Source organism: Salvia splendens, chromosome 14 (genome assembly GCF_004379255.2).
Source record: "Salvia splendens isolate huo1 chromosome 14, SspV2, whole genome shotgun sequence".
Lineage (NCBI taxonomy): Eukaryota > Viridiplantae > Streptophyta > Magnoliopsida > Lamiales > Lamiaceae > Salvia > Salvia splendens.
The window spans coordinates 25,270,747-25,331,272 of NC_056045.1; the positions used below are offsets into that span (position 1 = coordinate 25,270,747).

At 39.1% G+C, this 60,526-nt stretch overlaps 6 protein-coding genes, 1 long non-coding RNA gene and 1 pseudogene across 9 annotated transcripts; 4 read left to right on the top strand and 4 right to left on the bottom strand.

The window, feature by feature from the left end:
- Window positions 1-4,927: 4,927 nt before the first annotated feature.
- LOC121763758 (anaphase-promoting complex subunit 8-like) lies at window positions 4,928-9,185 on the top strand. Of its 2 annotated transcripts, none has more exons than XM_042159837.1 (4): window positions 4,928-5,140; window positions 5,251-5,581; window positions 7,539-8,789; window positions 8,885-9,185. In XM_042159837.1, the coding sequence occupies exons 1-4, from the start codon at window positions 5,055-5,057 to the stop codon at window positions 8,954-8,956; spliced, it is 1,740 nt and encodes a 579-aa protein (XP_042015771.1). In that variant the 5' UTR covers window positions 4,928-5,054; the 3' UTR covers window positions 8,957-9,185. The 2 variants fall into 2 exon arrangements, with proteins under 2 accessions (XP_042015771.1, XP_042015772.1); XM_042159838.1 differs by having other exon boundaries at window positions 5,005-5,140; window positions 5,256-5,581.
- LOC121763759 (protein COFACTOR ASSEMBLY OF COMPLEX C SUBUNIT B CCB3, chloroplastic-like) lies at window positions 9,137-9,932 on the bottom strand. The gene has a single exon (XM_042159839.1). It carries the CDS (start codon window positions 9,872-9,874, stop codon window positions 9,272-9,274), a length of 603 nt encoding a protein of 200 aa, XP_042015773.1. The 5' UTR covers window positions 9,875-9,932; the 3' UTR covers window positions 9,137-9,271.
- Window positions 9,933-11,500: 1,568 nt separating this feature from the next.
- Window positions 11,501-14,575, top strand: LOC121765479 (serine/threonine-protein kinase AtPK1/AtPK6-like). The gene is made up of 6 exons (XM_042161656.1): window positions 11,501-12,312; window positions 13,186-13,268; window positions 13,354-13,474; window positions 13,573-13,746; window positions 13,869-13,976; window positions 14,050-14,575. Exons 1-6 carry the CDS (start codon window positions 11,707-11,709, stop codon window positions 14,350-14,352), a joined length of 1,395 nt encoding a protein of 464 aa, XP_042017590.1. The 5' UTR covers window positions 11,501-11,706; the 3' UTR covers window positions 14,353-14,575.
- A 1,061-nt stretch (window positions 14,576-15,636) lies between these two features.
- Window positions 15,637-17,426, bottom strand: LOC121765847 (transcription factor MYB1R1-like). Its single transcript, XM_042162110.1, has 3 exons — window positions 16,987-17,426; window positions 16,473-16,681; window positions 15,637-16,238 (listed from the first exon to the last, which is right to left on the bottom strand). Exons 1-3 carry the CDS (start codon window positions 17,234-17,236, stop codon window positions 15,909-15,911), a joined length of 789 nt encoding a protein of 262 aa, XP_042018044.1. The 5' UTR covers window positions 17,237-17,426; the 3' UTR covers window positions 15,637-15,908.
- A 6,328-nt stretch (window positions 17,427-23,754) lies between these two features.
- Window positions 23,755-33,524, bottom strand: LOC121765053 (protein FAM135B-like). Of its 2 annotated transcripts, XM_042161095.1 has the most exons (16): window positions 33,299-33,524; window positions 32,326-32,690; window positions 32,095-32,180; window positions 31,557-31,711; window positions 30,762-30,826; window positions 30,494-30,682; window positions 27,759-27,810; window positions 27,021-27,224; window positions 26,765-26,895; window positions 26,390-26,579; window positions 25,941-26,000; window positions 25,614-25,862; window positions 25,189-25,447; window positions 24,909-25,114; window positions 24,433-24,483; window positions 23,755-24,276 (listed from the first exon to the last, which is right to left on the bottom strand). In XM_042161095.1, the coding sequence occupies exons 2-16, from the start codon at window positions 32,394-32,396 to the stop codon at window positions 23,986-23,988; spliced, it is 2,259 nt and encodes a 752-aa protein (XP_042017029.1). In that variant the 5' UTR covers window positions 32,397-32,690; window positions 33,299-33,524; the 3' UTR covers window positions 23,755-23,985. The 2 variants fall into 2 exon arrangements, with proteins under 2 accessions (XP_042017029.1, XP_042017030.1); XM_042161096.1 differs by lacking the exons at window positions 32,326-32,690; window positions 33,299-33,524 and having other exon boundaries at window positions 32,065-32,100.
- A 959-nt stretch (window positions 33,525-34,483) lies between these two features.
- LOC121764560 lies at window positions 34,484-40,072 on the top strand. Its single transcript, XM_042160565.1, has 4 exons — window positions 34,484-34,576; window positions 35,106-35,282; window positions 37,642-38,859; window positions 39,892-40,072. The coding sequence occupies exons 1-3, from the start codon at window positions 34,562-34,564 to the stop codon at window positions 37,957-37,959; spliced, it is 510 nt and encodes a 169-aa protein (XP_042016499.1). The 5' UTR covers window positions 34,484-34,561; the 3' UTR covers window positions 37,960-38,859; window positions 39,892-40,072.
- A 103-nt stretch (window positions 40,073-40,175) lies between these two features.
- Window positions 40,176-42,411, bottom strand: LOC121764559 (annotated as a pseudogene).
- Window positions 42,412-43,214: 803 nt separating this feature from the next.
- LOC121763721 lies at window positions 43,215-45,517 on the top strand. The gene is made up of 2 exons (XR_006042469.1): window positions 43,215-43,522; window positions 45,112-45,517. It is a non-coding gene; the product is annotated as an uncharacterized LOC121763721 (long non-coding RNA).
- Window positions 45,518-60,526: the final 15,009 nt, after the last annotated feature.

A 60,526-nucleotide genomic window follows, 5' to 3' on the forward strand; every position in this document is an offset into this window, starting at 1 on the left:
GAGGGTAAATATGAGAATTTGCTTTTGGGAACTTAAATGTAGGAACCAGAGTCAATTTCATTTAATTACGGTTGCTTTGGGATTAGTGCAACCCTGAAATTTGAAATTAAATTAAAAATTTTAGTCAGTCTTCATTTTATTATTAGAGCATCTCCAATAGAGATAGCTCAGCCATAGGCCAGCCATAGCCTATCCACAAATTCTACCTGTCATATCATCAGCACTAAAAACTCATCCTGTCACATCATCAGAACAAGCAACTGGACAAGCAATAGGTCAGCAATAGCCTAGTCACAATAAACAAAATTATAAAAAACAAATAATTAACAATCACACCAAATACGGAATTAAATTTACTACACAGATACGGAAAAATTCAATAATAATATTAAAATTTTAAAAAGTACATTAATTTAAAAAAACTCCTCCTCTACACACGAGCCCCCCGCCTCCGCCTCACTCCTCGTCGTCGTCGCCGTCGCCACCGCCGTCGTCGCCGCTATCCGGGACCCCCAAATCTGCGGCATCTGAGCCCGCGTCTGAGCCCCCCAATTGTGCCGGGGCGGCATTCAAATCGGCCCGCATACTCACGAGCATTGAGTGAAGAAAACTCTTCTCCTCGGGGTCAGTTGTCGTCTTCCAATCAGCTAAGATCTTGTACATCTGAGCCCGCGTTTGTTGACGCGCGAAGAAGGCGAGCTCGGCTGTCGACCTGCCAACGGGGGGGTGCCAACTGGACCTCCTGGGACCCCTGGCGAGCCCGTTGCGCCCGCCTTTGACAAACTGGGCGAGTGCGACGAGTAAATGCAGGAGGGGACGGGAACTCCTGAACATCCTCGAGGAGGTCGTGGGAACCGCCGTTGCTGCCGCCGCTGTAATCACCGGTATAGTTCAATCGCTGCTTCTTCGGCCAGCCAGCATCGACGCCTGGCCGAAACTTCTCGGAGTCCATCAGCACCTCATAGCAGTTCGAGTAGGTAAGGCTTTCTCCGCTATCCTCCTGCAGTCCTCGTCAGTTTGGCCGCTGGTCTGCATGCGGAGGGCGTTGGTGTACAAGCCCGAAAATCGGGAGACCGCAGCCCTGATTCGGTCCCACCCCTTCCGGTACTCCTCCCCGCTTGCTGACCTCCCCTCCGGGTAAAATGCCTTGTAGGCTGCTGCTATTTTAGCCCACAAGTTGACGATCCTCTGATTGTTCGAAGCGAGAGGATCATCGCAAACCCTCACCCACGCCTTGGACAGCACGACGTTCTCCGCATCCGTCCACTTCCTATGTGTCGGGCTCTCGTCATCAGCCGGCTGCGACGACTCGCCAACCACCCTCTTGCCCTTGCCCTTCTTCTTCTTCGGCGTGTCACGACCCCGCCCTACTCCCCCCATTTGAACGGGAGTGTCCGCATCCCCGAGATCTATCCCCAACTCCTCTAAGGAGAAAGTATCACACCCAGTGAACTGCGTCTCCGATGGGGTCGATGTGTGCGAAGAAGCTGTCAAAAAATCAAAACCGGGGCGATAGACGTTGTTCCCCCCGGCGTCCCCTGCATCCCCGGCTGCCACTGCGGCATCATATGCATCCCGGGTGTCCACCCCGGCATCATTTGCATCCCAGGTACCCCCTGCCCGTCCAGCATCGCCGGTCCGCCCTGCGTCCCCTGCCATCCCAGCATACTACCCTCGGATGCCATCCCGGGCATCATCTGCTGCCAATGGTACATGTTGTAGTACCCGGCCATCGGACCCCATCCACTTCCTACGGGTACCGTGGGAGTTTGAGATCCGCTCGTCACTGGAGTAGACTCGTTGTTGTGTTTCATTTCGCGTTGTTGCTCTTGTACAGAAATTAAGATAGAGAGAAAACTCGTTATAACAAGTGGTGCGAATGAAAATGACGTGCAAATCGCGTATATATAGTGTTTCGAAAATTAAATAAAAAAATAAAAAAAACGGTTGGCCGATCGCTCGCCGATTGGGAGCCTGCAATGGCGGCCAGCTGATCGGCGAGCGTCCGAGAATCGACGTGCGCTCTCCGTTTTTCTCGCCGATTTGGCGCTCGCCTACTGCAATGGTTCGGCGAGCGGACCGGCTAGCCGATTCCCGGCGCTGGCCGGTCCGCTCGCCGCCATTGTGGATGCTCTTACAAGTCGCACTATATATCTAGTATCCCTCCGTCCGCCGTTTATAATCTCACTTTGATTTGGCACAAATTTTAATAAATTATTTGACATTGTAAAAACAACTGGAGAAACGAGCTAGTGAAAAGTGGATCCCACTTTTATATGATTTTATGATTGAATGTGAGTGTAAATGAGTTAAGTAAATTGTGGGTCCCCTTACCTAAAATAGAAAAAAGCAAACGAGACTTTAAATTGCGGACATTCCAAAATGGTAAAATGAGACATTTTTTCACAAATGGATAAAGTACTTATATCTCCTAAATAATTTGACGGATACTTCATTCGTCCGTGAATAGGAGTCTCGTTTTTCCATTTAGGTTGTCCGCAAATAGGAGTCTCGGTTCACTTTTACCATAAATTATAATAGGGTCACACGACTCACACATTCCACTAACTTATTTCACTCACATTTCATTTAAAACTAATACTCCCTCCGTCTCATGTTACTTGCACTGTTGCTTTTCGGCTCATCACAAACTGCTTACACTATTTATAGTTTAAGTTAGAATTAATGCATTTAATTAATATGTTAGATTAAATTAAGAGCTCCATTATTAAGTGATGTCTCATTACACTTAAAATTCTATTTTAATTACACTAAAAAATTAATTCCAAATTTACGGCCTAAAATGAAAAGTGCGAGTAGCATGGGACGGAGGGAGTACATACAAGTGAGACCTCTATTCCACTAACTTTTTTCCACTCATTTTTCTTAACATTTCTTAAAACTCATGCCGTCAATAAATAAGACTCTTAATGGCGGACGAAGGGAGTACTATTCAAAATTTAATAATGCAATCATATTTACATTTTCCCACCGTAACAAAACAGTAAAACAATAATGTAATGTTAAGTAAGCGTTTCAAACAAAATAGTGTAATGCTAAGTAACAAAAAAAAATCAGTTTGATATCAGTTCAAATATTTTTTTTTGTTAAATAGAGATAAAGCTAAAATTGAGAAAGATGTCAAATTATTATGGTTAGTGACTTTTTATCCATGGGACTGATGAACTATCTTTTATTTAGCCTTAAGGTTCCATGTCTATAATCGCATTAAAACTGTCTAGGCATGTTCACCTTCTCATAAATGTTAAGCAATAAATCTGGATAAATAATAGTGTTCGTCTTTCGTTATTCAGTCATGCACGGCCCTAGGAATTGAGTGTTGGCCCGCACTATTCACTCGAGTGAGCGTAATTCATTTCTTACAAAAATTGTTGGTTTTCATTTCGTTATAGGAGAATGGACCAAGAAATAAAAGCAAAATTTCTATTATACCCCTTCTTTTTAGAAAATAGTGTTAATTTGGGAAAAAGTGAAGGACGTTTTTACCATTTAAGATCACATCATCATACATGTGGGTACACAGTACAATTTACTGAGGTGGAAAAAAACCATTTTAGAAATAACAAACAAAAATCAAAGTTTTCGTTTCTACGATGAACAGTATATCAAAAGTAATTTATTGAGTTTAGGACCCCAACAAACCGAACTTGCCCTAATTGTTGTTGCATCTAGCCGAAGGTGAAGATAGGTTGGTCCATAAACCTATATCGATATGGTACTAGGAGAACTAACATTGGGACGAATATGAATTAATTTGTCATATATAACTAGGAAGAAATATTGTAAGGCATTGAAATAGCGCGGTTAATACTACTACTATCATAATTGGCCAAAAGATTCCTTTCTTCTTTTTTTTAAGAGAATAGTCAATGGTTCCCCATCTACCCCTATGATGAGTTCGAGAAATGGCAAGTTAACTAGTCCCCCTCCCAAATGGGTACATGCTCGTAAACTGCCAAGCCAGCAAGAAAACTAGCCACTCCCGGATGGGTACAGGCCCCGTAAACTGCCAAGCCAACAAGGAAACTAGCCACCCCCAGATGGGTACAGGCCAATAACCTTGTTAGACCCATATAGGAAATTAATCCGAGAATGCGCTTCCCAAGGGTCGAACTCGTGACCTACAGGATGGACGCGGTATCCAGCGCCCTTTGCCACTAGGCCAAGGGGCTTGGATAAGATTCCTTATTGTCTACCCGAATACCCGATGTTGCATAACTCAACCATAAGCTAATGAAAGATGCCAAACATTTCAATTGTTGTGATTAGTGGTGAAAAAATGTAGGATGCTAGGGGCTTTGGGCCAGGTCATTTGAACCTTAGCTATATTATGCATATAGTACTTACCAATTCATCACTTAGCATAGTTGGTTGACAATCATAACTTATTACTAAAAGATCAAGAGTTTAATTTTCAATCGAGGATGGCGGAGAAACCACATCTAACTAGGGCGAAGCATATGTTGGATCTAGCTCGTAAAAGTATTTCTCATAGTGCACCGCCTCATTTCTAAGAGTATCTATGTCAACAGGCATCCGTCCTCGAGGAACCGACATACGAACAACTCCAACAATATCTAATTGTAGAAATTTGGGCATGTAACAATTGAAATTTAATTTACATGTTTAAATTATGCAATTTTGGTATTTAGTAATGCAATTTTCGGTATTTAGTTGATGTAAGTATTCAACTTCAGTTAATAAGTTGTTCGAATTTAATCAAATAAAATTTAGTTATTAATTTTTAATTTTCAAAATTTAAATAGGTTACTTAATTAGAAAATAATACTGAAATTGAAATTTCGAATTATGGTGAAATGATGGTAATGATATTGTAAAAATTGTGACGGTTGAAAATAAATAAAATTGGGTCATAGGCTATTGTAGTGGCAGTAGAGTGATTTGAAGTTGGCATTTCAAAAATCTGAAGCAAGGCGCGCTGTCGCCGAACAAAACCCTACTCAAATCCAACGAGCGGCAAACGTTAAAATCAGGAATCCCACCGACGAGAAGCATATGAGAATTAGTTAATTATGGCTTCCAAAGAAACCTGCAGAACCGAGCTCCGCGCCGCCGTTCGCCACCTCAGCGACCGTGGCCTTTACTCCGCAGCCAAATGGTACCAATTTCACCCCCCCATCTTCTATTCTACTTTACCATTACCTCAAAATCCCACCTTTTCTTTTTCAATTTTGAATTCTGATTTTCAAGATTTCCCTGCTTCTGAAGGGCAGCGGAGCAGCTGATGGGGATAGAGCAAGACCCCTCGAGGCACACGCCGTCGCACACCAGATTCCAGCGCGGCAGCTCCAGCATCCGCCGCCGCTTCCGCACGGCCACCCCCGCGGAGTCCTCCGCCACCCCTTCTGCCGGAGTGTCATATGTGATGACGCCGTCGCTTGTGGCAGCTGAGGAGTACGATTATGGTCTGATGGACAGTGATTTTTATTTGCTGGCCAAGTCTTATTTTGACTGCAGGGAGTATAGGAGGGCTGCCCATGTGCTTAGGGATCAGACCGCCAAGAAAGCCATGTTCTTGCGTTTCTATGCGCTCTATCTGGTTGGTTTCTCGACTTGCTATCTGCTGCATTGCTATATTGATGATTTCTTTCTGGTCCTGTAATGATGTATATGGATGTTGCTGGATGACATTCATTTGGGTGATCTCTGTTTGTCTGCTTAGATCGTACTAATATTCCTATTGATTAGTTCAAATTGCTGGTCTGTAGAGTGTATGTTGTAAGTATAAAACTATGAAACGTGTTGTGGCACGATATGTGTTAACATGATGTGATAATGGATAGACATTCTTTTGTGCAGAAAACAGTGCTGCATCAAGAATGGATTAGTTCTGAAATACTAGTAGTTTATTTAGAGTTAATAAGCACTAGATGTGAGGGTGAGGACAATAGTAAACCTAAACTACGATGCCATCCATATGTTATTAGGAATTTGCCACATCTAAGTCAGCACTTGAGGTATAATAAGATGGTAGTTTGTGAGGTTTCTTTGATAAATTATCTGGCCTTTGTATACTTGCAATACGTGGAAGCATCTGCCTATTTGTGTGTGATTATCTGATGCATTTTAATGTGCTACGGGACTAAATTTGTAACTGACCATGTAGTTTGGATGTGAGGAGAGGAGAACAGTTCTAACTTACAAAATATCTTGCCTCTTTTTGTAATTAAGTTTGAATTATGCACATTGATATCGAAACATTTTTTCCAGACCAAAGCTCTGTAAAATCACATTTTCATGTGGAGTGTATGTTTATGTTGCTGATAATAGGACCATATATGTTTAAAACCCTAACTGAATCACTACTCCTGACCTTATTAATTAATAAGGGTATGATAGGCATGCTTTTTGTGCCTTGTGAGATATTGTGGTGTACGAGTGTATCTGCAGTGACATGTGGACAATATAATATTGTACTGTTTAACTTTTAATCAGATGGAGATCTGTTAATTATCCAAGACCTATGACTGCAAACTTGATAGTACGGCGATCTGCTGAGGGCTATAATCTGAAATTTATATTGTTAGTTTGGATAGAAGCACCAAGTCTATTTCGAAATTTATTTATGTCAAGAACTTGTATTGTAGTGACTTTCAAATCGCCTCTGTATATTCTACACCTCCATGTGACCTGGATGTATCCCATCTATCTGCAATAACTTTATTGTACTTGGATATATGAGCGTTAGTGCTCCGGCATGGTCTCATATGATTCATATCATGGTGTAAAATTGTGGTAAGAGGATGATAAGTATTAAATGATCACCTTAAAGTTCCTTCTAGGCTTCTAATAGCTGTAACTGGCACAGAGAGCTGCACTGAGATTGTTAATTGCAAAACTCATTGGTTCGTCCTAGCTATTTGTTCTTTAATTGGAACAGTTATTTTGTCTACTCTTCAGTGTGCATGGTGAGTTTGAAACTTCTGAGATTAAGTTAGACACTGATTATTGCAAGTGGTGACCAAAATATTCTATAGGCTAGATGAAGTAAGTATGTGCTACTGTACAGTGGTAGCCCATACTGTTAGTTACTGAAGGGTTCTAAATCTACTCTACATGTGCATATCTGTCTTCTTCTCCTCTTTAGGCATGCTCTATTTTTATGAATGTGCACATCAAGATCTTTTTATTTACAGGCAACAATTAGCCAAAGGTAAGAAATTAATTATGAAAAACTACATTGATTTAAGATGGAAGTATTTACAAACATTAGGTCTTTTATAAATTTATATGCTTGTTGCTTCTACTTATGCTGTAAATACATGGCAGAACAAATTATATTTTGAGCTTTCATAATACCAGTCTTGGTTCTGAGATCGGTTTTCCTGCTTTGCAACTTGGTAATCAATGTATTTGCACTGTTAAAATACGGCTATGATTGCCTAAGTATCTCATGTGCAATCTGGTAAGCCTATGGCAGCATTATGTGACTGCAAATCAGCATTTTTATATTTGTTAAGTTCTGTTTAAATTCCCTAACCTTTGTAATCTTGAAGGCTGGAGAAAAACGAAGAGAAGAAGAGATGATAGAGCTCGAGGGTCCTCTTGGAAAGAGTGATGCTGTGAACAGCGAACTGCTTTCACTACAGAGAGAATTGTCAACCCTTCACAAAAATGGAACAATCGATGCTTTTGGTCTTTATGTATATGGCCTTGTCCTTAAGGAAAAAGGAAGTGAGAATCTGGCAAGGTCCGTGTTTGTGGAATCTGTCAATAGCTATCCCTGGAACTGGAGTGCTTGGTCTGAGCTGCAGACGTTATGCACCACAATTGAGGCATTGAACAGTCTTAATCTCAATAATCATTGGATGAAGGACTTTTTCCTTGCCAGTTCTTACCAGGAACTCCGGATGCACAACGAGGCCCTGGCCAAATACGAATATTTACAAGGAACTTTTATTTTCAGCAATTACATCCAGGCCCAAATAGCCAAGGCTCAGTATAATCTCAGGGAGTTCGAACAGGTGGAAGTTATATTCGAAGAACTTTTAAGAAATGATCCTTATAGGATCGAGGACATGGACATGTATTCCAATGTGCTATATGCAAAAGAATGTTTTTCTGCCCTAAGTTATCTGGCTCACAGGGTGTTTCTTACAGATAAATACAGGCCAGAGTCCTGCTGCATCATTGGTAACTATTACAGTTTGAAAGGGCAGCACGAGAAGTCTGTGATGTACTTCCGAAGGGCACTTAAATTGAACAAGAACTATTTGTCAGCATGGACCCTTATGGGTCACGAGTACGTTGAGATGAAGAACACTTCTGCGGCAGTTGATGCCTACCGTCGTGCAGTGGATATAAATTCATGTGATTACCGAGCATGGTATGGATTGGGGCAAGCGTATGAGATGATGGGAATGCCCTATTATGCTCTTCATTACTTCAAGAAGTCAGTGTTCTTGCAGCCAAATGACTCTCGGTTGTGGATAGCTATGGCTCAGTGCTATGAAACCGAACAACTTCATATGCTCGAGGAGGCCATCAAATGCTATGAGCGTGCAGCAAATTGTAATGACAGGGAAGCCATCGCCCTACATCAGCTGGCGAAGCTTCACTTTGAACTCGGTAGAACTGAAGAGGCTGCATTTTATTACAAGAAGGATTTGGAGAGGATGGAAGATGAAGAGAGGGAAGGGCCAAACATGGTTGAAGCACTCATGTTCCTTGCCCAACACTGCAAAACTCAGAAGAAGTTTGATGAAGCCGAGGTTTATTGTACGCGTCTTCTTGACTACACTGGCCCGGTAAGTCCTCTTAGATTCAACCATGTAATTAGAAAAACACATAATGCTAACTTTATTTTAAATGTTGATGATTCTCACCCATGCCATTGATGCAGGAGAAGGAAACTGCTAAGAGTCTTCTTCGTGGAATAAGATACGCAAGGGATGTTGAGCACTTCCCGCCATAACTTTCCGAAGATAGGAGATGGTTGGACAGGAAGCAGAAGATTTCCAGCACTTCAATGAGGTGATGGCGTTGGTGTACTTATTATTGAGTTTCTATTTTAGTTTTAAGTATAGATTTATTCAGTAGCTTTGCCATGCATCATGTTTATGTGAAATTCCAATTCTTTGCTCCAAAATGTTCATTTTGTAACAATATAGCTACTAGAATTTGGCAGTTGAATCATTATGCAAGATACAAAAATGCTTTCTTTACCCTTTGCATATCATAAATCTAAACTTACATAAACACACATGAATTCATTCAATATCCAAAAATCCTAAACCTGCTGCTGAGATAGAAGAACAAGGAGGCCCTGTGGGCCCACCAAGATTTCATTGAGAAAACTGAGCAGTCCAAACCAGACAACAGGTGTGACATCAACTCCAGCCAGGGGTGGTATGATCTTCCTTGTCTGCACCAGCAACGGCTCCGTGGGCGCGTACGCGAGGACGTATGGGAACTCGCCAACGGGAAGCTTCGGGTACCATGACATCACGATCCTTGCGATGAACAGAAATCCAAATGCAGACAAGAATGGCCCAAGAAAAGCTATCGCCAGTTTGGCCGTGGCGGGGTCCAAATCGATCAGAACGAGGCTCCCGGCTGTGGCCGAGTGCACAATCTTGGAAGCTCTGGCTAAAGGGTCGCCGGAGTAGGCGGTGGACGAGGAGAAGAGGCTGTGGCTAGAGAGATAGTCTGAGATTCTTGAGGAACAATGAGCTCTGCATACTGGAGTTGGTGTTTTCCTTCTTACAGGTTTGAGGATTGATTTATGGGATAAGAAATGAGAGCATTTTGGTGAGATTAAGGTGTGAATTTGAGGATGATTTGTGTGTTTGGGCAATGAAATTGGGACGCCAGTTGCAGAGACAGCAGACATTATCTAGTTCTTCTGCTACTTGTGTGTGTGGATTGAGAGTAGGGTATATCAGTAAATGAGGGGCATATCGGTAATTTCAGGAAATAGTGGTCCATATTATTTTTTTTTTCTGACTATTTTAAAGTAAACAAGGATATCTATCTGTAAATGATTTAAAAATTGTGAAAATTGAGAATAAAGACCTAACATTTTATGTCAGGTAATTTCACGTTGGTAAGTAAAATTGTCCCAATAATAAATAGGTATTTTGTACGCGGACATCTATATCTTAATACAGCCTTCTAAATTGTTAGAAAGGGGAACAAAGATCAGAATCAAATTAAGATGGCCGCTACTACTAATTAACTTCTACTCACTTTTCATATCAAGAAACGAGGCTACTAAAACTAAAATTAGCTACGCAAACACTTATTCAGACCTTCACTACTCAACTAAGTCTTGATAAACAAAATGAAGCTATGCAAACTGAAATTTGCTAATGATGTGCACTTATATGTGGAACTAAAAAAAATGTCACAGTGTTTCTTCACTACAACATCATTATCAAACCTCACTCCAAATAAAAAAAGGTTCTCTCCTCAATCTAGATATTGTTAGCAATTCATGTATTTATCTAACGAGCGCATCGGAAAAACATACATAAATATAAGATCTAAATTCATAATCAAATGGTAAATTGAGCATGTAAAACACAACATAATTAAATCTTACTTGTTATGTAGTTTATTTCCACGATTGATCGAATCTTGCAGGTTGAATCCATCACTATCAAGTCCACGTGTATTCCAATCCGATGAAAGCTAGAATATCTTATGTAAAACTTTGCGAATTCTACTTTTGTGGCGGTTCTATCCTCTCTTCTCTGCTGTTTCTTTTACGTTCTTCACAATAAAGAATATAAATAAAGCATAAGCAGATGAATAGTCAAGTAATTGAAAAGTCAAATGGACTTTATGATTGTTAGGCTCATGAATTAATATAATTGTAGTCCAATTATAATTATTTAATCCATAATGGTGTCGTTCGGTTGCCATGACTAATATCATAAGACTATCCATCTAAGATTAAGTTTGCGATTATTTTAGTTGGAGGGGGATGCTATGACTAATTATCATGAGACTATTCATTTAGGATTAAGCTGTAAAGTTAAATCTTATGAATCAAACATGATACATATTTAATTATGAGATTTAATCTCGTGAATGAATAGATACTCACTCAATGCTATTGTGGAAATGTTGATTTTAAGAAATCCGAGGAAGAACAAAAATGTACAAACAGGAAAAAGATGGAAAGGTTTCAAAGAGGAAGAATTAAGAGGCATTTTTGGATGCAGGATCCAATATCTTGATCTCTCGCTCACTTTTCTTTTCTCATTTGTCTCTCTTCGTTCTCGCTAGATGACTCTGAACTGCGTGAGGATGCCTAATTAATCGATTTTACCTGAATTAACGCTATTTCTATTAAAATTTTCTTTTTGACTGCAATGATGAAACTTTTCCTCTTCTTTCTATGGCAATAATAGTTTAATAATTCAAAAATTTTAGATATTCTAATTCGTAAATGATTGATGCCTAATTAACAAGTAGTACTAATAAAATAGTAGGTAGTAAATCACATAAACCACTTGTCATAAATTCCCTCAACAAACATTTGCGAGCTTGCTTCTGCAAATCTCTTTCTTTCCCTCGTAAAAAAATGTAATCTTTGTGAGATCTGAGCCTGCCCCTCTTGGCTGGCTTCTTCGGATAAATCAATCAAGCTCGAGAAATTAATTTACACATATATACAAACAGATCGAGTGCATCAACAACTCGAATTTCCAACACACCATGAACACCAGCAATAGAAAGGCTGTGCATTCGCTGTTAGCTTCAAAGCTGACGCAGCTCCACATCCCCTCCGCCGCCGCCGACGATGATCCCTCATTAGATTTCGAATTCTCCGACATCTTCGGCCCCGGCGCCGCTGCCCCCTCTCCTTCCTCTGCCTCCCCGCTCTTCCTGGGGGACCCGCAAGTAATTCACCACCGCTCCCACTCGTTCGTGGGGCCCTCCCCCCGCTTCACCCTCTCCAAATCAATCCCCACCTTCGACAGAGACGATTCTTCCTCCGACGATACAGGCGGCGATGATTTGGGGGTTGGTGGCGGAAGCGTCTGCGATGGCGGCGGGGCGGTGGAGGAGGCTGAGGCAGCGGAGAAATTGGGGCCTGGGGATTTTGAGATTATGAGGGTGATTGGGAAGGGCGCGTTTGGGAAGGTTTTTCAGGTTAGGATGAAGAGGAAAAGTGGCGGTGGAGATGGGATTTTTGCGATGAAAGTGATGAAGAAGGATACGATTATCAAGAACAACCATGTTGATTATATGAGGGCTGAGAGGGATATTCTCACCAAAGTTGTGCACCCTTTCATTGTGCAGCTGCAGTATTCGTTTCAGGTCATCTTCTTCTCTTTCTCATCTGCTTTGGCTTTCGTTTGGATGAGATCTGAGTATTCATTTGCAAAATTATGTTGCCTTTTGAGGGTTAAAATGATTTATTTCTTGATTACTTAGATGCATATACATGATGTTTAGGTAGTTAGTGAACTGTTTGATGTTTAGGAAAGATTGAGATAGTTGCTAAGAAACTAGGAAGTTTGCACTTCTGGTGTAGGTTTGTCAACAATCTTGTACTACATTTTACCCTCAGTGACGCCCCTGTATGAAGGAATCGATGGAGAATGGTTGGTTAAGGAGTATGATCCTAATTTATCCCCAAGGAGGATTTTGGTAGTTTCTTTTGCATATGATATATTATGGCAAAACGTCTAGAGAATTGAATAGTTACTATTTATGCTTGTGGTGTTATCCACAAGGATCAAATTTCATGCTGTGGAGGGAACATTTTACATTGTGAAATCTAGAGCTTATCTCAATAGAGGTGTCTATTTTATGTTGCAATTCACCGCGTGTTATGGATTATGTCACTCAAGAGACAAGGACATTGATTTTAGCTCTGTTGAAAAAGGAAGTCAATTTTTGCTGTTATTTGTGACATTTGAAGAAACACTAGTAGTTGCTCAATAGTTAATTCTTGCCTTTTATTGAGTAGTTCGACTAGTGATACTATGGGACTTATTTTTATGGCAAGAAATAGTTGATCATTTCCTAAAGTAAACAGTAAAACCTTGTGGAGGAAAGATGGCTTACCCGAAGGGGTAGAGAAAAAAGGCAGAGTTGCCTAAAATGTGTATGGAGCGAAATATCTTTGACACAATACTATGGAGTATCATTTTTCCGTGTTACATTTTTACTTTTTGTGATTCACAGACCAAGTCTAAGCTGTATTTGATACTCGATTTTATAAATGGAGGCCATCTATTTTATCATCTCTACAGGCAAGGGATCTTCAGGTACTATTTTCACACTATTTTTACAAAGAAAAAAGGTCTTCATTTCATCTTCTTAATTCCTGTTTTTTGGATGTTTCTTGGGTAGTGAGGAGCAGGCAAGGGTATATACTGCTGAGATTGTTTCTGCTGTTTCACATCTTCACAAGAACGGAATTGTGCATAGAGATCTAAAGCCTGAAAACATTCTCATGGATGCTGATGGGCATGTATGTCCATAATATAGCCTGATAGATTTGCAGGAGCATGCATGACTTGTAACAACGCGAGTGCTGTTGAGTAATCTGTGTTGCTTTAACTGTTGCAGATCATGCTCACTGATTTTGGACTGTCTAAGGAGATTAATGAATCGAGCAGATCAAACTCGCTATGTGGGACAACCGAATATATGGCTCCTGAGATCTTGCTATCGAAAGGTCATAACAAGAATGCTGATTGGTGGAGCGTTGGCATTCTCTTGTATGAAATGCTAACTGGCAAGGTAATATCTTGAAACCAAGAATTTAGGCAATGCTAACTGGAGTATTTGAAAATCAAAAGGCTTTTGGTGCTCAATTTTCTCACTTGATTGAAGTGTTTAGTGCTGGTTGGTGAATGTTTCAGCCACCGTTCGTGCATGCTAACAGAAAGAAGCTCCAGGAGAAGATCATCAAAGAAAAATTGAAACTTCCACCGCGCTTGACAAGCGAAGCTCACTCTTTGCTTAAAGGAGTAAGGAACATGCTCTTTCTTCTTCTTCTTATCATCTCCTTTCTTGAGATACTAATCTGATTTGTGCCGATAGCTGCTCCAAAAGGAGGCGGTGAATAGGTTAGGCAGTGGGCCTAAGGGCGCGGAAGAGATCAAATCTCACAAATGGTTTCGTACAATCAACTGGAAGAAGATAGAGGAGAGAGAACTCGTGCCAAAGTTCAAGCCAGACGTGAGTGGCCAAGATTGCACAGAGAACTTTGACAAATGTTGGACTGCGATGCCTCTGGATGACTCCCCGGCGCCTACTCCAACAGCCGGGGAGCATTTCCATGGGTACACTTACATCGCTCCTAACCCGTGGCTCTCGTCTGAATATGGAAACAACTCGAGCTGATCCTAAGGAAGCTTGGGTAGATTGCCTCAACCTTGTAAGTGAATCTTTTTTCTCCATACCTAGATTATCTTATGTTAAACATTGGAGTAGCTTTCGATTTTATAGATATTTATGTATATTAAGTCCTTTAGGATTCTACATAACTTTGAATCCTTGGGATAAGTCATTCTTGAATTATATGTTGGAAATCATTATCATATGCAAGATCTTCAGATTTTTCAAATTCAGATCTACTAAAGCACTGTAGACATCATAACCATCAATTTTGCAAGTTTTTTAAAAACTGTACAAGTTGGGCACAAAGAATTCATCTTAAATTGCTTTTTTCATTTTATTAAGGATTATAATAGTTTTGTAGAAAAAAGGCTTGAGCCAAACAAAGCGAGCGATTTGATCCGTAGTACAAGACGGACCAATACAAAAAAGAAGACCAAATAAAGTAGCAAGATAATAAACCATCAATCTAACAAGCAAATGCAAAAAAATAAAGGACGAAGTGAAATGAGGCGAAACACAACAAAATCCACCTGCAAAACTAGACACCTAATCTATCAAAACTTTTTGACTCTTTGTATCTTTACTTCTCTTGCCCACTTTAGCCAACTCAATTTTTTTTTGTTTATTTCAAAAAACAAGAATAAAGAAAATTGAGACATCAACGTATAATCCAAGCTCCAAAATGTTGTAAAAGATAAGTTTCTACTTGAGCTAAACCCAAACCCAAACAAGAGGAGGTTTCATTATTTTGTGGGCCAGGCAAATAGGGTGAAGCCTAATAAGCCCAAATCCGTAGCATATAAAAGTTACACAACTACACACACTTTTTTTTTGTCTCATTACACTTCCTCACAGACACCTATAGAAAAAGGTTTTTCTTTTTAAAATTTTTGAAGGAAATGATATTTCATAGAGTTGACAGTTGAGAGCAATTAATTGCAAGATAGCATCAATAATTGTACAATGCGACACAAGCATAGTATCATAGACATTAGACGGATAATAAAAATAAATGCCATACCTTTAATATCCAACCACATACTTGGATAACACAAGATATCATAGATAAATTGATTGCTTCTCAAAGAAATTAAAGCTCCCTACTACCATTCCCATCAATCATATAGATACCTAATTTTTCATCACAATAATTCAACACTAGAGATTTCCTCAAGATCTTGCTCCTAGTTCTAGCCCACCCTACATCTCTTTCGAAAAAAATCACTATCTTATCTATCTCCTCCCACATATTAAGAAAATGATTCAATGTGCGTGAAGAAGGGTACGTATTAAAAACCATAAACACTTATTAATGGTTAGAAAAGGTCACAATAACAAGAACCAAAAGCATCTAAAAAATATTACGAGTACAACACACATGACATAATTTCCTCATCTCTATAAACAAGATCAGTTTCTAGCCGAACTAATTCGCCTATTTCTCTAAATTATTTCTTGATTAAGCTTTTTAATTTTCCTACACTCCATGTCCTTCTCATTAATTAACATTATGCTGTTTTCAGCAGGTTTTATTTTCTCAACGCATGAGAAAAAAACTCTTATGCTGCTAACTCCATCTTGAAGCCCTGCATCATCTGGAAAGCGGAGGCGGGTGGCTGATCCTGGCCGGAGGAAAGAGATAGCCGCAAGGATAGAGGCGATGGCTCGAGCAAGACCCGCTGCCTCATGTTGAGATCCACCATTGGTGGTGATGAGTTTTTGGCCATTTCAGTTTGATCAATTGCTGAGCTCCCACTTTGCATTGAAAACATGACGGGGAATGGCGAGACTGAGAATCCATTGTTTCCGGGCGGAGGCAGCACGGTTGGTGGCGGAAGTGGGCTCTCTTGGTGGTTGTTCTTGGCCTCTTCAATTGGCATTGCAGTAACCTAATAAATAAACAAGCAAGAAACCATTACTATTGTTAATTTTAGCACATAATCATTCAATATTTCAAATTCAACAGTGGCAATCGATTTATTGAATGCAAACAAACAAACGCAATCCAATTGAATAAATAAACACCAACAAGAAGTCGCACCAACCAATCCTCTAATAATTACTAGTATCGATAAATAGAAAGAAGATTTTAATACATACTAACATAAGGAAAAAGTAATTACCGCGTCGGTGGTGATGTCGAAGAGGCTAGAACGGCGGCGACGGCGATTAATGTTACTGCGGCGGAGGAAGTATTTCTGAGCGTGACTAGCGACTTGAGTTGGAGTGCGCGTCTTGACGTAATTTCTTGAGATTCCTCTCCAATCTCCCCTTCCAACCTTCTGCAATCCAAGGAGGAATAGCTTGTGCTCTTGCTCTGTCCAAGGAACTCCTAAACACAAATTCAAACCGAGCGTCAATAAAAACGTCACAAATCCCTAAACCAACAGAAAAAAGAGTACTACTCCGTATTCTACAAAAAATCCTTCACTCTCTCTACTTTGTTCATTAATCATAGATTAACAGATTTTTACCATAGTTTTGAAATTTACATCTATTATCAAATGAATCCACAATCCGATTATCAAAACGATTGAAGGATCAGAGAGACAGAGAGAAGATTTTCAATGATCCGAACATCACTATCACAAGCAATCTCAGATTCAACCAAAACTCCATGATGATCAGAGATCTGACCTCGCTTACGCTCGCGATTGACGCCGGACGGCTGAGGAAGGGCGTCATCGGCGGAGGCATAGCCGGCGGATCCCTCCGCCGGCGCGGCATCCTTCGGCATGTCGTTCCCGTTGTTGACAACAGGCTCGTATTCGGAGAGATTATTCATACTGACGCTCTTCCTCATCGGATCAACTCTGACTCTCACACCAAATAGCACGATTTCCCCGCCAGACGCGGCGGAGGAAGGCGACTCGACGCTCTGCGACATTCTCTCTGTGTCTCGAAATGGAACGGAATTTGGATTGAGTGAAATGGAAATGGAAATGGAAATGGTAGAAAGAATTAGCGCGTTTTATATGCGAGGAAAAATGGCTTTGTGAAACGTGATGGCCGTACTATGCAGCGCTGGAATGTTTATTTTATTCAGCTTTCAGCATATTATAGGTGGAGGATAAAGGCTTGTTTCAGCATATAGTATTTAATTAGGTTTAATATATTACGTACACAATATCAATATATAGTACTTAATTATATTTATTATCATTAAACTTTAATTATGTTATTAATTATATTTAAATATTTTTTATATAAGTATATATTCTATAAATAAAAGATTGCCTTTTTCAGGAGAAGATATTCTATAAATAAAATTTGATAGTGTTTGTATGGATAGGAAATCGGAGACGTGTTGAGTGGAGAACGGCATTTGAGAATTATCCTATCTTTGTTACTATGTGATGTCTTTTCACTTGAATATAAATAGACATAAATAAATTAATCATTTTTTAACTTTACTAATGCGCTGACATTTATTATTGCTAAGATTGTCAATTTTAATTTCTATTAGTAGTATATTAGTTTATAGAAATGGAAGAACAGTTCTCGTTAGTATGTAAAGGGAATTTTTATTTACAGTTTGTTTATTATCATACGTAAAATTATATTTTTAGGATATAGATGATGAATTCGGGGAAAGGACGTTCATGTTATTAACTTAGTTATATTACAAGATCAAATTGCATATATGAATAACATAATTGCTTTACAACAACTATAAATCTTCCAAATGATCATAGACGTTCTTCACAATAGTGTATAGAGGGAGTACATAGATATCCAATCGGTTCTGACGTCTGGAGATATAAAATATAACTATATAAGACTCTTTATTTTCTATTCGGTCCCTCAACAAATAGAAAATTTGATATGGTATCTACACTTATTTTCATAACAAATTAAAAACACTTTTATCCAAACTTTAATCTTTATTGGATCACTTTAGTTACATACCTAAAAGATAGCTATACACATAAATTAGTTATATGAAAGTCCAAATTTCCAACATAATGAATTTGATGAAAATTTACACTAGTATACTATCTTAAAAAATAAAAAATTTATCAACATGGATTCATACTTAGAATAGTGAATTTATTCAACAAGAGATGAGCCCACTTTCATATACTCCCTCTGTCCCTAAAAATTTATTTTATTTCATTTTCTTTTTCTATACTCGATTTGAAAAAATATAATAAATAGTTAAAGTGGAGAAATGGTAAAGTAAGAGAGAGAATTACTTTACTAAGATTTTTTTAGATTAATATTTTTCCGAAAACCTTTTTCATTAAACCCTCCCAAGGGCATCAACATAAATCCTCATAACTTTGAGGGTATACTTGTAATTTCATGAGAGGTCGAGGGGGCGCATCTGTAATAAGATGAATTGAACATAATAATAATTAAATTGTTAATCAGTGATTAATATAAGACTAGTGGGAGCTTAATAACATCACTACATGAATTGATTCCATGGCACTGCAACCAATACGGTACGATGATCCTAAAATAATACTTTGATTAATTAACCTCAACTTGGGATTTGATTTTACAAAATTAAGATTATCACATGAAAAGCAAATGGATTAATGAATAATTAACTGACCATCTTGTCTGCTTTAGACAGTGTGTAGTCGATCTGATTCATCCCAAGATGATTTTAATAACTAATCTTCGTATTTTAGAACATGATTAAGGTTGGTCCCTTTCTCCATTATTTAAATGGGGATGAAATAAATTATGTACTCCTACTTAACTATTGTTATTTAACAAAGTTATCTTGACTATTAATAATTACAATTAAGTATAAGAAATATCTCAAAAACTTGTGAGTGCGTTAGTATTACATGAAAATAATTGTTAAAGAAATGGAAATATCTAAGGCTAAAGAAAAAGAAAGAGTGGGCCTATGCAAATATTCCATGAACTTTGAGTTTTGCATGCTAATAGTTTTCGGATTTTAAAAATATCATGGGTGATTATTAGACTAAGGTATAATCTCATTCATGGTACTTTTTCACTATTTTCATCCTATTTTTCAACTGAAAATGCCCCAAAGCATTGAGGGCAATTTTGTACATTCATAAATTGCCCATGGAGGGCATTTTCGTTGGAAAAATATGGTGAATAGTAAAAAAGTACTATGTATGAAACTACACCTTAATCCAAGAACAATCCATAAAATTTTAAAAATCTAATCATTATTGGCGTGCAAAACGCAAAGTTCATGAAACATTTGCATATTTCACTCGTAAAAAAATAAGCACATTGCATTGTGAATTTGTGCGGGATTAATTTCCTCATATACTTAGTCCTTCCATTTATCTAGCTCTCTCAAATTTTAAATGATTATTTTGGAACTCTTGTATCTGTGATTTTGCAAGAAACAAATATGTCGACCACAAATGAAATTCACTAATGATTATATTATTGCAAAATGAATTTTTATTTATCTTATATATCATGACAATTTGATTGAATGATGGTGAGTGGTGGTGGTGGTCACTGGCGGTACAACATGGTAAACCGATAAGATAAAGATAAGGTATAAAAATCATTTTCAATATAGTATTTTCCTTACTTTTTTATTATTGGTCCCAATAAATTAATATTTTGTTTCTTATCCAAAATACCAGTTACACAAAAGAAAGCATGCTACTATCGGAATGGGAAACATAATCCTTATTTTAATCACACTAATTTCCATCATGAGTAATTATAGTTCTATTCAACAAATTAAACCGCAGAATTGTCAACTTTAACTTTGTTTTATAATGGGGTTTGTATATCGAGATAGTTTATTTACTCTCTTTTTTGGATCTTTTTAATTCAAACGTACTACTTTTTGAATTACGAGTTGGTATATTCTAAATTCGATGGGTCGAGCAGTGAAAGTGGGGGTTGACTTTAACATTATAAGATTCCTAAATTTTTATGAGATGGCCACATTATATTGGAAGCCTTGCTTAGTGTTGAAGAAAATGGTTACGGAAAAAATTAGCACTATCATTGAACACAAAGAAATCAATATAAAAAATTTCAATATAAAGCTCACTTAAGTTGCTTTTAGGCCACTATTCTTTTACATTATCATCCATTTTAATATAAACAAATATTTCATACAAAATACATATACTATGTTAAATTTGATTTGTAATTTCTAAACTCATGATTTGGTTTATTTTACATGTCTCCCTAGGGCATCATTAACCCCGGCCCAGTTTCAGGCCCTAAGTCCCCTTCATGTCATCATTCCTCTACAGTTGCGGCTCAAGCCCCAACTGCTTTAACCCTGCAGGCCACAACCCGAGCCACAACTAATAAATGACACTATTCACAATTTCAACCTATTTTAAACATAAAATAAAAAACGCCGGAAATATAACACGGAAAAGTTAATTTCGATCGAAGATTGAAAATTACAACATAGAAATTTTAAAACACAAAATAAAAACCATAAAAAACATAAAACGTCAATGCTGGAAAACGTTGGTGCGAGTCTAAATCTCTTCGATTAGATCGGCTTGGAGGCGAGTGTGTTGTTCCTCTTGGCGCATCGCAGCTAAACGGGCCATGACATTGCAGATGTCGGGAGGAAGGCCCTGCACGGGGGGGTCGGTGACAACGTAGTCACTCCCGGTGCTGGCGAGCGGATCGTCGCTCCACAAAGTGACATTGTCTTCCTCGTCCTCAACGATCATGTTATGCATTATGATACAAGCATACATGATGTCGGCGACTAGTGACCGCTGCCAACCACGGGCCGCTCCCTTCACGATAGCCCACCGTGCTTGGAGGACTCCGAATACACGCTCGACATCTTTCCGAGCCGCCTCTTGCCTTTGGGCAAACAATGCCCTCCGATCCGTTGTCGGACATGTGATAGTCTTCACGAACACGGGCCATCGAGGGTAGATCCCGTCTGCCAGATAGTACCACATGCTATACTGACGGTGGTTGGCTGTGAACTCTACGTTCGACGCTCGCCCGGCACACAAGTCGTTGAACAATGGAGACTCGTTAAACACATTGAGGTCGTTGTTGGACCCCGCGACACCAAAGTAGGCATGCCAGATCCACAATCGTTGGTCAGCAACAACCTTCAACACAATCGTGGGATGTGTGCCCTTGTGCCCGCTAGTGTATTGTCCTCTCCAAGCCGTTGGACAATTCTTTCACTGCCAGTGCATACAGTCGATGCTGCCAAGCATCCCCGGGAAGCCGTGGGTCCGCTCATGCAAGTCGACCAACTTCCTAATGTCGTCGGTCGTTGGCTTTCTCAAGTATGTATCCTTGAATGCTTCGACGACTGCCCGACAGAATTTAGCTAGGCACTCCCGTCCAGTATGCTCGCTTACATGGAGATACTCGTCGAACATATCTGATGTAGTTCCGTAAGCGAGTTGACGAATGGCAGACGTGCATTTCTCTAATGTCGATATACTTTGTCTGCCCACAACATCGGTGGTTTGGCAGAAATACGTGTCACGAGCTACAACTGCGTTGACAATGCGTAGGAACAAAGGCCTCTGCATCCGGAACCGGCGACGGAACATCTGATCATTCCATCGCGGATCGTTAGAGAAACAATCCGTGAAAAGCCGCAAGGCAGCTTGTTCACGGTCTCGGTGAATATAAATCCGAGTACGTGGTACTCGGATTTGTTGTTCGTTCCAAGCTTGAATAGCAGCTTGGTAGCGTTCCACTTCGTTGTTGATTTCTTCTTGGATTGCCGGTACTGCCTCCGCTAACAATCAGGACATTTGAGCTTTGAATAATCTTTGACGAGGAGGCATTTTTTCGAATTTTAGGAAGAGATATGAAGTTGAAATGAAGTGGAATGTGTATGAAAATGGATGGAGTAATATTTATAAAAAAAATTTGATTTTTTTTAAAAAATAAAAATAAAAAATTGAGTTGCGGCCCGGCCTGAACACGAAATAACCCTGGGCCGGGCCGCGTTGCGTCCCGTCCCGAACCACCTAATGCGTGCCCGGGCCGGACCCCGTGACCGTCCTCAAGCGGTGCTGGAGTTAGAGATGCCATTTTTTGCAAGGCGACCCACAATTGCTGTCCATTCAAAAGAGACAAATGGCACTTAGAAAACGAGATGCGATCAACTATTAGTTGAATTCATTTTTGTAAAAAAGTTATACATGAACACGCACTAACACTATGCACATTAAGTAAGGTAAACTCTAATTTACTGATTCAAAGACAAGTGTCGTACCAATAGAATTGTGCATTGTGATAGCTGCTGCTGGTTCTTGGTTTCTTGGTTTCTCCGACAATAACAATTAATCCGTTATGGGAAACACCACATGAATGATGTTTCTAAATCTCATAATACGGAGAAAGGAACATCCACGGACTATACAAGTTTGTTTTTACGATACATGCCCCGCCCCTCTTTGTAGCTTCACCAAGCACTCTTGAACCCCTTTTCTTTTGCCCCTGCTTCTACATTTGTGTTACAGAACCACACCCCTCAGATTTCAGTTTGTCGAATGCATATTCTACCATTTGCATCTTTACCAAAACCGTAAATCATCAAGGCTCCATATTCGGCTCTACATTCTCTTCCATCACATCACGACACACTGTCACAACCTCAAATAACCTCCTTCACCAAACACCTCAATAAGTGGAGTATATTTTACGCGTCTGCATCCAGCTCAGTATTACTCATCTTCATTTCAAGAAAAAGCTCCCTCATCTCATCCTACATCCCATGTTTCCCACACAAATTTTACAAGATGCTATAGGTCCCTGCACCCTGCATTTGCCTAAAAACATCGATAGCCTCCTATGTCTTCCCTGATTCCGCATGCACCACGTCATAACTCATTTATCTCCCGCAAATTCCATCTCTTGAAGAAGCACGGAGACCTTCTCCAACTTCCCAACTTGTTAAAACTCTCCAAATCCTACTGAATCTCTCCCACGAGTAGCCTCCTCGAGCACACGCATTTATCACAGTATTATAGTACAGAATATTTGGCACAATCACATCCTTCTTCATTCTGTCTAGCAATTCCAGAGCAACCTCATAATGTCCATTTCGACCATAAGCACAGTCCTGGGAACTGAATGCGCCACCATTTTGTCGAAAATGTCCGCGGACTTATCCTAAAGTCCTTTCGCAGCCTAGAATTGATAGTTATAGAGTAAATGTGTTCATAGGCTTAGACCAAATCTGGCGCTGCATAAACTTGAAGAAGCAGAGAGAGCGCTGCCAATCGCCGCACTGAGAGAATTCCTTGAACACATGTGAGAAATCGGAGAGTGAGAGCTTGTTTTTGAACAAGACAGCACGCGATGCTTCCACACAGCGGAAGAGAATTTGGTGGTAGGAGAGGGCCAATTTCATCATTCCGAGCGAGCACAGAGAAGCTGTCTCTGTAACAGTTTGAGTAGAGAGGGGGGGGGGGGGGGGAAAGAGAAACAAGATTGATGACAGGTAACTTTTAGTACTATATTTGTAGATCAACTTTAAAATACATTTAATATTTCCAAAAGTAGAAAAAGTATATTCTGACTCAATCATATCTCTCAAACTTCCAACAACAAGAACAACGAGTTACAATCGCCACAGGAAGGAACTTAAAATGACTGCACTGGTAGTTGAAGCTCGAGGAAAGCATTGAGAGAGATGGAGACAAGACAACGATAACCTGCTCATCAGCGAAACAATTCTGGGAAAGACCACATTATAAACTTGGCAAAGATGTCGGAATCCAGGAACTCAATATGAGCAGCACGGCCAATCATAGTGTCGATGCTCTTCCCTTGGGAAGAAAGGTTGAAGTTCACATCGCAGCGCATGAACACCCGAGCCTCCGAGGACTTTGCTCGTATTTGGTCTAAGCACTCGTTTAGCATCTCCAAGAAAACCTTCCCCTTTTTCGACTTGTCTCCTGAAGATGCCGGGCACATCTCTATTCTAGCAGAATGGTATGGAACGTAGCCATCCTGTGAAACGTGGCACAAATTCTATAATCCAGCACTACACAGATTTGCAATGAAAATGTAACTGAAGGCGTTAACTAAACATTTGTGAACACCGATGCATGAAATAATGAGGAAACCAGGAATCCATTTGTAAATCTGCGGGAGTAGGAAAACTACCTGAGGTGAAGACAACAGAATGACATTCCTGAAATTCTCAAATGTCCTTTGCTGAAATCAAGGTAAAAGAATTATGAGAACACAAAAAAAGAATGAGCTTTTGATGCATAAAATAATTTCTTTAAGACATTACTAGAAACAAAAACCAGCTTAAATCAAAATCAATGTAAAGTTCTGCCATTAACATATTGTGAAGTTTATACTCAAGATTCAGCCACATGCATAAATAACACAACACTAAAATGGCGTGCTGGAGCTTGTGAAGTTTCCAGTCAAGGTAGGACTAGAATCTGAAAAGCTGTAACGGTCAGGCAACTATAACTTAGTGCAACCTAAACTAGACTTTTAAGCATCATCATTTACTGACTGGACATTAAATGTCCCACGTAAAGCACAGGAATTTTAGATATCTAATTTCCCTTGGATGATAAAGCAGTAAGGATACACCAAACAGGAAGTAAGAGTTGAACTGGCACCTTGCATAGTTTGTACAAGAACGTATTTTCAAGATCATTATCATCAGTAAAAGTGAGCTGGTGGATACATGGTGTGCCCTTGAGTTTCTTCATGAGCCACAAACCCCCATTAAATAACGAGTTTGAGGAGTAAAGATAGCCAAGATGTGGGCCAGAGACAGAGAGATATGTGTGCAAGTATCCCAGATATGGTTCCATAATGCTATCTGGCAGAGTGTACAATAACAGTAAGAAATGTGAAGAATAGACGATAAGCAATAGTAAAGTTTCAAGTGTCAACCAGTTAGTGCAGTTCTCAAGATTATGTTTCCAATCGAATGTCCGACAAAGCTGATTTTAATTGTCCCCAAGACACCTGATCTAGTCATTTTATCCATTTTCTTCTTTACAAATGATACAACTTCTTTGGCTAGCCTCTGCCCCATTTCTCTAAAATCTCCAGATGTTTTCTCCTCATTAACTTCTGACATAAGAAATTCCACCTTCGGGTCTATCAAAAGCCATTGATTGCGAATAAGACGTAAGTCCAGATGGTGTCCCTACCCATATAAAGAGAGCTTTCAATATAATGGTATTTATGGCACACATGAAACAATAAACATATGTCGAAGGGGACAAAAGTGAAGTGGCAACAGTTTCTTGTTTATGGGAGAATAATATGCTAAGTAGCATGTACTAGTTCATAATTGGTAGCTTAGTACGTGCCTGGAATCCATGGACAAAAATTACAATCCTCAGGCTACGACCATCTGGGCGAGTGCTGACTAATGCGTTTTCTGGGTCAAGGCCAAACCTAGGAAAGAAACCGTTCTTTTCATTCTGGTCTACTCGGCTGATGTAAGAGTTTCTATGCATTGCACGTATAGGTGCATTGACAGCGTCTTCTACAACTACAATAGGGACGTGTGATGGATCTCCAAATATATTCATGTCTTGAATAGACCTGTTCTCAATCTGCACTGAAGCAATGCTTGCATGTTCAATATTCAACCAGTAGAACAAGACTAAATAACACTATTAGATAGGACTGACCATCAGCGTTGCAATACTCTGCCTAAGAAGCCCTGCTTGATTGGCAGCAGTCTGTGCAGGCTGCACACAGCACAAAAAAATATATATGTATATAAACTTCCTTCATCCACAAAAAAATAGTCACCATTGATTGCAGTACGAGTTTTAATAAAAAAGTGGCGGGGAGTATTATAGTGGAGAATGAGTCACATCGTAAAGGTAATAATAGTAATAATTAAAATATGTATTGTGAGGTGAATAAAGTGAGCGGAGAATTGGTCCACCATAAAGTTAGTTACTATAAATGGAGAATATTTTTGGTGGATGGACGAAAATGGCAAAAAAGTGACAATTTTTTTTGGACGGATGGAGTATGTGTGTGTATATACCAAAACAGAAAAGTAAAACTGCCTCCTCTAGCTTATGGGGCAAAAATATCATGCAATGGGTAAAAGGGATGGCATAATTACATCACCAGTTATCTTCTGTGGAATGGCAGGTCTACCATGCACAGGATGGTACAAAGACTCGTCAACCCAACAGCCTATATATTGTTCGGGCATCTTAACCTTAGTGTGAACTATCCACATTGACCATTCAGATTTCCTGTCGATAACCCACTGGCTGCGAAGATACTCAAGAATCATCCTTTTGTTAGCCCTGGAAAAGTAAAGAGCATAGCTTTATGAAATAATAGGCTAATACATTAGAGGGTCCAGGTGATGCACATAAAAGATAATAGTAAATTGAAGCCTAAACGTTGTGAAGAGGAATTGGATGCAGTTTCGCATAGGTAGAGTTAGAAACAAATAGTTCCATATGTAAGAAGAAATGCCAAAACTGACCTGTGAAATTTCAGAAATATGCTCCATAAGTACGAAACTTGATCGCATAGAAGATCAATTAACTCAAGTAATTTAACTTCAGATAGCTGAAAACTTTTGTCATTATAAAAATCATCTTCACCATTTAGTCTCTGTTCAAGGAATGGAACACTGGTTATGAAGGTTCTAAATGTAGACAAATAAGTACTTTGAGATGGACGAAGTAAAAAATCAAGTGTAGAAAAATATTTGTTAGCCTTTAATCACTGAAAAAAACCTCAGAGAAGTTTCTGATTTTTCTTGAAATTTGTCCTGAAACTTCATCATCAGTAATTTCCTGATCCGATCCTTGTGTGGAAGCAAAAATTTCACGAGAAGTGATATCTTCCATATCAATTGGTTTATTGATGGCCTGGCCGAGCATTTTTAAATCTTCCAATAGTATGCTACTAGAACATGATAGTGCATGTATAAGCATCACCTGTTCAGAACAAATAACAAAAACTAACAAGAACGTCACAAGAACAAAAACTAACCAGAATTTTATCTATGATTATTATATGCAGCAGATATGGTATTGGCATATAAAGCAACTGCAGATTGAAGTGCTATAGCATTAATGTTGTATATCACGGAATATTAGCACCTCAAATTTTTCCATAAAGGTTCTATATAGCATCACCAGCTATCATCAAAAGCATTCTTGTATAGGAAAAATTTACCCGAAATTATAGCTTAAAGCATTGAGTAAAGAGCTGATATCAAAGATCTGGATAGATAATCCATGAAAACAGCATACTCGTTACTAACTTATTAACCCGATGCCAGGAAAAGCAACATATTTATGCCTAATGATAGCCTGCTTCTACATGATAGCATGACAAATTTATGAAGATGCTAGCATAAAAGGAGTCTTACAGTATAGTTGGGTTGAAAAGAAACAAAACAATGATAATAGAAGAGAGTGAAAGTGTGCCAACATTAAACATGGGATCAAGGGCAGTCTAAAACTTACTTGCTTTGAATTGTCATACTCCCTGATGTCATCTTTGATAGCAGTGGGATCACTGAAAAAAGAAAATAACATTTGTAATCCTAAAACTTGTTTAGCAACAACTAGAGTATGAGAAAGAGTTTTCGATTTGAAAAACAGTATGATAGGAGTAAAGGCTGTCACTCAATTAACCAATCATGAAGAGAGCTTGACAGAATATCTAACTCACACTTTGGCTGATATTATTAAAATAGAAGGAAATGAACAAGAACGGAAGTAACAAATGATAAAAGAAATCCTCCGAAGAGGCCCAAGATAATCCTCCGCAGAGGCCTACGAGATAACTCGTCCTAAACTGATACTTTCCAAGCTTCCCCCAATCTACCAAGAATCTCACTATTTATAAATGATTTAATGCAGCAAAACTAATCATGAAACTGAAAAAACAACTTAACAAGATTGCCTATTTCTTCTCCCATATCTTCTCCATTAGTTAGCTGAACAAACTAACCACTCAACTAGATTTGTGGGCTATTATCTCTCTTCCATTATCCGTATCAACTGCCTCACCCTCAAAACAGCCTTGCCCTCAAGGCGGAGGTCAAAATGGAAACCAAGTACTTTGTCCGGTGGAGGTTCAAACTCATGCTTTCGGGTAGTAGCCAGAGCATTGAACCATAGAAGATGGCCAACTATATGAAGGAGTTGCGGCCTATCCAGATAGGAGAATGGGTTGCCTGCTGATGAGAATAGAGACCCCGGAAAGGAAACCGCCATAGGCGTGGACTTGTGGGCAGCGGAAACTAGACATCGCAGCAGGGAGAACGGAAACTGAATCTGCAATTTATCGGGGTTGGCAGACAACAGAGGTGCTGTCATCATGGCTGTTGTCAGTGGAGTCGATGAAACCATGAGTTTGGTATGGTCAGCAGTAGCCGCAAAAACTAAACGCTGCAGCGGAGTCAAGAAAGGAGGTTGAAACTGCAGAATATCAGGGCTGGAGGTGGACAACAGCGGTGCTGTCACCGTTGATAGTGTAGGTGGAATTGCTGGTGAAGGTGGACTGGTAGGAGATGGTAGAGGCACCAAAACTGGAGGTGGAATGGGCAGTTGCACTGGCAAGGGCAGGGGCATGCTATTGATCTCTTTAGTATCAATATCAGTGTGGATTGCTGATGTGGTAATAGTTGGTATCTCCTTGCGAACAGCAACACTCTTGGGTTTCCATCCTTCTGAATCACCAAAACGGCGCAACAACTCTTGTGCGAATTTGTCCCACGACAACGAAGAACAACGCATGAGGAGCAATTGTAACCAGGGTATTGCTGGTCCGGATATGGCGCTGATGGCTACGTCGACACGTGTATCCAAAGGTGTCTTGTTGATGAGGAAATATTGGTTTGCCCGTGCAAGCCAGGCAAGAGCCTTAGATCCATCAAACTTTGGAAACGTCATCGTTGGAGACACAAAAGACTCTCGAAACTCCAACATGAAATCCTCAATCTGAGAACTCAAAGCTTTGATTCGATCTGTCGTCTTTTGCATCTGCAATATAGCCTTCTCCAATCCAACCACAGCAAGAGTGGCTTCTGTCCGAGAATTAACCATCGTCCACGTTCACCGCACCAAATTGATAGGAGTAAAGGCTGTCACTCAATTAACCAATCATGAAGAGAGCTTGACAGAATATCTAACTCACACTTTGGCTGATATTATTAAAATAGAAGGAAATGAACAAGAATGGAAGTAACAAATGATAAAAGAAATCCTCCGAAGTGGCCCAAGATAATCCTCCGCAGAGGCCTACGAGATAACTCGTCCTAAACTGATACTTTCCAAGCTTCCCCCAATCTACCAAGAATCTCACTATTTATAAATGATTTAATGCAGCAAAACTAATCATGAAACTGAAAAAACAACTTAACAAGATTGCCTATTTCTTCTCCCATATCTTCTCCATTAGTTAGCTGAACAAACTAACCACTCAACTAGATTTGTGGGCTATTATCTCTTTTCCATAATCCGTATCACAGTAATCCAAAAATAAATTAATAATATCAAAATCTCATAACTAATCCATAGTTGTTGCTAGAGGGCAATCCTTCCTTGTTTTTTCGTACTTATTTGTGTACACTAGTATTAAATAAGGTATCTTATAGCTAACCTGGTCCTAGACCAAAAAGATTAATGATGGTATGGTGATGGTGATGTAGTCATAACAATAACAATGATAACGAATACACAGACAAAATAATACGTTTTGTGGCAGACTGTAAGAATATAGTATAAAGATTTGAGATAAAATTACAATTGGTGGAGTGGCAACTACATTAGGGGCAGATTAGCAAGAATGACTTTCCTAATGCAGTTTTGCAGAGAATAATTATAGGGTCATGATAGGATTAATTCTTTGGTTTCAAAACTTTTCCTAATTGCCTGCATGATTGTATATGGAGATTCCAATTTGCCTTAGTTAAAGAACGAATTGCCTCATACGATGAATTGCCTTCGGCCTTTCTCTCCCCTGCATTTTGTGTATTTTACTTCGCCAATGGGGAGAAGTTTTGAGAAACTTAATCCAAAACAACTCGGAAATTAAAAGATATGCAGACAATTATTCCTAATATCTTGTTCACACCAAGTCACCTGGGTGCCTGGTACATTCACTGATACCAACTTTTTTGCTAGAAACAATATGGTCTTCTAACCAATAAAAGGACATGCCGTATTCAAAGAAAATGGATATTCCAACAAACCTGGGTACCTTCAGTGAGGAAGTGCAATCCCTTTTCAGCAGGCTCACGTGCACAGTAACATCAACTAACACAGCATGAAAAGCGTCAAAATGAACAGGGCAATAGACATGCAACCCAAAAAGAGCTTTAGGGGGGAGCCTAAATTCATGCACTGCAGCAGTATAATCCAGAGAATCTTCAAGATAATCCCTACAAACACCCAGAAAATGATACATATTCCAGGTCCTTCATGGTTTGAATACTAAAAACACAAATTATGTCTGCTAACCTGCTCTCCAACACTGGACTGTACAACAGCTCGAAAGTCAGAATAACAGCTGATGTGCATGGAACCTAGTAACATAGATGTGGGTTATATTGACATAAGAAAATAGTGTTGCATAAAAGCAAGTAAAATAATAAATGAAAAATTATTTCACATGTATTCTTCAAGCTATTCCAGCAAAGGGCAGCGACTGAAATGTGTTCACATTCAATAAGCGTTTTAAATCTCCTCCAAGACACAACAACTACTGGCATCTTTTACTAAAGTTAAATAAGCTTCCACAAATACCGTTATTTTCTTATTCCCAGAAATTATAGTAAGCCTATGATAGAGAAACTCAAGTTTCTGAATCTCGTTTATTAAATTCTTCAAAAAAAAGCTACCACTAAAACTAATAATAAGGCTTATATATAGGCAACAAAAAAATCCTATCACTAATTGGTAACGAAAAGATAAACCCAATCCCTTAGGCGCCGTTAGGTTTTCATAACTCATTATCATATGATTATCATGAACTAAACATAATACATACATATTTAATCCTGAGATATAATCTTTTAAACCAAACATTCCCTAAGGGGATAGAATTATATCCAAACTCAACTTCTAACTAATTCGAAACGAGTGCAAATAAATTCAATCACTTAAGGGGATAGAATTTGACACAAACAAAATAAGTGAAATTTAAACCAAAACTAGAAAACAACCAAAAAGATATACTCCGACTGCAAGTAATCCTTATTCTAAAAACATGCATCACCTATTCTAAAAACACCCACAAAATGATGAAAATATTACCTCAAATGTACTAGGTGATAAGTTGAATATGACCATCATTGACAGTGGAACATCTTGTTTTGCATATTTGATTCGAAAAGGGTGTGTTGAGAAGCTGTGGTCTACGTCATCAATTCTCCATATTCCATGCACATAATCAGAATCCAAATCAGGAGCTGTTCGGACAAAGAAACAATATCAATTTCACTTGCTCTTACAGCAATAAACTGCAAAAGCATGGGCATTACTGCATACATTTAAACAGGAGAAAAGACTTAAACTCTATCTAAAAGGGAAAAATTTGCTCGGTAAATCAGTCATGGCAAGATGCGAGTTGAAGTTTAACAACACATACATGGTATGTTGATTTCCATCCAAACAAACGACAGAGCAAGTTAGGCAGGATAAGTTTCTCATTCAGTGTACAAGAATAATGTTGGAGAAGAAACAAAAAAAAGGCACAGTACAAGATATGGAAGGAAGTCGATGCATTGTAGCACAACATAAGTTGGCCGAAACAAAATCATACATTAACTGTATAAGTTTCTAGCAATTGAACCTTCATATTGAATAACTCTTGCTGGAGTACCCACAGAACCATAATCTTCATCCTCCCATCTCATTGTGACCTTGATTTGATACCATCTAATTGAATGGTAGAAGAGAGATAAAAATGGACCGCATGGGTATAAAAAAGGGTGAGTAAGTCATTAACACATGTAGCCAAGATAAACTTGAAAAATGAACAAACAAGTAAATTGAACAAAAAATCCGGGGATAGCATACTTACCCTTGCTGAAACAAGTCGAGGTTGTGAAATCGGTGAATGTAAATGGCAATCTCATGTATCGCTTCCACCATTGGCTGTTAAAAATATCATACAGAGAGGCCCAAGATTGGTGGGATCAACTGTTTCTGTTTCCACTGCTCAGCAAACTTTAGGAGACAAAGGCTTTGCATCAGGAAAATCCAAACTTAGGATTTGTTGATGCACATGACAGAAACAGGAGTAAATTTACTGAAGCAACACTTGCGTTTATAGTGAACTTTTGTCACAGGGGTCTGCATTTTTCCAATTCCTTGAATTGATGCAGGCTTGGATTTTGAAAAAAAGATATTTGAAGTGTCTTAATGCAGAGAGGCATAGTTCCTACTCTGCACCAAAAGTAGCAATTTCATCACAAGGCTTCTAGACAATTAAACATTATACTTCCACAGAACCATCGTTTCATATTAACAGTTTGATTAGCAAAGCGTAATAAATTCTGCCACAAAAGATACTACAACATAATCTGCAACCAATTTCAATCATGTGGCATACATGGAGCATTACTCCAAATGTTCCACTTTAATTACTGGCACACAGAATGGAACAAAAGAAAAGGCTAATTTATGGAGTACAAAATTTATGTCCGGATCGCTTGACAGGAGCTGCAATCCAAAAGCAACAATAAGGCGATCTAAATGATGAATAGGTAATGATATAAAAGCTATTGAACATGATGAAACTTTATCCCCAAATAATCCAGCTCTAGATGTTAATTATTGCGTTTCTCCTGCTTTATATATAGAACAAAAAACCGTACCATTTTATGCCAACAATATATTCCTATCCACGATTATTTGAAAGGTTGAGAAAGGAAAGAGAGAGAGAGAGAGAGAGAGAGAGAGAGAGAGAGAGAGTAAAATCACGCATCCAAGTAGTCGCATTTACGTCGATGGTGATCGTAATGATCGAAAAATAATAACAATCCGATAAAAACCTGGCAATGTGAGGGTTGCCTTCCACGGTATCAATTACGGGAATCAGCAGCGGCAGCTGCTACGGTTTTATGTCGATAGGCAAGGTCTGATCTAAACGGCGCGTGGAGGAGGAGACGCCGATTGGCGGCGGGAAAGAGAGAGGGAAATGGAGTCCCAAGAGTCGTTACAGCGCCTAGTGTTTGATTTCAGTTGTTGAAGAAAATCGTGTTCGGCAAACGTATCCCATGCAAATTTTGTGATGATTTACTTAATTTTCAGCGGTGTTTGTTTCGAAGAAAGTTGAACAAGCATTTTTATTTTTTAGACGCGGATATATTTTCCAATCACATCAAATCAAAACAACATATATTAATTCAATAGTCTCATAAAATATTAAAACAACATGGCATCGGACCAACGTGCATTCAAAGGCTCATTGATCACGTGATTCTACTATCAATTCTGTTACTATATGATCATACGACTGCATTTCTATTTTATCATTTATTTTAATACTTAAAGTTGTTGGATTGATTGATTTCAACATGTAATTGCGTATGACTAAATGGATATTTAACCAATTAATTGAACAAAAAAATTAAAAAATCACATCACATTTATTAGGATCGGCACGAGTTTTAATGTAAAATTGATAAAGTAACAGAGAGGTGAAGAGAAAAAGTAAATAAAGTATTGTTAGTGGAGAATTGGTCTCACCTTCTTATAGAAAAAAGATTTTCTAAAATTAAAAAGTGTATATTCTTGTAGGATGGACTAAAGAGGAAAAAATTGCATATTTTTGAGTGATGGAGGGAGTATAATACTCCCTCCGTCCCGCACTACTTGCACTTATTTCCTTTCTGGGCGTCCTAAGTTATTTACACTCTTTTCATTTTTAGTAACAATTTATACCTACAGCCGTAATTGTTGACTTTGTCTATCACTTCTTCCTTAATCTCCGTGCCCAAAAGAAAATATGCGAGTAGTGCGGGACGGAGGGAGTATAACCGCACGTGCCAGTTCCACCTGGCAAGTGACAAGGGCAGCCACCGCCACGTCGGACGAGCGCACCAGTAGGGCCCACTCGACTGCTTCGCGCCCATAGAGCCGAAAACTGAAACCACTATCAAGCGGATCCCTGAGGGGTAAACTGGAGATTTCACATTCATCGGAGTATTCAGTTCCTAACAGACAGCTCTACTGAGGAAACGGGTTATTTCGGACCGAAAAACCTCAGAAAAAACGAATTATTTTTTTCTCAATCTTTTTAGGAATCGAAGAGAATGGACGACAAAGAGGTAATCTTTTCCGCCGATTCTGTGTCTAACGCCGCCGTCTCCGCGGCGGCGCTACTACTTTTTTTTTTTCAAATAGCCGCACCAACTACCGAATTGATTCCCTTAACCGTTTTTTACTCCTGCATTTGTTTGTTCATTGCTGTGAAGTTCGATCCTTTTGTGTTTGCTTATTTTCTTTATCTTCATGCTTTTTCTTTTGGCGATTTCGGTGTGTTTTTCGTTTAATTTTGAATGTTCATCTACTTTCTAGTTATTTTAGGAAATGCAGTTTTGATTTCACGTTTGAACTTTGAAAAAGTTATTCTTGAATTTTCACTAGAAGTGATTCAGCTTGTCTTGTGTCTTTTTTCATTTACTTGGATTTAATTCAATAGCTCTAATCTAAAATTTCAAAATGGAGTTAAGTTTTGATGAATTTCCGTAGGTATCTAGGAATGGTTTAGTGTACCTTTGAGGTGTATATGTTGAAACTATCATCTTTTTTTCTTTTGGATTAAGTTGTCTTCTTTGGTTGGTAACTTGTGTGCAGAAAGTGATAGGATTGCAGAAGGCGTATGCTGATATAATATTAAACATATCGAAGGAGGCAGCAGCTCAGGTTATGTCGTCCGAGAAGAGGGCCGTGCAGTATCAGCACGAGCTGAAGGTGGCGAAAGAGGAGGCGTTGCGGATGCTGTTGCACCTCAAGAAAATGATGGATGCTAGGGTGAACTATTTGATCTGATTTTTTAATATTTAGTGGATTTTCTATGCTATTCATGTGTTTTGAAAATCTGTACATCGGTTAAAAAGAAATTTATATTTGTTTAGAGTGTAATTGATGTGTTTCTTGAGTGATTTCCTGATTAGAGATGCTTCATGATACGATCATCCTCTACATATTATTAGGGAATATTCATAGGATATTATTCTATTTAGTTAATTGTGATTCACCATATCTTTCCCATATTTGTTTAGATATTTGTTTCTTGTTCATTAAGTTAGGGTAGTAGTATTCTAGTATTATAAATAGCAGAGCTTGTTATCATTCAATCAATCAATGAATTACATATTTTCCCTAAACTTGTCTTGAGCAACAAGAATATTATCGTTCCATATTTGCTGCCCAACGGAGAACGTCCGTGGAACCGCAAATCGTGGCCTTTCCTTCGAGCACGTCGAAGGTTCGATCACCTTATCTCTCCGAGAAGTTAGCCATCCGGCCTCGTTACGGAGGACGTCCGTAACAACTGGTGCTTTCATCGCGAGCAGGTACATGGGAGCCGCCTTATTGGCTACATGATTTCACGGCCAACGATGGAGACCAACATTGCCGCGCAAGACAACCATGGCGAGAACCACCGTCGCTCCTGTTCTCGGATGGACAAGATCCTCCACAAATTCCTAACAGGAGGTATCGGGGGCGCTTTCATGACCAACCCCAACCTCGAATCATTGATAACAATTGGGATCAAGGGGGCTGGCACGATCGTGGAAACAACCGTCAAAGCCAGAGTTCTGAACACTATCCGTGGCGACACCAGCAGCCTCAAAACGGCCACGCCGAGCAGCTCCATCAGCCCTCGTGTTGGGACCCACCCGACTATCGCCGCCAGGGGACCTTCCACGCAGGATATCAGCAATGGCAGCCGACTTACCACCCGCCGGAAGTGCTGTACACGCAGCCTACATACCAGCCACCACGGTGCAACCGATCGTTGGATAACCGCACAGAACCGTTGCCTACTGTCGCCCCGCCACGATCTGGCTCCACGCACCGGCCTCAACAGTCCAGCAAGTTTATTGATTCAGGGAAGCAACATGGTCTTCCCAATATTTCCAGTCTCAAGGTTCGTTCGCCTTGCCCGGCCCAACCAGCTGCCGTAAGTGATTACAACGAGAAATTGCGTATTTATAGATTGGAGCAAGCCGCCCTTCTCGTCCGGTTGAATTGCGTATTTGAGGATAATATTGATGACGAAAATCTAGTTGAAGATGTTTCCAACAACCCCGCTCACAACGGGGGCGCTAATCTTGATGTTCCAAACGACGAGTCCCTGGAAAAGGTCGTGAACGTCAAAACCGACAATATGCCTCGGCAAGTGCTCGTCGGGGTATATGATGAGAAGATTGGTGATTTTATTGTTCCACCACATCAGGAATTGGAGATGACAGATGTCGTTGATTGGAGGAAATTTACATTTGACGTGGTGTTTGATGATGTCAAAAGTGGTGATCTTCTTAATCGCACACAATGGGAGTTAGAGATAAAGGAGGAGGTAGGAAACGGATCCGCATTTGCTCAACTCCAGCGACCAGGCACATTTGATCCGGGAGGAGATAAATCACCAATGCTTCTTCTTTTAACTCTCTTTGTTGCTTCGTGGTTTCCACCTTGAGGACAAGGTGAATTTCAACCGTGGGGGAGTTGATACGATCATCCTCTACATATTATTAGGGAATATTCATAGGATATTATTCTATTTAGTTAATTGTGATTCACCATATCTTTCCCATATATGTTTAGATATTTGTTTCTTGTTCATTAAGTTAGGGTAGTAGTATTCTAGTATTATAAATAGCAGAGCTTGTTATCATTCAATCAATCAATGAATTACATATTTTCCCTAAACTTGTCTTGAGCAACAAGAATATTATCGTTCCATATTTGCTGCCCAACGGAGAACGTCCGTGGAACCGCAAATCGTGGCCTTTCCTTCGAGCACGTCGAAGGTTCGATCACCTTATCTCTCCGAGAAGTTAGCCATCCGGCCTCGTTACGGAGGACGTCCGTAACACTTCATCACCCATATCTTTTTGTGGATTGATTTTTGATGTTTACCTGTTCTTTATCCTTAACTTAATTTTCGTGTAAGCTTCAGAAGATCATTGCTTGTGCTTCTTAAAATTTCCTTCTTTTTCTTTCTTGATTCTTTGTTACCTCAGTGGCTCAAATATTTCAAGGGTGTTTGGTGCTATGCCATCTAGTGTGTTCTCATTTTGCTATCAAGTGAAGCCTAACCTCTAATTACATCTAGTGTGCTCTTATTTCTATCATTCTACTCATATTTCAACCACTTTTTCAGAATAGTGAGGCAGAATCTGCTTCGCTGAATGAGCAGAAGAAGATTGAAGAACTAGAAGCTCAGCTTCAGGAAGCTGAAGATATTGTCAGAGATCTTAGGGGTGAATTGGGAGCGGTACAGGTTGAGGTGGAAAGGTTAAAGAAAAGCAATTTGCAGAATGTAAATGAACCTGAGAATGATAGTTTACGGGAGGTGCCTACTGCAATTTACTCATATGAATCTAGTAAACTTCATCATCCAAACTCTCTAGATGAATCTGCTGTAGCTTCTGAAATCACAATGTTGAGCCCAACACAGAAAAATGTATGTTCTAAGTGATTTTGTAGCCAGAAAGATTGCATGCGTAGTTCACATATTAGAAGTCAGGATTTGCTAGGATTAAGAGACAACTGCAAAGAGCCTGGGCTATATAGAAATGGCTGTACGCAGAGAATCCATGCGTGTGAGAGGAATCTTTTGGGCAAGAAATTGTGTCCTGGGAAAACTGATAGCCCAAAGGACAAAAACAGCAGCGAAGAGCGGGAAAAAGATGGATACACCAGCAAAGCAGCATCAATTGGGGCTAGAACTCAGAGTGAACTTGAGAACAAATTTTTGGCCGATGTTAAGCTAAGTACTTTCCAACCTTTTCGTCGGAAAAGAAAGAGAGCTACTAGGCAAAGAGAAAGTGTAACATGTTTGACTAAGAAGCTGAGTGATCCTCCCCAGAAAGCTGATCGATTGCCAGAACTTTCATCAAGACATATTCTTCATTCAGTCAAAGGCGATGCTAACTCTAGTGAGAGTCCTCCAACAGTTGCTCCAATGCTTTCCTCAAGTGAAGTTGAAAAGGATTGGATTGACCAAGGATGTGAAATAATGAAGGAAAAGATGGGGTTGTTAGGGGAGGAAACTGGATTTGCGGAAAGCTTGTTGCCTTCTGTTGGTAAAGGGATTGTTGAAAATGATGATATTCCATCAAACAGTTTGAACTGGACTTCATCTGACAGAACTACAGGTCTCCCTAGCCAACCCGTAAGGGAACGAATCATCAAATACACATTTCAAAGGAAGCGCAAGAGAGGAGCTCCGAGTGGATCTGAAATGGCAGTGTCACCTGAGACGGAAAAGAGAAACGAAGATAATAAAAGTACTCTTAAAAACCAGCAGCCTTCCAAGGATAGCTTGTTGTCAGAGTCATCCCGAGACAGTAGGCGATTGGCGCAAGTTGCTCGTCAGGTTAGAGAATAAAAACCTCTTACTACCTATGAACATTGCTAGTTTCCTGTTTGTGCATCCACTTGGCTCTGGGGATATAGAGTTTGCTATGATGTATTCAGCTCCTTTGTGTTTTGTCTACCCTAGTTCTCTTCTTTTTCTGATATGTGCTATTTCGTTACTTTGATAAATCTAATCCCTATTTTTTTGCACTTAATTACCGTATACATATGGAAGTTTCCATAGCTAGATCTCTTTAATATAGTGGAGCATTCTGTTTTTGAAATATTTCATGTACAATAATGCTAGTTCTGATTACAATGGAAATGTACAGTATCAAAATTAGTCACTGATAATTTCACATGTTGTGTTTGCCATATTGGTTGGTGTGAAATTTCATATTGTCTGTTATGCTCTGATAACATCTTAATAGAAAAGCGCTTAATGGAAGTAAAACAGAGATCTTTAGTCATTATGTTCACTAAGTTAATCTCAACCTGTCTTTTGGTTATAATGAGTGGGACATGGAGCAGTATTTGGTGAGGTATCTCAGAAAATATTCCAGTAAGAATTTTACTTATTTAGATTTGAGAATTTAAATTTCTGTGTCACCCAGTCTTTTCCAAGAATCAATTTTCTTCATGAAGCCTTATCACTTCAAGCTATTACTCAAAGCTTCAAGCACTGGCCCTTGAGTTTCAGGTTGAGATGAAATATGTGTAGCAAACAATGACGGCTGAAATAGTTAAAGACTTTGCACTCTAGCCTGAGAAAGTAAAGATAGTAAATTTCAAGAAATGAGCAAGTAGCCTTGTCCCTTATAAGTAAGTTGAAAAATGAAATATAAAGGTAAATACAATGCAGCCATCTGTGAGTTTATAAGTTTTTAGGAGTAATGCAAGGTTCATATGACTAGTTATATCAGAATGTTTCTTTTATCAGACACTAAACATCTTCTAAATGTATAATGCCATGTCACCCTATGCTTTCTTTCTTTGCTTGTTGCGGTCGATCAATCTTGCCAATGCTTATTACTTGTATTCTATTTGGCAGCTTCTATCCTTGTCTGAGAAGAAGTGGTGGCACTGACGAAGTGTTTCATGATATCGGTGTGTATAATACTATTATCCAACACCATGGAAGAGAGATGATGACAAGAACTTGTAATCATACAGTAAGCTATATCTGGTTTCCCAAGAATTTCTAGTTGCATATTTCCAAAGCTATTCTAAAACAGTGTTTCCATTTGCAGTGTGCATTCAATAGTGTTTTTGGCATTTAAATTTATTTTGAGTTACCAAATTATAATTTCAAGAGGTGTATGTTAGTCATCATCCTAAATCAACACAGTTATTATCACTACATATGAAAACGAATTACATTTTGCATCCACTCTACAACTTTTCCGGCCATCTGCTGCCGGAGCAACCTGCTGCCGGAGCAACCGTCGTCAGTCTAACCCTAATCTCTTCTCTCAACAAATTGATGATAAGGAGACAAACAGAGCTCAGAACTCCCAGCCACCGCTATATTAAGGTTGTCAACTTTTCAGACATGTATAGTTGGGAACAAAGAATGATGTCTGAAGATTCTCCTCAATCAAGCATGACCCTTCACCGAAACTTGTTGAAGAGGGATTTCAGCCAGTGGGTTCATCACTATGACCCCACGGCCACCACGGAGGGGATGCCTCCGGTTCTGCAACAGAAACCCTCCGCAACCATCTTCATTCTTGCCAAGAACGCTGCCAGTGGCCCCAACCGATGGTGGGGTTCCACAAGAGGTGGGCAACTGGGAAGAAGCTTGAGCCCGAGCTTGCGTCTTTCTCCGCATTGTCAAGTTGAGGAAATCTGCACCTGGCAACGAACAGCAAGAAGATGTATTTGTCGACATCTTTCCAGTGGAGACGGCTAGATCAAACGAGATCTCATCCAGTGCAAGCTCTATACCGTGCACACGCGCCTCCAGTGAATGAATACCTCTCTGTGAACTCTCAGTAAATCTCTGTATTACACAAGAAAAAACAAATCTCAGTACATCACTAGCTATAGATAATGTTGTACATTCAGCAAGAGAAATATGAGCACCTGAAGAATTTCCAACAAATTTGACTGCTGATTTTCAATATGAACAAACTGCTTCCTGATCAGAGACAGGTCTTCACAATCTCTCTGATTCCTACACACATCTCCGGTTTCATTACTAACTACAACCCTATGATTCTGCTTCTCGTAGCTCTCTTCGAACAGAGCCCGTCTGATTTCCTGGTTCTCAAACCGTCCCCCCTCCTCTCCACCCTGCTTATCTCCAGAAACCGACGCGACGGAAGAGCTAGTAGGAGCAGCAGCAGCAACGTCTTAGGCGAAAAATCGTTTCTATCAAGAATTGGGACAAACTAGCAGAAAATATCAACATCTAGAAGAAATCAAATCATACCTTTAGGTGAAACCTCCTCCGTTAGATCAGGAATCTCCTTCCAAGCTTCCACCATCTGATTCATCGTCTCCCTCGCAGCCTTCACCTGATCAAATTCACACACACATTAAACTAAAGGCATGATCAAAAATTTCAAATTTTTATTATCTAAATCGGAGAAAACCCAAACCTTGTCGAATCGCTTAGCTTCAAAAGTCTTTAAGCAAGAAGCTTTATATTCAGAGAGAACATCTCTCTCCACCGCTGCCATCTTCGTCAGCAACTCCGCCACGGCCTTCCTGGCCGCCCAATCCTCGCTGCTCAAGAACTCCACCAAACTTCCGATCAGATTCCTCATCGCATTCCTCCCTCCGCCGCCGCTGAGCACTCCCTCAACCTCCACAAGGCTCCCCACGAGCGCCAAGATCGCGCCTTTCGCCTTGAAGCTCTCGCATTTCGCGAGCTTCTCAAGGCGCGGCAGCAGCTTGCGGAGGCTCCCCACGTCGGGGCTGCCGGAGCCCTCAATCACCGCGGCGAGGCACAATGCGGCGCCGTTTTGGGCGTTTCCCTCCTGCTCCGCGAAGAGGGCATCGACGAATGGCTTCGCGACAGAGCTGAATGCGAGGTGGGAAGCTAAGGAGAGGGAGGAGGCGACTCAGGCGGCGCGGACGGAGGAGTCCGGGTCGCGGAGGCGGCGGGCGACGGCGGAGAGGATTTTGGAGAGGTGAGGGGAGAGGGCGCCGCCGTGGTGGGCGGCGAGGACGGAAAACAGGCGGAGGCAGTGGAGGCGGACGGGGGACTTGTCGGAGGCGTCGGTGGCGGAGATGGAGGAGATGAAGGATGGGAGGGATTCGGCGAGGAGGCTGCGGGCGATGGACTCGAGCTCGGCGGCGACGGTGGCGTGGGTGTCTCGGTCGGAGAGCTTGTCGAGGCACGTCAGCACGCGGTGCTTCAGGTCGCGAGCCTGCTTGCTGGAGGTCGACATTGTAGTTAATGCGGTGGCGCCGGCAGCATCCCGGTGCTCGGATTTGGAGGGGAGTTCGTTTTTTCTGGTTTGTGGTGGAGTGTTTATTTATATAGTAGGGATAGGATTAGGAAGGAGTGTTTAAACGACGTCGTAGGATTGGATAGAGTGATGGTACGTTGTCGTATTAGGTTGGTCTCCCCGCCAATGCCATGTGCTTTTCGCTCGCTTTCTGAAGTTAGTTGATGAGTATTTATGGAGGGGATTAGTTTAAGGTGATAATTGGGGGATTAAGAAATGGAAAATGAGGTGGACATTCTTGTGTGGGGGTGTTTTCTTGTTTAATAAACTTTCATTATTTACACAAACGGGCACTCCTCTCATAATCTCGGCTTTAGGGGTGAGCAAAAAAACTGAAAACTAAATATCCGAACCGAACCAAACCAAACTGAAAATTTGAAATTCGGTTCGGTTTTTTTGGTTTTTCGGTTCGGTTCGATTTTAAAATTTTGAAAATTTCAGTTTTTCAGTTCGGTTCGGTTTGGTTAAAAAAAACCGAAAAATTGAATTTATTTTAATATTTATTATATTATATATATATATATATATGGAGATGATCAAAATAAGTATGTGTTTAAATCCAGAAATGCAGACCAAATTTTGGCCCTAGGATTAGATGATCTAATGGTCAATAATTAACCAAAAACACGGAATGTCATAATTAAGCAATTTTAGGTCATATTATAATATTTGAGTTTAATGTCATGCTAAGATCGTTTTAGGTCATGCTTTGTTAGCATGACCTAAAAATTACCTAATTATGACCTAAAAGTGACCTAATTATGATATTGTTCTGCGTTTCTGTATTTAAATCTAGTTTTGCATAGATCAAAACCCTATATATATATATATATATATATATATATATATATATATATATATATATATATATATATATATATATATATATATTACTTAAAACCTAACCCTAATTCTTTTCTTCACTTCCGCCTCTTTTATCCAAAATTCAAATCCTCCACCTCCAAAGTCCATCCGTCGCCATCTCTTCTCCACCGTCGCCTGCGCTTGCGCCTCCGCCCTCTAGCCATGCTCCGGAGTTCAGCCTGACGCTGGCGCCCCTCCACCAAACTCCTCTCTACTCCAGCGGTGCTCCAAAGTCCAGCCCGATGCTGACGTCGACGTCGACGGCTCTCCATGCCGGCGCCCTCCACCCGACGACTCGTCGCCCTCCAGCCATCCAGCAGTCCCTCCTCCCTCAGGCCTCAGCCATCCACGCCGAAGAAGGTAAAATCTCCTACTCATATTCACATATTTGATTCCTATTTAATTTGTGTATTATATCCAAAGTTGAGTGTAAGTTTTTATACTGTGAAATTAGGTGTTTAATTTTGTAATGCAGTGAAATTGATTGTTTAATGTTTTGATACTGTGTAATTTCATATGTTGAATTGAGTGTTAAAATTTCATACTCTATAATCGATTGTTGTAATATATGCTTTGTGATATGGTGAAATTAAGTGTTAATTTTTAATAATTGAGTGAAACGGATTGGGAGATACCGTTGATGTTATAATTTTCTCCAATTTACAATGTAATGTTATATAATTTTCTAAATCTTTTGTTGGAATCGTGTTTGGTCAAACGACTTTGACTAATAATAAATGTTACAAGACATTTAATTTTGTGAAATTAAATGCAATAGCGTCGATCTACGTTCCGAGTAGATGACCGTAGCATATTCATTTTCTCAAATCCGATTCTCGGTGAGTGAGAAATAATATATTAAAGTTGGTCACAATAAAGCTAGAAATGAGCTATGAGAAAAACTAAGGGATTAATTAACTAAGTGTTAATTATCCCACATCGGGGATGATAAACTTCTTTGATGAAGTATTTAATAATATGAATTATTATGTGTAATAATTATCGCCGCGAGCCGCGCACCGTGACCCGTGCACCGGGCGCCGTGTGCCTTGGGTGGTCTTTGGACTGTTCTTTGGAGCTGGTCGTTGAGCGTGGTTCAAGCCCCGCTTGTTCTTTTTAGTCCACCTCAAACTCCACGCTATCCCCGTTGGACCCCGAAGCATAACGGGAGACAAAAGGTCCCCGCTGGACCCCGACGCATAACGGGAGACAAAAGGTCCCTGATGGTTCATGGCGTATCCCGTCGTGTAGTGTGCTAGATGCATCATGTCTCTTCAGCTCCCAATGGCTAGTACACCAGTCAGTAACCCCCGGCGGTTACGGTCAATGACCTTGATGACATATATTATGTCTGTTGACTCCAGCAACCCCTGCGGGTGGACTTGGCCTATAAATAGGCATGCATCAATTGCATTCTACACACAACAAACACATGCATTCATTTTTTTAAAAATTTTAACTCTTATATGAAGGAGGAAATTACAAATAAACTCCTATACTATAGAAAGAAGGAAATTATAACAGATGTCAAGAGGGCTCGAACTCGGCACCTCACACATTAATGTCTAAGCTCCTTGCCGCTAGGACAAAGGCTCTGGACACAAACGCAAGCATTCTTGCATACACGCTCTCTCCCTCTGCATAATCTTCCCGTCGAAGCTCTGCCCCCGCCTTACTCCCGTTCGCCGGAACTCTGCTGCTAGCGGTGCTGCTACTTCAGAGACGAAGCCGTTTTATCTTTGGGGACGACACGCCAATCCGAGAGCACTACCGGGGCGTATCTCGTCTTGCGAAAAGAGGACTCCTCGACTCGGCTTACCGCTTTCCACAAGTTTTTCCGTGTAATTTCTTTTCAATTGTTTCCGTGTAATTTCCTCTTTGTTTTTACCGTGTAATTTTCGTCCGGCAAGTTTGTATCTCAAAACATTTCTCAACATCTTTTTTTGTAGATATTGAATAATGAAAGTGAAACGATTGGAGATAGCATTTTAATTGAAGTTACTTCTCGGGTGGATGACAAATGAGATGAAAAAAAGAGAAAAACTATGGACAAAAGATTTGGCCAAAGTTCTTCTATTGACACTTGAAACTTTGATCAAGAAAAGATTGAGAAGGCTTTGCTTTTATGATGATTGTTGATGAGTTGCCTTTTGAGTTTGTTGAAGGAAAGGGTTTTCAACACTTTGTTTCTAAGTTATGTCCTCGTTTTAAGATTCCATCTAGAAAGGAACTTGACAAGATAGAGCATAGTATTTGAAGCTTTGGAAGATGAAGAGTAAACACTTATTAGATAGTATTAAATTTTATTTTGGTTGACATTGATGTTGTGGCTTAAATATTTATATTTTGTTGGTTGATGGATGTTAGTCATATTAGGGTTTTATGGGTTTTTTTCAGTTTTTCGGTATTTTCATATAATTTCGGTTTTTCAGTTTTTTGGTTTTTTATTGAAATTTCAAATAATTTCGGTTTTTCGGTTTAATTCGGTTTTTTTAGTTCAGTTTTTGGTTTTTCGGTTCGGTTTTGATTTTCAAGGAAATTTGGTTTTTCGGGTTCAGTTAGGTTTGGGCAAAAAACCGAACCGAAACCCGAATGCACACCCCTACTCGGCTTCCACAATTTACATTCACACTTCTTAAAATCTAGATCAAATTAAAACATTGAATAAATATCGAGTACGTGGGAGTACTAATACAGCCATACCACATTCACATTGGACTTATTTTGTCAAGTTCTCACAGTCTCACAGTTATAGGTTTAGTTAGTTATAGTAGAAATTATATTTTGGATGTCACAAGGTGGGTAATGTTGATCGTGTTTTATCATGTATAATAGTAGTAAATTTTTTTCTTTTCAATCTCATGATTTAAGTTGACTTCCGCAATAAACTATCCTATTTGAAATCAATAAACTATATATAGGCTATAGCCTATTAGAGGATTAAGTAATTAACATTTATATATCAAAGATTCTTAGTGTTTTTAGTTTTTACTGATAAGACTCTCCATTTATCTAAAGTGGTCCTGAAAATATTAAATTGAGAAGGTAACAAGATATATTACGTTGTCCTAATTTTAGGAATTAAATGTGGAAATTTAGAAATTATTAGTAGGGCAGTTAAAAACCGTTAATTGAGCATAATAAATTTCCTATAAAGTAGGAGGGTATAGGCATTAACACAACACAGTTTAATAGCAATCATGATCGATCAAATTATTTTCATAGGTTATATAGGAGTATAGTATTAATCACAGTCATGTGGTTCAACCCCAGCGAACCCTCTTTTTATTTAAAAACCTAAAACTTGAGTGAAGAAGTTAGCTGTTGGGTCCCGGTGGTGCACACCCGAACTCCACATTAGTATGATATTGTCCGCTTTGGGCAAAGCCCTCACGGTTTTGCTCTTGGGGTATTCCCCAAAAGGCCTCATACTAATGGAGTTGGGATAGCCCATTTATATGCTTGCAACTCTTGTTCATTCTCCGATGTGGGATATGGTTTGCTTCACCACAATCCTCCCCTCAAACCAAGACCACCAGACCACGACCACATGTCTGTGCCCCATGTTACAGGTCACCAGGTCACCACAGGTCTTGGTCGAGCTCACGCAGAGACATCGGAGAACTTGCAAGCGCAACCCACCGAACCCCGAGCCACACAGGCCCAGCCCCTGAACCAGGGCTCTGATACCACTGTTGGGTATCGGTGCTACACACCCGAACTCCACATTAGTATGATATTGTCCGCTTTGGGCAAAGCCCTCACGGTTTTGCTCTTGGGGTATTCCCCAAAAGGCCTCATACTAATGGAGTTGGGATAGCCCATTTATATGCTTGCAACTCTTGTTCATTCTCCGATGTGGGATATGGTTTGCTTCACCACAATCCTCCCCTCAAACCAAGACCACCAGACCAAGACCACATGCCTGTGCCCCATGTTACAGGTCACCAGGTCACCACAGGTCTTGGTCGAGCTCACGCAGAGACATCGGAGAACTTGCAAGCGCAACCCACTGAACTCCGAGCCACACAGGCCCAGCCCCTGAACCAGGGCTCTGATACCACTGTAGGGATCAGACTTAGATTGGATTCACTATTTACCAAGACCTCTTTGATCTTCATTAGGGAGCTCAGTCAAACTCCAACCATGCGACTGATATTACAATCAAAGTAACAAATAATCTTGAATACAGAATAGACCTATCTATTACACAAGATTACAGTTCACTCCAAACTCCAGCTTCTTCAACCCTGCACACTTGACAAACGAATTAGTACTACAAAGATCAGATCCTTTCAGATCTGAAGCCGTTACACGTATGAACACAAGATGCAATGAAAGAAAACACAAAAGAAAAACTGCTTTGGCTCAGAGATGAACCAGGGTTTAAGGTCATTATAAGCAGGGATGTTGTCTTTAATGAGACTGAATTCCCTTGCCTGAGACTGACCTCTGACTCATCTCTACCACCTGAGGACAGTGAACCTCTTATGGTGGAAGAGTCCTCAATCCCACTCACTGATGTGGAGAATCAAGATAATACTCCAAGTGAGGTGGAGCAGCCTTTCTGGCAGACTTATCCAGCTCTTACATCTGATGACACACCCAATGAAGAAGATTTGATTGTTGATGTCCCCCATAATGTGAATGACACTGATGTGCATGCTAGTCCTATTAGGCAAACTTCTCCTGTTCAGAATACTACACATAGTCCCTCTAGTGTGCAAGATGCTACTGCTGTAACTGACTTGAGTGATTATGTGCTTGCTAGGGATAGGACTAGGAGACAAAATGTGCCAAAACCTAACAGATTTGTTGGTTTAATTGCTCTTATTAACCTTGCTTTTAATGTACATGAATCTGATGGGGATGAACCCCGGTCTTATAAGCAGGCCACCAAGTCTAAGTTTTGGAATCAGTGGCATAAAGCCATGTTAGAAGAGATGCATTCTCTCAAAGTAAACTCTACCTGGATTTTGGTCCTTTTGCCCCCTGGTGCCACTGTGGTTGATTGCAGATGGTTATACAAGTTAAAAACTGAGGTGGAGGGCCTTAGGTACAAGGCTAGACTAGTTGCAAAAGGGTTTACTCAACAAGAGGGGGTAGACTACACTGAAATTTTTGCTCCTGTGGTTAAATTTACTACTGTCAGATTAATGCTTGCCTTATGTGCTCACTTTAATTGGGAATTGAAGCAAATGGATGTCAAAACTGCTTTCTTGCATGGTGATTTAGATAAGCCTATCTACATGAAGCAGCCTGAAGGTTTTGTTGATCCTAAGTTTCCCAATCATGTTTGCTTGCTAAAAAAGGCCTTGTATGGGCTGAAACAGTCACCAAGGCAGTGGAACATCAAGTTTAATAGTTGCATGCACAACTTAGGTTTTGTAAGAAGTACTTTTGATGCATGCTTGTATGTTAAGAACCTTGAAACTCCTGTGCCTGTTTTCTTACTATTATATGTTGATGACATGCTCATTATGGGTCCCTGTTTGAAGACCATCAAGTCTGTACAGTCTGCTCTAAGTGAAAATTTTGATATGAAGGATCTTGGTGATGCTCAAAAAATCTTAGGGATAAATATTTTCAGAGATAGAAAGAGTTTTACCCTTGTGTTGCATCAAGAACCTTATGTGAACAAAGTACTTAGAAAATTTAACATGATTGATGCAAAATCTACTTCAGTTCCCTTGGCTGCCCATTTTGTGTTGAGTAAAGATCAATGCCCTCAAACTAAGTCTGATATAGATGCTATGAAGAAGGTCCCTTATGCAAATGCTATTGGTTCTGTGATGTATTTGATAGTAAGCACTAGGCCTGATATTGCCTATGCAGTTTCATGCCTTAGTAGATATATGTCAAATCCTGGATCTGTGCATTGGGAGGCCTTGAAATGGCTCCTTAGATATCTTAAGCATACTGCTAAGTATGGGTTGTGTTACTCTAAATGTGATGAAGGTGTTAACTTAACTGGTTTTGTGGACTCTAACTATGCTAATGACAGGGATAAGAGGAAGTCAACTACCTCCTATGTGTTTACTGTCTGCAGGTCTTGTGTTAGTTGGAAGTCCCAATTACAGCATATAGTGGCCTTATCCACTACTGAGTCAGAATATATTGCTATTACAGAGGCAATGAAAGAGGCAATCTGGTTGAAGGGAGTACTCTTTGAACTCAAGTTTGTGAAGTTATCTCCTACTGTGTTTTCTGATTCTCAGTATGCAATTCAGTTATGCAAGAACCCTGTTTTCCATGACAGAACAAAACACATTGATGTTAGGTTTCATTACATTAGGGACATTGTAGAAAAAGGTGAAGTGTTTCTTCAAAAGGTGCACACTGACAAAAATCCTGCTGATATGGGCACCAAAAGCTTACCTGTTGAAAAACTTATTTTCTGCATAAGGTTTTTGCATTTTGATTTAGGTTAGTTTGCATGTCCCGGGGAAAAAGTCCTCAGTCATCTTACTTGCCTTGGTACAACTGGTATATGACTTGAGGCAGGAAGTCCTCCTAGACTAATGGGTCTATCCCTCTGGTGTCTGGAGGCAGTGTGGTGGTTCTCCTGAGTGCCAGTGAACTATTTTTGTTCTTTAAGGCTAAGGGGGAATTACCTTGCAGGCTGTGATGATTGTTTCACTTTAGCTTATAGCACAAGTTGGTTTCTCAGAATGAAGTCCAAGGTGGAGTATGTTGAATAAATTGGTGGACCTTCATTTGGGCTGGTTTTTTCCTTGGCCCAGACAATGCTGTGTTGGGCTTGGCCCAAAACTAATTCTCACTCTCCAGATGCAGCCACGTGTTCTCTCACTCGGATCAAGGCTTTCAGCCGTTGGATTGTGGTGTGTGCTTGTTATGTGAGAGGTGAGTCCATTCACTTCTATTCATTCTTTGATATTCACTCTCTCTCCTTCTCGAAGCTCTCCGAAAACTCTCTCTGTCTCTCTCTCTCTTCTGCTCTCTTCTCCGACGGTTCTCCGGCGGTTTCTGTGAGTTCTCTCTCGGTTGAAAGGGCTGTAGACCTTGCTACAGTAGCAGTAAGGGCAACTACTTCGGTTGCCGGTGTTGGTTGAGAACTAGGGTTTCTGTCTTTGAGGGTTTCGGTGTGAGGTGTTCTCAGACGGTGTAGATCTGGGGTGTAGGAGTCTGTTTGAGCTGGAATCTGGAGGGTGAGGTGAATCACCGGTTGATTCTGCTGTGCTCCTTTTGGATCTGTGTTCTTGAGAATAGACTTGTGCTATCGGCGAGTGTCTGAGCCAAAGCAGTTTTTCTTTTGTGTTTTCTTTCATTGCATCTTGTGTTCATACGTGTAACGGCTTCAGATCTGAAAGGATCTGATCTTTGTAGTACTAATTCGTTTGTCAAGTGTGCAGGGTTGAAGAAGCTGGAGTTTGGAGTGAACTGTAATCTTGTGTAATAGATAGGTCTATTCTGTATTCAAGATTATTTGTTACTTTGATTGTAATATCAGTCGCATGGTTGGAGTTTGACTGAGCTCCCTAATGAAGATCAAAGAGGTCTTGGTAAATAGTGAATCCAATCTAAGTCTGATCCCTACAGTGGTATCAGAGCCCTGGTTCAGGGGCTGGGCCTGTGTGGCTCGGGGTTCAGTGGGTTGCGCTTGCAAGTTCTCCGATGTCTCTGCGTGAGCTCGACCAAGACATGTGGTGACCTGGTGACCTGTAACATGGGGCACAGACATGTGGTCTTGGTCTGGTGGTCTTGGTTTGAGGGGAGGATTGTGGTGAAGCAAACCATATCCCACATCGGAGAATGAACAAGAGTTGCAAGCATATAAATGGGCTATCCCAACTCCATTAGTATAAGGCCTTTTGGGGAATACCCCAAGAGCAAAACCGTGAGGGCTTTGCCCAAAGCGGACAATATCATACTAATGTGGAGTTCGGGTGTGCACCACCGATACCCAACAGTGGTATCAGAGCCCTGGTTCAGGGGCTGGGCCTGTGTGGCTCGGGGTTCGGTGGGTTGCGCTTGCAAGTTCTCCGATGTCTCTGCGTGAGCTCGACCAAGACCTGTGGTGACCTGGTGACCTGTAACATGGGGCACAGACATGTGGTCTTGGTCTGGTGGTCTTGGTTTGAGGGGAGGATTGTGGTGAAGCAAACCATATCCCACATCGGAGAATGAACAAGAGTTGCAAGCATATAAATGGGCTATCCCAACTCCATTAGTATGAGGCCTTTTGGGGAATACCCCAAGAGCAAAACCGTGAGGGCTTTGCCCAAAGCGGACAATATCATACTAATGTGGAGTTCGGGTGTGCACGTTGGAGTAGCCCATTTATATGCTTGCAACTCTTGTTCATTCTCCGATGTGGGATATGGTTTACTACACCACATTAGCAAATTATCAAAAATTTAAATTTAAATATTTAACTCAAATAATGGTGATATTAACTCTTACTTATAGATTCTAAAATTTTAGGTTGCATGGTGCAGCGTCTGCACCATTCCAGACTTCCAGTACTGAGCCTCTTTTATTTCTCAAAATGTTTGTCTATCTGATTTTATTTGCATACATAATTAAAATAATGAATTAAATGGAATTTTGAAATACTATATAGAATGCAGTTTTGAAATAGATATTATGTCTGCTTTAAAAGAGGTTGATGGAGAATGAATACCAAGCTAGCTGCATTAGATATAAGCTCCAACCACTTAATTAATTAGATATGGCGGTTGAAACTTAAATAAGACATTCAATAATACCTAAATATATTTATGAACTGTTCTTCAAATCTATAATTAATTTGAATTTACATAGCTCATCTCTAACATACGTTCAAGCAGGAGAAATTAAGGAATTGAGAAAAAACTAAAATACAAAGATGAAAGATGCTGCAAATTAAATCATGAAATAACCAAGACTTATTTATATATGTAGATTAATTTGATTAATATTTTTTGCTGGGTTGCATTCCACTCTTATGTAATTTGTATACCCAAAAAATCAGTACGGCCAAATTTGTTAGAAATAATTAATTAAGACAATGAAGTGTAACAAGTATGTCATGACTCATAACTATGCAATGAATAAATCATTTAATTCGTGCGAAATTTAGAAAATTGGACATGCCTAGGTAGTGTCAAAACCAGGAATACCATCTATAGCACATTATGTAATTTTAGAAATGAATATATGATAGTATATCATATGAGGTGTTTACAGGAATAGGAATATAGGATGTGCTTACTTATTCTATGTACGTACAATAGTGTGTCAAACATTTATATATTGGTAAATATGGAGTAGTATTGAGAATTACGCATACTTCAGAATTATCGATTCAACAAGAGTAAAAAATAATAATACTAAAATTGAAGCATAACATGTGGGGTGGTTGGAGGATAAATTTTCTTTTCTCCATGCTTAAAGATAATATGCAAATGTTCAATTTAATGTGATATTTCAATAAGTTAGGAATCCTATTATTACAACTTACAAGCTAAGTAATTATTTACAAAATTTCTATCCAACCACATGTGAAGATACTCTCTCTCCCTCTCTCTGTCTCAGACACACACACACACAACAATTTATTATTTTCGTTTGTAAGGGAGAATGAATAATACGTGGGATGCTTGTGTGAGCAATTCAGAAGGAAACATGATTGGGTATGTTTTGTATATATACCTGAGTGTGAGAAATGACCAACTTAACTTTCACTTCATTATTATATTTGATTTTTCGAATTTTCATTTTTTCGGGGATTGATATGGAATATATTCATTGACTTGATCTATTGGTCTTTATAGACTTTAATTGGACAAAACATGCATAAATATAACTTTGTTTAAATTAAACGATAAAATATTTTTAAATTTTAACTTATACTGATCATGTGTTTGTTCTCCAGTTATGTTATCTGACTCTCAGTTGCAAAGCTTGTAATATAATGCATATGGCATAATAGTTTCTGACAAATGTATCTCGTGAGATTCTGAGTTTCTTGATAATGACTTCACAATTTAGGGCCAGTATCATGCATTTACCCTATTCTTTATATTAACTATTAAGATATTTGTTAGGGTTTCACAAAATATACAATTAATGCACAAATTCTATTTTTTCATATTAATATAGTACAAAATTGAACGAAAATAAACAAAATATACAATTAATGCACAAATTCTATTTTTTCATATTAATATAGTACAAAATTGAACGAAAATAAACCTTATACTACTTATCTTTATAATAGGAGGCAATATGATTAGAAGACACATGTGTATGTGGACATGAGTCCAAGAATGGGCATGTGCAGTGTCGTTGCATGCAAGCAGGCACATAACATGGAAAGTCTTGATCCAAACAAATGACCCAATTTGAAAGGACAAAACTCTAGTAATTAGGGTCTTTTTGGGGCATGGGATTCTAAGAACATCTCCAATAGAAATAGTCCAGTCATAGCCTAGCCACAATAAATAAAATTATAAAAATAAATAATTAACAATCACACAAAATACGGAATTAAATGTACGACATAGATAAGGGAAAATCAATACCAATATTAAATTTTAAAAAGTACATTAATTAAAAAAATTATATTAATTAAAAAAAACTCCTCTTCCACACACGAGCCCCCCCCCCCCCTCCGCCTCACTCCTCGCCGTCGTCGCCGCTATCCGGTGTTGGATATTTTAGTATAATTGGATTAACTTGATTGATCAATATGATCATAATGAGACATCAAATAAGTTGGAAGTGCGGAGTGCACACTTGTTTGAATTCGTTATGATTGGACGGGGTTCGGGGGCAACGCCCCCGAGAGCGGGGTCCAAGGAGTGGCAGCCCCTGGCTGGGGTCCAGGTCAGCTTGGAAATTTTGTATTTCCATTAAAGTTGCTATACAGAAATCTTCATCCGGAAATGTAATTCCCGATAAGTGAATGACCAAATTACAATATTTAAAACCAGCCAAAACTAAATAAAAAATAAAAAATAAAAATAAAAAATCAGCTGGCCGATCGCTCGCCGATCGGGAGCCTGCAATGGCGGCCAGCCGATCGGCGAGCGCATCGGCTAGTGCCCGCAAATCGGCGTGCGCTCGCTGGCTGCAATGGTTCGGCGAGCGGACCGGCCAGCGCCGGGAATCGGCTAGCCGGTCCGCTCGCCGCCATTGTGGATGCTCTAATCCTTACGCATTTACATGCATTCAGTGATACAGATATTCAGATTTCAGCATGCATGCATGCATGTGGTCCTAAATATATAATTTGTATTGGGGTTAAGAAGAGGGGAGGTCAATTTAAATTAATAAATATATAATTTGTATTGGGGTTAAGAAGAGGGGAGGTCAAATTAAATTAATAAATAATTCTTCCAAGCGTCATTATGAAAAATTATTAAAATTAAATACAGTACATAAATATGATATGAAACAGTGAAAGGTTACAAAAATAAAGGAAAATAAATGGAAACCCTTAATTGATTACTTTGCAAATAATAGAGGACCTACTAATTAGAGGATTTTAAAAGTCTTGACTGATCATGCAAACTCTCATAATTTCACATGCAAGCAAGTGCACAATCATGTTTTTGTCTTTGGACTATATAATGTTTGGCAGAGTTGAATTATAAATTATTCAAAGTATAGTAATAATATTTTATAGTCAAAATTCCGACAATAACATTAGTATTAGATGCTGGGATCCTGAAACCACAGAATATGTATTATGTATCTTGGTTTGAAGTTAATAATAATCTTCGAATTTCTTTCAAGTTTCAATCATAAACAGGCAGCAGACATCACACATGGATTCGCCTACCTGCTTTAATTCAGTCTCTCTCTCTCTCTCTCTCTCTCTCTATATATATATATATATATATCTTTGACTCATCAATTAAAAATTGCGACTCCTTTTAAGGTTATTGAATAGTATCGACTCCCAATATGAATAGAGCATGTTTCCCAGTTGAAATATGGAAATAAAAAATCCTGGCTTTATGAAATGTATAAATAGTTAAGCTTATCGTTTCTGTATAATTTTCAATACTTTTCAGATGTTAAATAATCAGATAATATTTTAATTTTAGATGTTAAATAATCAGATGATATTTTAATTATATACTTCGCCCGTCCATCATCAAAAGTCATGTTGTATCATTCTGGAATATCCACACTATTACAAAACTCAGTTTCACATTTTACTATATTTGATAAATATATTTTTCTCATTTCATATTCAATCAACTTTTTCCATCCACATAGCAGTGGCGTATCCGGAATTTTTTATTTGGGGTGCGATAGGTTATCACCACAGTATAGAACTTCAAAATCCGAAAGATCAATTTTCTTCTCTTTATTTTGATTTGAACAAAATCTTTTTTTTTTTAATTTTTTACTAAAGAAAGTTCATCATAGATAAAATATGGATTAATGAAAATTTTATTTTAAATTTTTTAGAATGTATTTTTTAATTAAAAATCATCTTTTGACTTATTTTATGCAAAAACATCAATTACTTAAAAAAAACCACATAATGCATCCTTACCATTTTCTATATAATTTATTTCTCATGTTTTACGTCAAATATATTTTTCATATTTTATGTATAATCATAAATGAGCATTGAGGAAAAGTTTGATTTTAAAATATATATTCTTCAACAAAAAGTAAAAATTGACAAAAAAACAAAGCCATAGGAGAACTACTAATGAGTGTAAGAAAGAAAAGTGTACTACAAAAGAAGTGTGCAGAAAACAAAAATCAAGTGATTAAAATACTAAAATTGAAAGAAAGTTGATTTAAATCTAATGATATTAAACAAAGAGTAATAACTAAAATAGAAAGTCAAAGAGTAATAATTAAAACATAGAGTCATGTACTAAGGGAATAAGAAAGAGGAGTAATAAAACAGCTTGCATGCAAAAATGTTGGCGATGGGAATCAAACCGACGCATTCAGCCATAACACTGGAGACTCCAATCGCTGCACCATTTTGATTACATATATCTATGCAAGATTTGAATATACTAATTATAAAATTTTGGGGGTAAATTGTACCCCTGTTCCTTACTGGATACGCCGTTGCCACATAGCATTTCTTTACGTTTCTTAAATTTATATTGATTGGTCTTATCCAAAATAAGAATTTTTTTATATGATGGATGGATGAATTTCTAGATTATAACACCAAAGTGCAATTCAGCTAACATGACTAATTATCATATGATTATCCATCTAGAATTAAATTGTAGTTATTTTAGTTAGAGAATGGTGGTGATGACTAATTATCATACAATTATTCATCTACGATTAAGTAGTAAAATCCAATCTTATGAACTAAACATAATATATATTTAATCATGAGATTGAGTTTGCATCTGTATCTCATGATTATTTTGAAGATAAAAGCTTGAGATTGAGATTCAGTTGCCATTTGTATCTCATGAACTAAACATAATATCTTATGAAGATTGTATGTGTATCCGTATCCGTATCATATACTACTACAATTAAGTCAGCTGACATGACTCAAACTTCAAAAAGATAAAAGCTTTCTACTACATGATCCATGTGCAAAAATATAATGGCTACTCCATAGTAGTATATGATACGGATGCAAATTCCACTAAAGCTTTTGAGATGATACTCATTTATTACAAGGTTAATACCATTTTTATGATGATATTATTTATCCCGAAAATCAAAAGATGTAACAATCAAGGATTGCTCCGAGTTCTTGCAAAACTTACAAATATACTCCCCATATATATTTTTCAACTTTTATTACAAATTTTAAAATTTTTATTATTGAATATATCAATCAAACTTGTTGGGCCCGAAGCCATAATGAGGGAGTATAATCTATTAAGATGAAAAGAACCAACACAACCAATTTAAGAAGATGAGTTGAATACATGGCAAAATCGCTAATTAATTTGATTTTTTCACAAAAAAGTGAAGCAAGTAACTCATGATCATAGCTAGGATCAACATTGATTTGTGTTGAAGCAAGCAAGAATATAACCTCATTAATTCTTGCTCACCTGTCATGTAGCATTAGTTGAAGAGTGATGCTAAATGGTCATATTATGGTCGGCCATAATCTTAAAATATTATTAAACTTTTGTGCAATTAATGCTTAATAATTGAAATTTATGCACCTAGAGAGTAACAATTTTTTAAAGACTAATCTATCCTCAAATATTAAATACTTATTTAGTAAAATATGGAGTATTTACATAAAAAAATGAGATTTAGTGTATGATTGAAGATGATCTAGGGTCAAAAACCATGATAAACATAAGTTATAATTTTATAAGCTCAAAAACCATAAGTATCTAAATTGATATATGAACAAATTTTAAAATATTTTGAATATAAATAATATGATTAATAATTTCATAAGTGTGAGACATTTTATTTATAAATATTATTAGGTGTGATACAATAAACTTCTACTACAAAATTGCAAGGAAGTCTTAGTATTACTATAAACAACTTCTCAATTTAAGTACTATTCACCCCACTGTACTATAGTTTTTATATTGATTAGTTATACACACGTAACACCTGTATAATATAGTATCTTACTCAATGCTGATATTATAATATACATATTTAAAATAATTGATAATACTGAAATATAATATTATAACTTAATTTATAAGTTCTTTGTTTTTAAACGGTATGATGAAAGTGTCTAAATATACATCAATTAGGCTAAACTAAAGATTAAGTTAAAATTAATTTTTATGCCTCCAACTCCACTTCCCACACGCCATTTCCCATAATCAGTTAGATAATTTAATAGTACATTAATTTTATTGAGAAAGGGTTATTTTGTAAAAGCACACAAGACATTAAATAGAGTTATTAATTTATTATTTATTTATTATGTATATTGACCATTATATCCTATTATGGTCCGCCATAATATGGCCGCTTAGACTTACCCTTAGTTGAAACTCTTCATATATTCCAAGAGACGTTGGTAACAAAAAAACGGAGGCCATGGCGCCTCCGCCAACGGTCCAAAGCCAGCCAGACATCCCATATTTCTCGGGATCGAACAGCTCGATGCCAATATTCATGCCAAACGGACGACCTTCTTGTTCCAGTCTTGTTGCCTAGTTCATGAATTTGTACACAAACCATCACACCAATTCAAATAAGATACCAAAAATTATTTTAGGATTGAAAAAAAAATCTGTCCACATTTATTACTTGCCATCCTCTCTAGATTCATTCAACGCCATTTCATCAGTCAATGAGAAACTCACCATACAATATACTCCGTATACAACCATCTAATATGTTAAAGGACTAATACCCAAATAAAAAAAAAGTTGATTTTTTCGGCGTTGAATTATTTACAAATCGTGATATTAGTATTAATTTATGATGATGTCTAGTTAGAAACAATTGTAAACAAGTTACAAATTTGGAATTGTTTTTCTAAATTGCATGTTGAATATATATAAAGACTCTTATGCAGACCAGATCAATGCACTATACTAAATGATGATAAATTGATAGGGCAAATTTGGGCTTTGCGCATTGAATATGTTTGGGCTCCATACATTCTGGGCTTGTTCGACTTCTGAGAGATACATGCACATAATTCAATACGCGCACGTGGGCTAATTGATGTGTTGATTTAATCTCTTTCAATATTGGAAAAAATATTTATGTATATCAATAATGTTAATAAATTATCAAATATTTAGTCAACACTAACTCTCAAAAATATATCGGACAAAATGTTGCATTTCTTGACACACTATCTATCTATATATGAAAACAAAATCGCTTCCAATAATTTCGTCAATACTTCATCCATGTCATCATTAATAATAATTAACAAAAAAATCAATAATTAACAAAAACAAAACAATTTACTTAGACCATCCACAATAGGAATAGCCCAGCAATAGCCCAGCCATAGCCTAGCCACTGCCACATCATCAGCACTAAAAATCCTCCTGCCACATCATCAAAACAAGCAAATAGCCCAGCAATAGCCCAGCCATAGCCTAGCCACATACTATCCACATCACTATTAACAAATATATACAAAATGAAATAATTAACAATCACACAATATACGGAATTAAATTTACGACACAAAAACAAGAAAATTCACTAATATTAATAAAATTTAAAAAGTACATTAATTAAAAAAAATTACATAATTAAAAAAAACTAACGGCGGTCAATCCTCCGCGCCCATAACTCTTCAATTAAATCCTTTTGGAGTCGAATATGAGCGTCGTTTGGCGCATGTCGGCATGTGCTTGTAGGAGGCCGACTTCATCGTGAGGTACCCCACTCCGTACGTTGGGGGCGGCCACGCCGTGGCTTGGACCGGCTTCATTATCGTCGTTGACCCAATTGGTCAGTTCGCCACCTTCATATTCGACAATCATGTTGTGCATGATAATACATGCGTACATTATATCAGCAATGCATTGGACATTCCACAAACGCGTTGGACCCTTAATTGCCGCCCATCGAGACTGGAGCACACCAAATGCGCGCTCCACGTCCTTGCGCGCCGACTCCTGCCGTGCCGCAAAGTAGGCCTTCTTCTCATCTCCTGGGCATCAGATCGTCTTCACAAAGACGGGCCACCTAGGGTATATCCCATCCGCCAAGTAGTAGCCAATATCATGTTGGTTGCCGTTGGCGACAAAACTGATGGCCGGACCGACGCCCTGGCACTGCTTGTTGAAAAGTGGCGACGAGTTGAGGACGTTGAGGTCGTTGTTCGAACCAGCTATCCCAAAATACGCGTGCCAAATCTAAAGTCGGTAGTCAGCTACGGCCTCCAGGATCATCGTGGGATTCTTTCCCTTGTAGCCGGACGTGTAGAACCCCTTCCAGGCTGCGGGACAGTTCTTCCACTCCCAATGCATACAATCTATGCTGCCTAACATACCCGGGAACCCATGCTGACTCCCGTGCATCCGCAACAGATCTTGGCAGTCTTCGGGGGTAGGAGTTCGGAGATACTGATCACCGAATACTTCTATCACTCCCAGACAGAAATTCTTCAGACATTGCAGGGCAGTCGTCTCACCGATGTGGAGATACTCGTCCCACATGTCTGCCGCGCCTCCGTAGGCCAACTGCCGGATTTCTGCAGTGCACTTTTGAATAGGTGTGTGGCCGGGTCTGCCAGCCGCATCGTGCCTGAAGCGGAAATACAGATAATCGAGACTCCAATGCGTTGACAATACGCATAAACAGGTCCCTGCTCATCCTAAAACGACGCCTGAAAAGGTTGGCGTTGAACCGAGGCTCCTGTGCGAAGTAGTCTTCGTATAGGCGCTGATGTGCAGCTACGTGATCCCGATCAATCACACTGCGGCGGTGGACCACTGGGGGAGGTCGAGG

Coding starts and splice junctions, on each gene's coding strand:
- LOC121763758 (XM_042159837.1), top strand. CDS start 5,055: ATGGCTTCCAAAGAAACCTGCAGAACCGAGCTCCGCGCCGCCGTTCGC. Junction 5,141..5,250: donor CTTTACTCCGCAGCCAAATG/GTACCAATTTCA, acceptor CTGCTTCTGAAG/GGCAGCGGAGCAGCTGATGG. Junction 5,582..7,538: donor GTTTCTATGCGCTCTATCTG/GTTGGTTTCTCG, acceptor GTAATCTTGAAG/GCTGGAGAAAAACGAAGAGA.
- LOC121765847 (XM_042162110.1), bottom strand. CDS start 17,236: ATGTCGCAGAGCGTCGAGTCGCCTTCCTCCGCCGCGTCTGGCGGGGAA. Junction 16,682..16,986: donor CAATCGCGAGCGTAAGCGAG/GTCAGATCTCTG, acceptor ATTTGTGTTTAG/GAGTTCCTTGGACAGAGCAA. Junction 16,239..16,472: donor TCGACATCACCACCGACGCG/GTAATTACTTTT, acceptor TTTATTTATTAG/GTTACTGCAATGCCAATTGA.
- LOC121765053 (XM_042161095.1), bottom strand. CDS start 32,396: ATGGTGGAAGCGATACATGAGATTGCCATTTACATTCACCGATTTCAC. Junction 30,683..30,761: donor AGTCCAGTGTTGGAGAGCAG/GTTAGCAGACAT, acceptor GGGTGTTTGTAG/GGATTATCTTGAAGATTCTC. Junction 25,863..25,940: donor AGAGTATTGCAACGCTGATG/GTCAGTCCTATC, acceptor GCTTCAGTGCAG/ATTGAGAACAGGTCTATTCA.
- LOC121765479 (XM_042161656.1), top strand. CDS start 11,707: ATGAACACCAGCAATAGAAAGGCTGTGCATTCGCTGTTAGCTTCAAAG. Junction 12,313..13,185: donor AGCTGCAGTATTCGTTTCAG/GTCATCTTCTTC, acceptor TGTGATTCACAG/ACCAAGTCTAAGCTGTATTT. Junction 13,977..14,049: donor CTCACTCTTTGCTTAAAGGA/GTAAGGAACATG, acceptor TTGTGCCGATAG/CTGCTCCAAAAGGAGGCGGT.
- LOC121763759 (XM_042159839.1), bottom strand. CDS start 9,874: ATGTCTGCTGTCTCTGCAACTGGCGTCCCAATTTCATTGCCCAAACAC.
- LOC121764560 (XM_042160565.1), top strand. Junction 35,283..37,641: donor AGAAAATGATGGATGCTAGG/GTGAACTATTTG, acceptor CCACTTTTTCAG/AATAGTGAGGCAGAATCTGC.